Below are 72,089 nucleotides of genomic sequence, written 5' to 3'. Positions count from 1 at the left end.
AGAAAGGAAGGAAATCGCAGGAATGGATTAGAGGGAGAACTTGGGGAGTACGTTTCTATATGTCAGGTTATGACAATGGATTTACCTTCTCTATCAAGCTTAAGGTTGAAACCCCGACCGCCGTCCAGGTAGGGCCTAACCTAGTACTATCTGAACGACGATCACCAACCACCAATATCAGACCGCCCGTTCCCCGAGTCACAACAAATAGGCCCTATAATACAGCTCGGCTCAACCCAGTTACTGGCCTCCCCAGTCCCCGGACTGCAAGCTGCAGCCGCCGCCCACCGGGGCCTCCTGCTGCCTCGGTCCCCGGCCTAGTAAATACACCCGAGATACCAAGCACAGGGCAGAGACTCCTTAATCTGATACAGGGAGCTTTCAGCGCTCTCAATGCTTCCAACCCTAACCTGACTGAGTCTTGCTGGTTATGTCTAGTGTCAAGCCCTCCCTATTACAAGGGGATTGCTTTCTCAGGGACCTTTAACAATACCACCTCCCATGACTCCTGTAGCTGGGGGTCGAACAGTAAACTTACCCTTACAGAAGTCTCTGGGCATGGCGCTTGCTTAGGTACAGTTCCTACAAACCGTAAGCATCTGTGCAATCGGACCATAGGAAGCCCCCAAACAACTACCAACTACTATCTGGTCCCCCCCGTAGGCGGATGGTGGGCCTGCAGTACAGGGCTGACCCCATGTGTTTCCTCATCGGTGTTCAACACCGCCAAAGACTACTGTGTCCTTGTACAGCTGGTGCCCAGAGTTATCTACCATGAGGCAGGCTCTTTCGAGGCTGAGTTCGACCTACGACCCTGTAGACAGAAGAGGGAACCGGTCTCGCTCACTTTAGCCGTCCTGCTAGGTCTGGGGGTAGCGGCCGGAGTAGGAACAGGGACGGCCGCGCTCGTTCAGACTCCTCAGTATATCGAGGGGTTACGGGCAGCTGTAAATGAAGATCTAAGAGCAGTAGAGCAATCAATCACAAAATTGGAAGAGTCGCTGACCTCTTTATCCGAGGTGGTACTACAAAATAGGCGGGGCTTAGATCTCCTATTCCTCAAGGATGGTGGATTATGTGCTGCACTAAAAGAAGAATGTTGTTTTTACATAGATCACTCCGGTGTAATAAAGGATTCCATGTCCAAACTTAGAGAAAGATTAGAAACAAGACAACGAGATCGGGAGGCACATCAAGGGTGGTTTGAAAGTTGGTACAGCCGGTCCCCTTGGTTCACCACCCTCATATCCTCCCTGATGGGTCCCCTTATTATACTACTTTTAATTCTCACTTTTGGACCCTGCATCTTAAATCGCCTAGTCACCTTCCTCAGGGAGAGAATAAGTGCTGTACAGGTACTAATGCTCAGGCAGCACTACCAGTCACTCCGACAGGGAGAGAGCCTCGGGGAAGAGTATGTAAAGACAGAAGTTCCACGATTAGAACTTAACAAAAAGCAAATGGGGGAATGAAAGGTAAAGAATTTTGTTTACTTTATCTTATCTGGGCAAATCCTGAACTTCTTAACTCCAGAGATTAAAAAGCAACAATAGAAAATGGAGCTTCAGGAAAAAAAGCAAACCCTAACTGAAAGAGTAAAGTTTTTTTTTTTTTTACAGCTGTCCGTTTTATCTTAAATCTCCAAGGTCTCCCAGTGATGGGAACGAGACCCTTAAACCTGTCCAGGAAACAGCACCAAGCTAAGAGCCTACAGAGCAAATAGTGCTCTGACAGATAAGAAAAGCAGGACATGAGATTACCGGATGGGACTGTTGACTGAAAACTTAGGCCCTGGCATTAAACATGTTATTAACGAGCCCTGTTGGAATTTCCTGGCGACTTTGTCCTCTCTTCCCCCTCACATGTGTAACCCCCCAATGTATGGTTTTTGCCTATATATACTTGTAAGACTTTCTGCTCGGGGTTCAACCTCTCGCTCCATGTGAGTTACGAGTTGAGCCCCAGCGCGCTGGAATAAAGCCTCTTGCTGTTTGCATCAAGTGACGCCTCCTGCGGATGATTGGTGTTGCCGTCGATCCGTGAGATAGAGTAAGGGTCTCCCTCTGGGGGGTCTTACAAACTGAGAGCAAGCTTTTTGCTTAATTCCTGGGGAACGTCAATCCGACAGGACGGATACCTTCTCGCTGCCTTCCAGAATATGGACCACAGGAAGTTGCGGACTTTCCGACCTCTTCGGATCCTCCAATGCATTCACCTGGCCGTAGCAGCCTTTACACTGGACCACTTCCAGCTGTTGACCTGGCAGCGAGCCCTCTCTACCTGAGGATTTCTGGCTGTTCCCTGGGACGATCCCAACCACTCGGCCTCGTTACCACTTGCGGCTGTGCACGTGGCCCCTCCCCTTGATGACGTCAGCAGCCTCAGTGTTCCCGGGCCTCAAAACCTTAACCACCTGAGCACTTCTGGCTTTCCACATGGTCCCTCCCACTGGATGGCTTCAGCTTGTCCGGCCTCAACCCGGGCCCCGGGCCCCAAACCCAGAATCACCTGAGCACTTCAGCCTGTCCACGTGGCCCCTCCCCCTTAATGACGTAAGCACTTCCGGAAGGTCCCTGGTCCCCAAGCCCTTAACCACCATCCACCTGGGGCTGTCTTCCATGTGGCCTCTCCGCCTTGAAAAGTCGGCACTTCCGGCCGGTCCCTGGTCCCCAAGCCCTTGTCCACCACAGCAATTCCGGCGTTTCAACTGGGCCAGCCCATATCCTTGGTCACCTCAGCACTTCCGGCTCTCCACCTGGCCCCTCCCCATTGATGATAGGAACAACTTTAATCTGGTCACAGGGCCCCAACCCTCATTCTCGTGACTATTTCTGACTGTTCCCCAGGCCCTTGTTCGCTGACCGGCTAAGGAAAGGGCTGACTTTCCAGTCGCTGGAAGTTGGCTTAAGGGCCTAACAGCCAGAGCCCCAGGTCACCTTATGCTCACAGACTGCCTGATCCCTGTGGAAGGGGTGATAAGCAGGGGGCCGCCAGCGCTTCCTTAAGACAATCATGGGAGTACATGAGCACAGGGATGCCCCATGCTCCCCATCATAAAAGCATCTCATTGTGGACTGACCTGCAACACAGAAAGCCCTGCCTGCGGGCTTTGAAATCTGCGAAAAAGCAGGGTTGAGGCCCTGAAAACCCTTTCCATACTGGGAGCAAAGTCCTGAAGCTCCAGGGTTACTTACAGCTCCCCGCACCCTGATGACCCGCTTTTTGCTTCATTCATAAGGAACACCCTTCCCTGAGGATAGGTACCTTCTCCCTGCCTTCCCGGGTATGGATCTCAGAAAATTGGGGCGTTGGCGACCACTTGGGACCCTCCAATGCATTCACCTGGCTCTGCCAGCCTTTACACTTGACGGCTTCCACCTGTTGTCCTGGCAGCTAACCCTTGGCCACCTGAGCAGTTCCAGCAGTTCACCGGGCCAAGCTAAACCACTGGGGTTCGTCACCAATTCTGATTGTCCACGTGACCCCTCCCATTGATGAGGTCAGCATTCTGGCCGGTCCCGGGCCCCAAACCCTTAACCACCTGAGCACTTCAGCCTGCCCACGTGGCCCCTCCCCCTTGATGACGTCAGCACTCCTGGCGGGTCCTGGTCACCAAGCCCTTGTCCACCAGAGAACTTGTGGCTGCTCACTTGGGCCAGCCCATTATCCATGGTCACCTCAGCACGTCTGGCTCTCCAACTGGACCCTCCCCATTGATGATATGAACAGATCAATCTGGTCACACGGCCCCAACCCTTGTTCACGTGACTATTTCTGGCTGTTCCCCAGGCCCTCGTTCACCTGACCAATGAGCCACACTGGCTGGCTAAGAAAGTGGGTGACTTTCCCATCTCTGGAAGTTGGCCTAAGGGCCTAACACCCAGCGGCCCAGGTCACCTTACGCTCACAGACTACCTAATCGCAGGTGGAGAGGGTGGCAACCAGGGGGCCGCCAGCACTCCTTGAAGACAATCATGGGCGTACAAGAGCACAGGGAGGCCCCATGCTCCCCATCATAGGAGCATCTCATTCTGGATTGACCTGCGACACAGACAGCCCTAGCTCTAGACTTTCAAATCCGGGAAAAAGCAGTGTTGCGGCCCTGAAAACCCTTGGCATGCTGGAAACAAAGTCCTGAAGCTCCAGGGTCATTTACAATTCCCCGCGCCCCGAGGGCCTGCTTTGTGCTTAATTCCTGTGGAACGCCCTTCCTTGAGGATAAGTACCTTCTACCTGCCTTCCAGGGTATGGAACTCAGAAAGTTGGGGCTTTTGCAACCTCTTGGGACCCTCCAATGCATTCACCTGGCTCTGCCAGCCTTTACACTTGACCACTTCCACCTGTTGACCTGGTAGCTAACCCTTGGCCACCTGAGCACTTCCAGCAGTTCTCTGGGCCAAGCCAAACCACAGAGGTCATCACCAATTCTGATTGTCCATGTGGCCCCTCCCATTGATGACCTCAGCACTTCTGGCCGGTCCCCGGATTCTGAAACCTTAACCACCTTAGCACCATGGCCTGTCCACGTGGCCCCTCCCCCTTGATGATGTCAGCACTTCCGGCTGATCCCCGGTCTCCAAGCCCTTGTCCACCAGAGCACTCCCGTCGGTTCACCTGGGCCAGACCATATCCTTGGTCACCTCAGAACTTCCGACTCTTCACCCGGCCCCTCCCCACTGATGACGTGAACACTTTAAGCTGGTTACCGGGCCCAACCCCAGTTCAAGTGACTATTCCACGCTGTTCCCCTGGTCCTTGTTCGCCTCTCCAGTGAGCCACACTGGCTTAATACTTAGCTCCTAAGAAGAGGGGTGACTTCCCAATCTCTGCAAGTTGGCTTAAGGGCCTCACACCCACAGCTCAAGGTCACCTTCTGCTCTCAGACTGCCTTTTTCTGGGCGGGAGGTTGGCAAGCAGGGAGTTGCCAGCACTCCTTTAGATAACCCTGGGCGTCGATGAGGCCAGGGATCCCCCACGGTCCCCAACATGGAGACATCTCACCCTGGAGTGATCTGCGACTCTGACAGCCCTGCCTATGGCCTTTTATATACGGGGAAAAAGCAGTGTTGAGTCCCTGAAAACCCTTTCCATACTGGGAGGAAAGACCTGCCCCCTCCACGGTCACTTAAATTTCGTCGCGAACTGAGGACCAGCTTTTTGCTTAATTCCTGGGAATCGTTCTTCCGACAGGAAAGGTACCTACTCGCTGCCTTCCAGAATATGGACCATGGGAAATTTCGGACTTTCCGACCTCTTCGGATCCTCCAATGCATTCGCCTGGCCCTACCAGCCTTTACACTTGACCACTTCCAGCTGTTGACCTGGCAGCCAGCCCCGGTCTACCTGAGGATTTATGGCTGTTCACTGGGACAAGCCCAACCTCTCGGACTCGATACCACTTCCAGCTGTACACGTGGCCCCTCCCCCTGGATGACTTCAGCACATCCGGCCTGTCCCTGGGCCCCAAACCCATAACCACCTTAGCAGTTCAGCTTGTCCACAAGGATCCTCCCCCTTAATGACGTGAGCACTTCTGGCTGGTCCCCGAGCTCCATATCCTTAACCGCCTTACCACGTTGGGCTGTCCACGTGGCCCCTCCCCCTTGATGACGTCAGCACTTCTGGCTGGGCCCGGGGCCCCAAACTCTTAACCACCTGAGTACTTCGGGCTGTCCACGTGGCCCCTCCCCCTTGATGACATCAGCAGTTCCTGACGCTCCCCGGTCCCCAAGACCCTGTCCATGTAGCACTTCTCGCTGTTCACCTGGGCAAGACCATATTCTTGGTCATCTCAGCACTTCCCACTCTCCACCTGGCCCCTCCCCACTGATGATATGAACACTTTAAACTCGTTACCAGGCCCAACCCTTGTTCATGTGACTATTTCCCGCTGTTCCCCAGGCCCTTGTTCGCCTTGCCAATGAGCCACATTGGCCGGCTACTTAGCTCCTAAGAAGAGGGGTGACTTCCCAATCGCTGGTAGTTGGCTTAAGGGCCTCACACCCACAGCCCCAGGTCAACTTCTGCTCTCAGACTGCCTCTTGCCCGGTGGGAGGTTGGCAAGCAGGGAGCTGCCAGCACTCCTTTAAGACAACCCTGGGCGTCCATGAGGCCAGGGATCCCTCATGGTCCCCAACATGGGGGCATCTCATACTGTGGTACCTGCGACGCTGAGAGCCCTGTGTATGGGCTTTGATATCTGGGGAAAAGCAGTCTTGAGGTCCTAAAAATCCTTTCCATACTGGGAGCAAAGACCAGCCCCCTCCATGGTCACTTAAATTTCGTCGCGAACTGAGGGCCAGGTTTAGCTTAATTCCTGGGGAATGTCCTTCCGTGAGGACAGGTACCTTCTCGCTGCCTTCCAGGGTATTGGGTAGTATCCGACCTCTAGGAATCGTCCAATGCATTCACCTGGCTCTACCAGCCTTTACACTTGACCACTTCCAGCTGTTAACCCGGCAGCAAGCTCTGGTATACCTGAGCATTTATGGCTGTTCACTGGGACAAGCCCAACCACTTGGCCTGGTTTCCTTTCTGGTTGTCCACGTGGCCTCTCCCCTCAATGACATCAGCAGTCTCAGCTGGTCCCAGGCCCCAAAACCTTAACCACCTGAATACTTTGGGCTTTCCACATGGCCCCTCCATCTTGATGACGTCAGCACTTCCGGCAGGTCCCTAGTCCCCAAACCCTTATCCACCTTAGCACTTGGCACTCTCCACGTGGAACCTCTCCCTTGATGACGTCAGCACTTTTGCCAGTCCCCTGTCTCCAAACCCTTATCCACCTGAGCACTTCAGCCTGTCCACGTGGCCCCTCCCCTTTGATGACTTTTAAATGCTTATACAAACTTGTTTCAAAAACGCCTTATAAATGTAACCAGTATCTAATTCAGTTCTCTGATCTTTGAACTCGATTTCCCTGTCATTAAACACTGTTTAACAGATATTAAGGTTTTTCATTAATGTATTGCTAGTGTTTCAAACACATTCTTAGATATTATCTCTAGGGTATCATTGTGAATTTTCAGAGTTTGATTTACTTTTTTCCAGTGTCTAAGCTCATTCATTGTGAATTCCAAGTGTATAAACACCATTTTTACCTAAATATACCAGCTCTTTAAACATGAATTATTACTGTTTTAAAGACTATTCTACCTTTCACAGCTCAGGTATCTGAGCCATATGAAAATGAATGTTTAAATGCTTAAACAAACACCTTTCAAAAGCGCCAACTCATTGACACTGAAATATAAATGTAAACAGTATCCAACTCAGTTCTCAGCTCTTACAACACGATTTCCCTGGCATTAAACACTGTCCTACAGATATTAAGGCTCTTTGTTCATGTACTCCTAGTGTTTCAAGCACATTGAAGGATATCACCCTAGTGTATCATTGTGAATTTCCAGTGTTTGCTTCACTTTTTCCCTGTGTTTCAAGCTCATTCAATCCAAATTCCAAGAATTTAAACATCATTTGCACATGGAAAACGGCTTTTAAACGTGAATTATTACTATTTTAAAGACTTTTTTTACATTTCACAGCTCTTTGAATACAAATTCTCAGTATTTCAACATGCATGAGTAATGTTAATGTTCCGCAAATGTATGCCACGTGTTTCAGATGTATTCCGAGCCATTTCCCAGGTCTGCAATTTTGAGCTCTGAGAGTTTGAACATTTTCATACAGGTATCTGAGCCCTATGAAAATGAAGGTTTAAATGATTAACCAAAATTGTTTGAAAATGCCAACTCATTGACACTGAAATATAAATGTAAACAGTATCCAACTCACTTCTCAGCTCTTTGAACACGATTTCCCAGTGACAAAATGGTGTCCTTCAGATATCAAAGCTCTTGGAACATGTTTTCTTAGTGTATGAAGCACATTCCCAAAAATGTCTCTGCACTATAGTTGTGAATTCTCAGTGTTAGATTCACTTTTATCCAGCGATTGAAGGTCATTCATTGTGAATTCCAGAAGTTTATACACCAAAACCCAAACCTTAACCCTAACCTAACCCTAACCCTAGCCCTAACTTAAAACCTAACCTTCGACCTAACCCTCGCCGTAACCTTAAACTAGCTCAAACCCTATCCCTAGCACAAACCGTAACCATAACGCTAACCCTATCCTTAACCCTTACCCTAAGTCTAACCCTAGCCCTAACTCTAACTCTAACCGTAACCCTAGCCCTAACCCTAAGCCTAACCCTAACATAACTCTAACCGTAACCCTAATACTAGCCCTAACACAAGCCCTAACCCTAGCCTTAACCCTAACCATTACCCTCACCCTATCCCAAGCCCTAACCCTAACCCTAAACTCTCATATCTGCTGTATGAAAATAACTTTTTAAAGTATCTGAACCCTAGGCAAAGGAATGTTTCAATGTTTAACCAACCATCTTTCAAGAAAGCCTACTCATTTAGACTGAATTAGAAATGTAAATAATATCCAACTCCCTTCTCAGCTCTTTCAACACGACTTCGCAGTGAATAAACAGTTTCCTTAGATATTAATGCTCTTTAAAATGGATTCTTAGTGTATGAAGCACTTTCCTAAATATTTCCCTAGTCTATCATTTTGAATTCTCAGTGTTAGATTCACGTTTGTCCAGTGATTCAAGCTCACTTATTTGGAATACAGCGTTTTTCCGTATATACCAGCTCTTTAAAAATGAATTTATACTTTTTAAAAGACTATCCTACCTTTCACAGCTCTTTGAATACAAATTCTTGGTATATACGAGAGTTGTTAAGTTACCACAAACGTATACCAAGTGTTTCAGACCCATTCCTAGACATTTCCCTGGTCTATCATTTTGAGGTTTCAGAGTTTAAACCTTTCCATATAGGTATGTGAGCCCTATGAAAATGAGTGTTTTACCATTTAAGATATGCCTAACCCATGGAAACGGACAATAGGTTGTTGAAGGCCTGGTGCGGGGAGAGGTCAATGGGGGAAAAAGGGAACATATGTAATACTTTCAACAATAGTTATTTAAAAAACAAAAAAACAAATAGTGGAGTTCAGCCTCTCTCTTTGAGAATATTAGTGAAGCTCAAAGGATTAGCAGGCAAGTTCCTTGGACTCTCAGAGAGTTCGAGCAAAGCCCAAGACCGAGGCAGCCTTAGCCCTGGGCCTCTATCTTACAGAGTTTGAGTAAAGCAAGAAGTAATTTTAGTAGCTAAGCTCCATATTGACCCTGGTTCCCCAAAGAACTGGGGGAGGTACCATTTCCAGTCTCTTATTGAGGTCCATCTGGGCATCACTCGTGGCTTCCATCCTCTCTTTAGACTAAAGCAGCACTAGCTAAGATGAGCTAATATTTATGGCAGTGGGCTGTAATTGCCCTGAAGATAGGCTCTAATTGGTCACAAAGAATTATCTCAGGTGCTTAACCATGGGCTATCAAGTTACCATGCAACCTGAACTATGCATAATGACCTGGGTGTGATGTCTACCATGGGGGTCACAAAGAGGTCATGTACAAGAAGACAACATCAGCTTAAAGTAGCCCATACAAGATTGAACCTGGGGGGATCAAAGCAGTTATATAGAGGTGGTCCAAATTCCCACCAGCCTTACTGCCACAATGAATCCTTCTCTCAGCCTAGACCTGTGGACTCATGGAAGGCTCCATTGACTTTTTGGCAGAGGAAGGAATGTCGAGGCCTGGGTACCAATGATTTTGCATGAATTTGATGACCCACCAGAAAGTGCGCTGCTGCCACATCGCCGACCCTCTCTGGACATTCGTGAAGGATCGTGGGTAATGAAACCTTTACAATAGGCGGATTTGAGGGCTATTCATCTACACATTCACTTTGCAGGGATGACAAATGACCAGATGTGTTAGGAGATACTGATTCATGGTGCTGGCTATTATTTTGCAAAAATAGGGACATGAAGGAAACATGATTGGAAGACCCTTCACAATGACTTTGGGCATAAGTTTTTTGGACAATTCTCACTTAATGGGCAAAAATATACAAGGATATTTGTGTCTCATATAGTATTCCTCACAGTAAATTCTCACAGTTGAGTATTTCATTAATCAAGAGGATAAAGTGGCACATTCTATATTTTTCCTCATCTATTGACTATAAAACCACACACACAAAAAAGAAACAAATAAAATATCTTCTAAACAGCCCAAATCATGGTGGTTACAAGAAAAGGAAAAGCCTGAGAAAGGATAAGGATGGTCTGGAAGACAGAGGAGACCACACTTTCCTGGTGAGCACATAACACGGTGTGCCATGTTTTATCATAAACTCGAACAACTGAAATTTATATAATGATATTAACCATGTTACCCCCCAAATTGTAATAATGAAGTGGTATTTAAAGCAACTCTCTTAGTCCCACATGTGCTTAAGAAAAGAGGAGATACTTTTTTCAGGTTTTGAATAATATAAATATATTTTTATTTACCTACCCTTTGTTTAACAAGGGTCAAGTAAGTCATCTGTTGAGACTGGGCAGTAGAAGGTGTGCTGTAGGGTGTCAGCCATCAGATAATTATGGTGGAATAGTGTCTAAGAAAAGAAAAAGGAACAAATAGCTAAGGGTTACCAAACCCAGCTCTGAATCCAGACTCCTACCAAGCAAGGCAGTTTTTAAGTCCTGGGCTACAGCATCGGTAGGTGGGGAGTGCGGAGCACTATAGTTGCCCCTGATTCTATGCATGACTGAAATAGCCTGGATGCCAGAAAGATCTCCCATAATCATTACTGCTGAGTGAGGGCTACTATGAGTCTAATCAGAAGCCATTAGAACTGCCTGTAACTAGGTAAGTAGTAAATGAAAAGCTGTACCACATACCTGGATGAATAGAAGAGATTTATGCCACCAGGAAAGTTTTCAAAGATGCAGGAAGTGCCGATTGCAACACACTCTCAGTAAGCTTTTGATTTGGCTTGTGCAAAAGGAGAAAGAAAAATGAGGAGAAGGAAGAAGAGTGGGAAAGGGAGGGGAAGGAGAAAAATAAATAGAGGAAACAACATAGAAAATGGTTGTTTATTCACCCAGACTGTAACTACAGGTGACCTGAGCTGCTGTTGCTGGACCAATGTGGTTACAGTGCAGGCAATGCCTCCTCCTTGTGTTTCATGGTTCAATCTAAGTTGCCTTCCCTCCGCTGGCAAGGCCGGCATATACCTTCATTATCTCACTTCTGGGGTGAGTCAGCTCTACAGCTTTATGCCCTTTGCAGAGGTCTTGAATGTCTTTCCCATCCACAGGATGTACTTCCTGTTGGTCCATTACATAGATGACATTTCGCTCACTAGACCTCGTGAGTGGAACCAACTCTAGACATGCTAGATTTTTAGAGAGAGAAGTTTAAGAAGAAATCTGACTAAAATTCAGAATTCCTCTCACTCAGTGAAATATTTTTGTGTCCAGTGGTATGCAGCAGGAGAACTGTTTTGAGGTAGAAAATAATTTCTGCCGCCTCGCCGGCGTAGCTCCATGGTTGAACACTGACCTGCGAACCAGAGGGTCATTGTTTGATTCCTAATCAGGGCACATGCCTGGGTTGTGTGCTGGATCTTCAGTGTGAGACATGCAGAAGTAGCAAATCAATGATTCTCTCCCATCATTGATGCTTCTCTCTCTCTCTCTCTCTCTCTCTCTCTCTCTCTCTCTCTCTCTCTCTCTCTCTCTCTTTCTCTGAGATCAATGAAAATATATTAAGAAAAAAGAATTGCTGTCATCCAGCCCCCACAGAGACAATGATGGAGGCACAGTGCCCAGTACGCCTCTGGATTTTAGAGGCAGTAGATTCCTCATTGGAACATGTGGCTCCAGCAAATTTATGGACAGATGATAAGGTCTGCTCCATTCCAGTTGGACCTGAAAAAACACAGGGCACTGAAACAGGTCCAGGCTGCTGTGCAAGCTGTTCTATGACCGGGTCCATATACCCAGCAGACATGATGGTCCTCTGAGTATCTCTGGCAGATAGCGATTCTGTCTGGGACCTTAGAAAGACCTGTGGGTGAAGAAAAGTGTAAATGCTCAAACTTTACAACCAAGGTCTTGAAATAATCAACAAATAACTATTGTTCTTTTGAGGAACCACTGTGCTCTCCTTTGTGTCAAATTAGGCAAATAAATTTCTTTCTTTTTTAAAAAAATATATTTTTATTGATTTCAGAGAGGAAGGGAGCAGGAGAGGGAGAAAGAAACATCAATGATGAGAGAGAATCATTGATTGCCTGCCTCCTGCATGCCCCCTGCTGGAGATTTAACATGTGCCCTTGACTGGAATTGAACCTGGGACTCTTTAGTCACAGGCTGATGCTCTATCCACTGAGCAAAACCAGCTAGGGCTAAAGTTTTTTCTTTTTTATTTTTATTATTATTTTTTTATTAAGGTATTATTTGTGTACATATCTTACCATTGCCCCCCCACCCCACTCCCATACATGCCCTCACCTCCCAATGTTTTGCATCCGTTGGTTACTCTTATATGCATGCATATAAGTCCTTCAGTTGATCTCTTATTTCCCCCACCTCTCCCTAACCTTACCGCTGTAATATGACAGTCTGTTTGATGCTTCACTGCCTCTGTATCTATCGTTTTGTTCATCAGTTTATAATGTTTTTCATTATCCCCAAATGAGTGAGATCATGTGGTATTTTTCTTTCATTGACTGGCTTATTTCACTTAGCATAATGTTCTCTAATTCTATCCAGGTGCCTACAAATGGTAGTAATTCCTTCTTTTTTATGGCAGCATAGTATTCCATTGTGTAGATGTACCATAGTTTTCTGATCCAGTCATCTGCTGACGGGCACCTAGGCTGTTTCCAAATCTTAGCTATTGTAAATTGTGCTGCTATGAACATAGGGGTGCATATATCCTTTCTAATTGGTGTTTCTAGTTTCTTAGGATATATTCCTAGGAGTGGGATTACTGGGTCAAATGGGAGTTCCATTTTCAGTTTTTAGAGGAAACTCCATACTGTTCTCCACAGTGGCTGCACCAGTCTGCATTCCCACCAGCAGTGCACGAAGGTTCCTTTTTCTCCGCATCCTTGCCAACACTTGTCGTTTGTTGATTTGTTGATGACAGGTGTGAGATGGTATCACATTGTCGTTTTGATTTGCATCTCTCGGATAATTAGTGACTTTGAGCATGTTTTCATGTGTCTCTTGGCCTTCCTTCTGTCTTCTTTCAAAAAGATTCTATTTAGGTCCATTGCCCATTTTTTTTTATTGGACCATTTATCTTCCTTTTATTAAGTTGTATAGGCTGCCTGTAGATGTTGGAGATTAAACCTTTATCAGTAATAACATTTGCAAATATGTTCTCCCACACAGTGGGGATTCTTGTTGTTTTGTTGATGGTTTCTTTTGCTGTGCAAAAGCTTTTTATTTTGATGTAGTCCCATTTGTTTATTTTCTCTTTGGCTTCCATTGCCCTAGGGGCAGTATCAGTAAAAAAGTTCTTTTGGCATATGTCTGAGATTTTGCTGCCTGTGGATTCCTCTACTATTTTTATGGTTTCCCTTCTTATATTTAAGTCCTGTATCCATTTTGAGTTTATTTTTGTGTATGGTGTAAGTTGGTGATCTAGTTTCATTTTTTTGCATGTATCTGTCCAATTTTCCCAACACCATTTATTGAAGAGACTGTCTTGACTCCATTGTATGCTCATGCCTCCTTTGTCAAATATTAATTGTGCATATTGGTTTGGGTCGATATCTGAATTCTCTATTCTATTCCATTGATCTATATGTCTGTTCTTGTGCCAGTACCAGGCTGTTTTGAGGACAGTGGCTTTGTAATACAGCTTGAAATCTGGTATTGAGATCCCTCCTACTTTATTCTTCTTTCTCAGGATTGCTGTGGCTATTCAGGGTCTTTTTTTATTCCAGATGAATTTTTGGTGAGGTCTTTCTAGGTCAGTGAAATATGCTGTTGGTATTTTAATGGGGGAGTGCATTGAATCTATAGATTGCTTTGGGTAGTATGGACATTTTAATGATGTTGATTCTGCCAATCCATGAACATGGTATGTTCTTCCATCTGTTTACATCTTCCTCTATCTCTTTTTTCAGTGTCCTGTAGTTTTCCGCGTATAGAGCTTTTACCTCCTTGGTTAGGTTTATTCCTAAGTATCTTAATTTTTTTGGTGCGATGGAAAATGGGATTGCTTTTTTAGTCTCTCTTTCTGTAAGTTCACTGTTGGTGTATAGAAATGCCATAGATTTCTTGGCGTTAATTTTGTATCCTGCTACATTGCCAAATTCATTTATTAAGTCTGTTAGTTTTTTGATGGAGTCTTTCGGGTTTTTTATGTACAATATCATGTCATCTGCAAATAAGGACAGCTTTACTTCTTCTTTTCCAATTTGGATGCCTTTTATTTCTTCTTCTTGTCTAATTGCAATGGCTAATACTTCCAGTACTATGTCAAACAGGAGTGGTGAGAGTGGGCATCCCTGTATTGTTCCTGTTCTTAGGGAAAATGGTTTTAGTTTTTGCTCACTGAGTATGATGTTAGTTGTGGGTTTATCATATATAGCTTTTATTATATTGAGGTATGATCCTTCTATTCCAACCTTGTTCAGAATTTTTATCAAGAAAGGGTGTTGGATTTTGTCAAATGCTTTTTCTGCATCAATTGATATGACTATGTAATTTTTATCTCTCAATTTGTTTATGTGATGTATCACATCTATTGATTTGCGGATATTGTACCATCCTTGCATTCCTGGGATAAACCCTACTTGGTCATGGTGTATGATCTTTCTGATGTACTGCTGGATCCGATTTGCTAGAATTTTGTTGAGGATTTTGGCATCTACATTCATGAGGGATATTGGCCTGTAATTCTCCTTCATTCTGTTGTCTTTATCTGGTTTTGGGTTAGGGTGATGCTGGCTTCATAGAACGAGCTTGGAAGTGTTCCTTCCTCTTGAATTTTTTGGAATAGTCTGAGGAGGATAGGTTTTAGTTCTTCCTTGAATGTTTGGTAAAAGTCTCCTGTGAAGCTGTCTGGCCCCGGGCTTTTGTTTGCCAAAAGCTCTTGGATGACTGCTTCAATTTCTTCCATAGTAACTGGCATATGGAGCTGTTTAGATTCTTCCTGATTGAGTTTTGGAAGGTTATATTTTTCTAGGAATATGTCCATTTCCTCCAGGTTGTCCAGTTTTTTGGAATAGAGTTGTTCGTAGTATTTTTTAACAATCCTTTGTATTTCAGCGGGATCTGTTGTTATTTCACCTCTTTCATTTCTGATTTTGTTTATTTGGGTCCTCTCTCTTTGCTTCTTCTTGAGCCTGGCTAGAGGTTCACCAATCTTGTTTATCCTTTCAAAGAACCAGCTCTTGGTTTTGTTGACCTTTTGTATTGTTTCTTTGGTCTCTATGTCGTTTATCTCAGCTCTGATCTTTATTATTTCCTTCCTTCTGCTTACACTGGGCTTTTCTTGTTGCTCTTTTTCTAACTCTTTGAGTTGTTGGGTTAGGTAATTTATTACCATTGTTTCTTGTTTTTTTGCAGTAGGCTTGTAGAGCTATGAACTTCCCTCTCAAGATTGCTTTCGCTGTTTCCCATAGATTTTGGATTGTAGTGTTTTCATTGTCATTTGTTGCCATTATGATTTTTATTTCTTCTTTGATCTCTCTGGTAACCCAGTCATGGTTTAATAGCATGCTGTTTAGTCTCCATGTGTTTGATTTCTTTGGGTTGTTTTTATTGTAGTTGATTTCCAGTTTTATGCCACTGTGGTCTGAGAAGATGCTTGATATGATTTCTATCTTCTTGAATTTGAAGAGACTTTGCTTATGTCCCAACATATGGTATATCTTTGAAAATGACCCATGTGCACTTGAGAAGAATGTATATTCTGTGGCTTTGGGGTGAAATGTTCTGAAGATGTCAATTAATTCCATCTGGTCTAGTGAGTCATTTAGGATTGATGTTTCTTTGCTGATTTTTTTGTTTAGAGGATTTGTCCAATGGTGATAGTGGGGTATTAAAGTCTCTTACTATGATTGTATTGCTGTCCATCTCTCCCTTGATATCCTCCAGGAGTTTTTTTATGTATTTGAGTGCTCCTGTATTGGGTGCATATATGTTTTCCAGAGTTATTTCTTCTTGTTGGATTGCTCCCTTTAGTATTATGAAGTGGCCTTCCTTATCTCTTGTTATGTCCTTCACTTTGAGATCTAATTTGTCAGATATAAGTATTGCTACCCCAGCTTTTTTTTCAGTTCCATTTGCCTGGAAAACCTTTTTCCATCCCTTCACCCTCAGTCTGTGTGCGTCTTTTTTTTCTGAGGTGGGTTTCATGTAGACAGCAGATATATGGGTCGTGTTTTCTTATCTAATCCATTACCCTATGTCTTTTGATTGGAGCATTTAATATTTACATTTAAAGTTATTATTGATAGGTACTTATTTGTCACCATTTTTATCCTTTACCCCGTGTTCCTTTTTCACTTCCTATTTCTTTTCTTTTTTTTTTTTTTTTTTTTTTTTTTACAGCAGACCCTTTAGCATTTCTTGCATTGCTGGTTTGGTGGTAATATATTCCCTTAGTCCTTTCTTGTCTGTGAAGCTCCTGATTTCACCTTCAGTTTTGATTGATAGCCTTGCTGGGTACAGTATTCTTGGATTCATACCCTTCCTTTGCATGAGTTTGTATATTTCATTCCATTCCCTTCTGGCCTGATGCGTTTCTGTTGAGAAATCAGTTGCTATTCTGATGGGGGTTCCTTTGTATGTAACTTTCTGTCTCTCTCTGGCCGCTTTTAAGATTCTTACTTTGTCGTTGGTGTTTGCCAATTTAATTATAATGTGCCTTGGCGTCGGTCTTTTGGGGTTCCTTTTGTTGAGACTCTGTGAGCTGCTTGGATTTGTGTGGGTTTTTTCTTCCCTATATCAGGGAAATTTTCTGTCATTATTTCTTCAAAGAGGTTTTCTATCCCTTGCTCAGCTTCCTTTCCTTCTGGAACCCCTATTATGAGGATCTTGTTTTGTTTCGTGTTGTCCCAAAGTTCCCTTAGGCTCTCCTCCTGCCTTTTAATTTTTTTTTCTAGAAGTTGCTGTACTTGGGTATTATTTCCCATCTTGTCTTCTAGCTCACTGATGCGGTCCTCTGCTTCTTCTAGTCTACTCTTGATGCTTTCTATTGAGTTCTTTACAGCAGCGATGTCATTTTTCATTTCTTCTTGGTTCTTCTTCATTTCCTCTTGGTTCTTGCTCATATTGTCGAATTTGTCTTCCATTCTTTTCAGCCACATTATGACCATTTCTCTGAATTCTTTTTCTGGAAGAATTGACTCCATTTGACTCCATTTCATTTACTTCCTTTTCTGGTGATGCCTGCTTTTCTTTCATATGCGTGCTGTGTCTTTGTCTCCCCATGGTCTCTCTTCTCTGGGTGTCTGGTTATGTAGTTCTCTCTCTCCTGCATTGATTTAAAGGCACAAAATACAGCACTACCAGGTAGAACACACAAGGCACTGAACAGAAATGTATTCACGATATTAATAACCTCCAATAAAGGTGACCACCAGAGAAAGGCAAATTTGGGGATAGGAGAGGAAGAAGAGGAAAAAGAAAGAAAGAAGAAAAAAAAGGAGTGTCAAAATGAAATTGGGAAAAGGGGGGAAAAAAGTAAGAGAGACAAGAAAGAGACTAAGAGAGAAAGGGGAACAGACTATATATATTGGGGATAAAACTCCAATAGAACAATCACTAATCCCAGCAAATGCCAGCAACAAGTACCTGGGGATTAATACAAACTACAACACCAACTAATATTGAGTGAGGCAAGGGAAAACAGAAGCACAAAACAACAACAAAAAATAAACAAAAGAAGAATAAGCAAAACAATCTCACAAAAAAGCATAAAAATTCAATATAATCTACATTCAAGTGAACAACAACAAAAGGACAGAGAGAAAAACAATTTTTTGGATAGTTAAGACAGCGAAGAGAGAGGTGTGTATGGACTTGGAGCAGGGGATTGTAGATTAGATATGTAATTAGGGTGAAATTTTAACAAGGGGTAAACAGAAAGAATAGGGAAAATCTAAAGCAGGAAAGGGGTAAGATAAACAGGACACCGAAAAGGGGAAGGTTAGGAAGAAAGTGATGGCATAAAGGTAGAGTTGAGATAGAGTAAAATGATGCTAAAGGAAAGATAAAAAAGGATGTAGAACACTAATCCCAAAGTAAAATGAAGATAAAATAAAATGACACTTAAAAAAAAGAAAGATAAAATAGCAGTAGTAATAATACGGATTGAAAATAAAAATGTAATAATTAAAAAGGTAAAATCAAGTGAGGAAAAAAGAAAAAAATTAGTTTCTTGAGTAAAAGATGCAAAAAATGAAAATAAAAAATAAAAAAATAAAAAATAAAAAAAAAATGTGGAGTAGTGAAGGTCATTCACTTCCTCTGTTGTTCTCTTTGGCACGCCTGTTTCTCAGTCCGGACAGTATTGCAGTTCCCTGCGTTCCACTGCTCTTCAGTGTTGTAAGCCAGTCCTGATTTTAAGCAGGTGGTATGTCTTAATTTCTCGTATTCCTTTATTTTTGATTACACAAGAGTCAATTTTTGATTCAGCCCCTGGGTGGCAGTGTTTCTGGATTGACTTCCAGGTTTATCTATGGCCTCTCAAGGCAGTGTTAGAGCTTTCTTTCCCTGTGGCACTCACTACCAGTTTGTGGGAGTGGGTTGCCTCAGAGCTGGCTCTCCGATGGTCACTCCCCGCTCTGATCCCCAAGTTCCAGAAAAACAACTTTGCCCTGTAGACTCCCAGGGTGTCCCCAACTGGGTGATCCTATGTATGGGGCTTAGTAATCAGAAGCAAGGATTTGAAGAGGAAAAAGCCCAAGTGTGCGAACTCTGGGGCTGCGCGTAAGTCTAGGCAGCCGGCCCACCCCTGAAATTCTTAAGGTGTCCCCGCACATCAGATCAAAATTGGTTGATTTTTAGAGAGCCCTTCTGTTAGCAGCTCTAACAACAACAACAGAAGGTTGTTAACAGAAGGGCTCTCTAAAAATCAACCCATTTTGATCTGATGTGCGGGGACACCTTAAGAATTTCAGGTGTTCGCACACTTGGGCTTTTTCCTCCTGTTGACAAGGGGGGAAATGATGTGGCCTGGCTTAGCAATAAGCTAGCGTGATCTTGATGACTAAGCAGAGAGCGAGCAGCTGCAGCCCGACAGAACCCTGAGGACTTTCCTGAAGGGCAGGGCCAGGTAACCCATCCCAGGGGCCAGAGTTCCCAGCAGGTCACTATTACTCACTCTTCTTGAACAACAAATGATCTGAGATGCAAGTACATGCTGATTCATGGCTCTGGCCAAAATGTCTACCAAAGAGATGGGCAGAAAAGAAGCATGAATGGGAAATTATTCACATTGGAATATGGCAGAGGTGTGAGGACAGTTTTCACTCAATGGGTACGATATAAGAGATTTTGGTGAACAACTGCAGAGTGCATATCTGCAGCATGACAGAGCCCCTGTAAATGTCCTTGAACAACAGGGGTGAGTAAACTATCACAGTGGGCAGCTTCCTGCAGGTCACCTCCTCACTCACTGTGCTTGAAGGTCAAATGATCTGGCATGACAGCATATGCTGAGTCATGGCTCTGCCACTATTTCCCATCAACAGCGAGGGACAGAGGTGTGAGGACAGCTTTCACTCGATGGGCAAAAATGTAAAAAGCTATTTGTGCCTCCTATGATGCTTATCACAAAATATCCTTAGAGTGGAGGACTTAATTAACCCAGGTGGTATGTTGGCACGTTCTGTATTTTCCCTCATCTATGGAATGTAAAAGCCAGAAGCAAAACAATGCTACAAATAAAATCACTAACATGTAAAAGCAATCATGCTGGTTTCAGAGAGGGAAATCATGAGTGAAGATAAAGGGGCAAAGGGGCTCAAATACAAGGAGACTGGACTTTGGGCTGTGAGCACATGAAGAGTGTACGAGGTTGTACTGTTACGTAGCACAGGTGACATTTATATAATGTTACTAACAAGGCTACCCCTCAATGATAAATAATGAAATAATTCCACAAAGAAATTTTGTCACTCCCTCTCTTGTTTAAGGAAAGAAGAGACTTTTTAGTTTTGGAATAACATGAGTATATTTTTGTTTACTTTCCTTTTGGGAACTAAGGATCAGGTGAAGTCTCTGCTACAACTGGGCAGCAGCTGGTGTACTTTAGGGCACTAACCATCAGATATTAAAAGAGGAACATTGTCTAAGAAAATCATTCATTATGAGTTAATACCAAGTTGAGATTCTAGAGCAGAGGTGGGCAAACTTTTTGACTCGAGGGCCACAATGGGTTCTTAAACTGGACCGGATGGCCGGAACAAAAGCATGGATGGAGTGTTTGTGTGAACTAATATAAATTCAAAGTAACCATCATTACATAAAAGCGTATGGTCTTTTTTTTTATTTCAATAGTTTTATTCATTTCAAACATTTTAACAAGAAGAATGTAAACACTAATTATTTTAATTTGAAACTTCAAAAAATGGAGGAATCATACATAGCACAATAACATACCTTATATTGAAGATGGCAAAGGCAAAATAAAATTGCCTAACAAAGGAAAGGTACAAAAGCCTTTCAAATTAACTTAAATATAATAAAATAATTTAAAACTAAAAAAAATAGAAAAGAACAAAATGTGTAAACAGTAAATTAAATATTTTCTTTAGTGCAACTTCCAAATTATGCCCTGGACGTAGATGTAGATGGCAATGTAGACTGGGTTGAAAGGTTTTTGGTTTTTAAAACAAGAACTTCAGTGGGAACAGTGTTGTTGGTCTCCTTTTTTAGCTAATGCATCAAAGTCTGGAGTTAGTTTTGTTGTGGCTATTCTCAGGATAGATCTGAGGTGTTCGTCAGTTAAGCTGGATCTGTGAGGGACTTTGTTGATGTTCATGACGCTAAATGTCTGCTCACAAACATAGGTTGACCCAAACAGCACCAGTATCTTCTGTGCCATCCTCCGGATGTTTGGAAAAGTGGCTTCATTAAGTGAAGCATAAAAGTCTCTTAGTTCAAGAGACCTGAATTTCACCTTTAGGACAAAGTCAGACTGAAGATCGATGAGTTCCAGTTGCACCTCTTCTGGTGCTGCTTCAGGGTTTTGTGACAAAGGACAGGTCACCAGTTGAAGTGACTAAAAGCTGAAAGTCTTTGTTGTTTTATTAACAAGTCATTGTGATGTACAGAATGTGGGAACAGGAAAAAATTGTGTTTGAGTAGAGCTCTTAATCTTACCTCAGAAAGGCTCTGATACTTGTGCTCTCCAAGGGCGTGTCTCCCTCCATCACCACGATAACGTGTCTACACATTCCCAGGGTGATGTCGGGAGACGCGTCCGTGGGCATTACAAGGAGCCTCTGGAAGATTGAGAGGTTGTTCCTTCTACTGAATGGGCGGATATAAATCCACCCACTCAGAAGAAGGAGCTGCAGCCGTGTTTCCCGATGTTGCCATGTTAACACTGCTGCTGGTGAAGGAGTGGAGGGGAAAGCAAGAGAACCCGCGGGGCCGGATAGAACAGCCGAATGGGCCGAATCTGGCCCGCGGGCCATAGTTTGCCCACAGCTGTTCTAGAGTCAAGCCAAATAAGACAATTTCTAATACGTGGTCATAGCATCACTAGATGGAGGAGTTAGGACCACTGTAGCAATCCAATGTGCTTTTTCATTTCTAGTTTCCATGTCTGTGGTGATGACATTGATGTTCTGAAAATGTTCTGAGTGGTCTGCAACAGCAGACATGGATTGCTTATTTGCTTTACATCCAAGGTCCCAGGTTCAGCTTGAAGATCTTTGGGACATGAGCAGATACTTGTCTAAATGGTTCCAAAACAGATGTGATAGATAAATTGGAAAAATTCATGGTAGAAAGCTGGCAACTGATCTCATGATTCCCTGCGTTGGAGAGAGCTGGGCTAGAAGCAATTCTAGAGGCCAAGCTGCATAGGTGACCTGGCTCCCAGACCTGTAGGGCAAAAATGATTGCAGTCTCAAGCTGATGTCCACCTGGGCATCACTGATGGCTTCTATCCCTTCTTTAGCCCAAAGTAGTCTTAGCCAGGAGGGGCAAATATTCAGGGAAATGAGCTGTCATCACACTGAAAATGGACTGAGATTTGTCCCAAAGTGTTTCCTTGGTTTGAAAGAAGGAGTGTTTAAAGATGGGTACCCAAGTTTCCATGCTACCTGAATTGTCCGTTGTGACCTTGGTGTGGTGTAAAGCATGAACAAACCTGGGAGGACCAAAGCAGTAATATAACCTGTGACCCAATTTATTTCAGTACCAACTTCTATACAATGAATCTATCCTTAGGCCTAGACCTATGGATTCCTGGAAAGTGTCCTATGACCTCAATACAGAGGAAGTAAAGTTGTGGCCTGGATTACTAATGATTAAGCACGGTATTGATGGCCAACCAGAAAGTGGACAGCTGCAGCACCACAGACCATCTCTGGACATCTATGAAGGACAGTGGGTAACAAAACCTTCACAATGGGCAGAGGTTGGGGCAGTACACCTTATCATTCACTCCCTCCAGCTAAGGAAGGAAATACTGATTCATGGCTCTGTTTAGTATTTTGCAACATTAGGCAGAGACATTGAAAAGGGCATTATTAGAAGATCCTTCACAAACTTTTTGAGCAAAAGTTTATTAGATGTTCTCACTCAGTGGTCAAAAATATTCAAAGGTATTTGTGTTTCATATAATGCTCATCAGAATGAAACCTCCAAGTGGAAGATTTCATTACTCAAAAGTATCAAGTGGCAGATTCCATATTGTCCCTCATCAATGGAATGTAGAAATACAAACAAAAGCAACAAAGTCTCCTACATACAAATGGAATCACGGTGGTTAAAAAAAGGAAAACATGAGGGGAGGACCAGGTGAATAAAAGGGGTCAACTGCCTGGGGACAGAGGAGACAGACATTGGGTGGAGAACACATAGCTGAATGTGCTCTGTTGCACTATAAAGTTGTACAAGTGAAGTTTTATAATGTGATTAACCTGGTTACCCCAAAAATGTAATAATGAAATAATTTTTAAAATAAACTTTGTTAGTCCCATGCTTGCTTAAAAAATGAAGAGACATTTTTCTGTGTTTGAAAACTATAAACATATTTTTATTTACCTATCATTCATTCAATAAAATTCAGGTGAATAAGCTGTTGAAGCTGGGCAGTAGCAATTGTGCTGGAGAGTATTAAACTTCAGAGAATTAGTGAGGAACTGTGTGTTTGAAAAGGAAAGAAATCATGATTAATTGTTGCAAAACCCAGTTTAGATTCCAGGCTCATGCCAAGCAAGGCAATTTCTAGACACGGGGTTACAGCATCACTAGATGGAGACATGAGGACTGCTGCGGGAACCAAGCAGGTTTCCTACAGCCAGTTCTTATGTCTCTGGTGATGACATGCAATCTGAAATAGTTCTGAGTGGTCCCCTCAGCACATATGGACACACTCCTTCTCATCACTTGAGATCGCTTGCTGAACTCATGTCCAGGGCTCCAGATGCTGCTTGAGGAGCTTCAGGGCATGAATAGCTTATTTCTATGCTTTCAGCCAGCTGTGGATAAAGATTGGAAAGTTTCCTGGTAGACACACAAGGGGCATCACCGTGGTGACCTCTCTTGTGGCAACTGCCAGCTTGACTAGATGCCTATCAGAGCAGGACACTCAATGTGAGATATAAAGCGTGGCCCTTGAAAAAGTGTGCCGCTCTTTGGAAGAACTATGTGAGTTCTCTAATACACAAAAGCAGACAAATATGAAATAAGTGTGGAATTAATTAATGGTGGAGGGCAATGTTCATAGAAACATAAATTTGGATGAGGAATAGAATTTATAACATAAAAAGAAAATCAATCATTTAGTGTTAAACAAGTCTAATTCCAGAGTCCACTCAAGACAATGTCTAAATACTGGGCTACAGCATCACTAGATGGAGGAGTAAGGGCCGCAGTGAGAATCCAATGGGTTTTTTGGTGGTTGTTTCCTTATCTGTGGTGATGACATAGACATTCTGAAAATTCCTGAGTAATCCGTAACAGCAGACAGGGATGGTTTCCTTGGTTTATAGCCAGCACACCTCATTCAGCTTGAAGAGATTCAGGACATGAATAAATCTATTTTCACAATGGCTTCAAGCCAGATGTGAAAAAAAAAATGGGATGGATCATGGGAGTGTTGTAACCGATATGGGATAAAACTGGAATCATTCAGGATTTGTCAGAGGCTGGAGAAATGTGCAAGAGGGAACACATAAGAGTAATAAAGGCAGTGACCTCTCCTGTGGCAGCTGCCACCTTGACTAGACTCAAATACCCACAGGAAACTAAAGGTGAGGGGAAAGCATGACCTCTGAAGTAGTGTGCTACTCTGTGGAAGAACTATGTGAGTACTGTAACTTACCCAGGAAGAAAAACATACAATAAGTGTGGAAATAATTAATGGTTGAGGACATGTTGAAAGAAACACAAATTTGGATTAGAGGGAACCTATTCATTCAGGTCCACAAGAAAGAATCTGCATTTATATCAGCAGCATGGGTCATTACAAAGGCTCTACAAGTTGAGCCACATGGAGAAGCTAGGCCACAAAGGGATGAGTGTAGCTAGTGTGGAGGCCCAGGGAGGAGAGGTTCAAAAAGGAAGGTCACCGGGGTGGATGCCCAGAGGTGCCCTAGGGCTGAGAGGCAGGCAGATCAGTTGACAAGCCCGTTCGAAGACCCAGGGACAGGGGTGTGTGTGGACTTGGCATGAGAACAGTCAGCTAAGATGGGGCAGGCAGATTACAGACCCATTCTCAGGTTCAATGGACCTAACAAATGTGTGAAGTGGAGAGAGGAGGGATCAAGCCTGCACCACACACTTTTGGCTTCTGTGATTGACAGCTGGTGTCCTTGGATAAGTAGGGAGCTCAGAGGAGCCAGGGAGAGTGGAGGAAGCCTGCAGCCCAGGCGGTGGGACTAAGGCAGCTGACTTCAGGCCTGAAGCTCAGGAGTGTCAGTGCTAGGGGAGCAGGTGGGTCAGCCCTGCAGAGGGGGCAGGGAGGGAGCTGCCTCCATGGTGGAACCAAGAGTGACAGGAAGCTTTCAATGAGTGTTTGTGGAAGGAATGAGGGAGTGACTAAGGGACTGGCAAGTGTGAGTCATGAAGAACCGTCCCAGAGGGGAGAGAATCATGGGACAGAGGCTGAGAGCTCCAAGGGGTGACTGGCTAGTGTCAGACCCTCCAAACCAAAGGCGCAGGGGAGGAGGCCTGCAGGGGCTGCTGCTCAGTTTGGCTCTAAGCATTGGGGAGGGCAGTTCGCTGAGTGGGCGACTTACACAGATGCAGGGCCTCGGGAAAGAATGGGAAAGAAGGCAAGAGGAGGAACCTTACAGAAGAGTTTTGGTGAGGAAGGAAGGGACATGCAGGTGGCAGCTGGACAGGCCACCAGGAGATTAAGTCAGATGGGGATCTTCACATGCAATCCTCCTCCCTCATCTGGCTCTTCCTAGTGGAGTAGCCTTGGCAAATCCAAAGGATCATTTTAAGCTGAACTCATGCTGTGATATAAATCCCATATCAAAATGGGATTCAACTTATGGGAATATAAAATACACACAAGTCTGGAAAAAGCTACTGCCTGGTAAACAGGAAACCTCGCTTCCCCATTCTCTGACCTCGTGGCCAAGGAAGGTCAGGATTCCAGGGGCCCAGGAGTCTGGTGGGCTGACGTGAGGAGCCTGGGGGCTGACGCCGGGAGCCCAGAGCCTGACAACGCTGCCAGTGAGAAGTGGCTAGGAAAACTAGGACTCACTCCTACTCCATCTCATTTTATTACAAACCCATCCTTGTGTTCCAGGATCAATGGCTATTTAATACACACCTCAAAGTACTCGGAAAACAAACTATGTTAGCATACCCAATTCTTTCTCAGTACATTAACTCAAAAGGAAAACATATTTATAAAACCCAAATCACCAAGTTTAGTACATCCCAGGAAGAGCCCCTTAGTAAACAAAAGGAAACAAAATGCTGTGTCAGGAACCCAGCCACATACACACAGCAGGTGAGACTCCCCAAGAGTAAGATTGCCAATTGATGTAAATACAGGGTGTCCCCAAAAAAAGGTACACACTTTAACAGTTGATAACTCACTTAATTTTCACTCTTTTTCAGGTTTAACTGATTTGAAGATATGGGTGAAGACAGACTAAGGTTTGAATGAAGAAAATTTCTCCACGAGGCTTTTTATGGTGATACACAAAAGTTAAAGTTTAGCGTACACAATGCACAACAGTTGAGGAATTGAAGGAAGCTATTGAAAGAGATGCACACAAATACCAACCGAAGGAAGGATTCTTGGTGATTGTGACTCCATGGCTCGCGTGAGTTCTGGTCCAGGCGCTGCTGCTGCTGAAGCAATGGAATCACAAACATCGAGAATCGCTGCGGTCTGTGTTTCTGTGCACCCTCTGTCCACAGCAGCCCTGGATGCCTGGACTGTGGCCCGCTCTGCACCATGCACTTCATCCTGTATGTGTTCCCATAAGAAAGTCCAGAGAATACATCTTTGTTCAGAGCTTAGCCTGGCTTCACCCATTACAACAATTCCATTAGCCCTGAGAAGGAGTGGAAATTGAGTTATCAGCTGTTAAAGTGTGTGTACATTTTAGAAGGGCACCCTGTAATACATATATTCTGGGGACACCTTGCAGCATATACACACACACACACACACACACACACACACACACACACACACACATATATATATATATATATACACACACACACATATACATACATATATATATATATATATATATAATCTCACGAGTGTGTATACGTGTATTTAATATATTAAATTTAGTTTCTAACCCAGGAAGTCACTCAGAAATACTACTACTCGCCTCTTCTATAGCAGAAGCTGGAGCAGGAACTAGCTGAGCAGTTTATCCCCCTTTAGCCTGCAGCCTTGCCGACAGGCAAACCTCCGTCGACTTAACTATTTTCTCCCTGCACTTAGCAGGCGTTTCATCAATTTTGGGTGCTATTAATTTTATTACCATTATTATTAATATAAAACTACCAGCCCTTTCTCAATATCAAACACAATTATTTGTCTGATGAGTTTTAGTTGCAATTGTTTTACTCCTGCTCTCTCTCCCAGTCGTAGCTGCTGGAATTACTATACTAGTAACAGACTGGAACTTAAACACTACTGTGTTTTATCCTGCTGGACAAGGAGACCCCATCTTATATCAACATTTATTCTGATTTTTTGGTCATCTAGAAGTTTATATCCTTATCCTCCCTGGATGTGGAATTATTTCACACATTGTCACATATTATTTAGGGGGAAAAAAGATCCTTTCAGGTATATGGGAATGGTATGAGCTATAATGTCCATTGGATTTTATTGTCTGAGCCTATCACATATTTACGGTACGTATGGATGTTGACACGTAAGCATAGTTTACATCAGCCACTATAATCATTGCTGTCCCAAATGGAGTGAAAGTATTTAGCTGCTTAGCAACCCTTCTTGCCTTCTTGGAGGTAACATTAAATGATCTCCAGCTATACTCTGACCACTGGGCTTTATCTTTCGAGTCACAGTAGGGGGTCTAATGAGCATCATACTCAACATACGTAAAAGTTAAAGTTTAGGGTACACAACACACAACAGTTGAGGAATTGAAGGAAGCTATTAAAAGAGATGCACACAAATACCAACCGAAGGGAGGATTCTTGGTGTTTGTGATTCCATGGCTCACGTGAGTGCTGGTCCAGGTGCTGCTGCTGAAGCATTGGAATCACAAACATCGAGAATAGCTGCGTACTGTGTTCCTGTGCACCCTCTGTCCACAGCAGCCCTGGATGCCTGGACTGTGGCCCGCTCTGCACCATACACTTACTTCATGTAGTAGCACATTTGCACTATGGCTTTCCTATGGAAGCTGTACTTGCTATTAAAGGTGGATTCATGCACTGATTTCCCTCATCTTCAGGTTATACATTAAACACAACTTGAGAGCAAAAATTCCATTTCTTGATTACATTTGTAGTCCTTAATATAACCTTTTTCCCTCAACATTTCTTAGGCTTATCAAAAATACCATGATGCTACTCTGATTACTCAGACACTTATAGAACTTGAAATACTGTATCATCTATAGGTTCATTCATTTCACTAATTACTGTTATATTTACAGTCTTCATGATATGAGAAGCATTTGCGTCTAAATCAGAAGTCTAAATAGTAAAATTACCAACAACTAATCTTGCATGGCTACACAGATGTCCTCCACCTTAGCACACATTTGAAGAACCTACAGACATAAATCCCAAGAAAGAAAGGAAGGAATCAAGCCCTCTTAAATTAATTTCAAGCCAATGTCATAGGCATACTGTCTATCTCTAAAATTGAGATATTAGTAAAATTTATATAACTTTGTCAAAATTAAATTATAAGTGGAACCCCTATATCCATTTCAACTAGGCTTTCAAGACACAGCATCATCAATTATGGAAGAATTATCACACTTCCAGGATCAGACCTTAATAATTGTTTTCCTAATTAGCTCTCTTGTACTATACATTATTTCACTTATATTGCCATCCTGACTCATACAAGTACTGTAGATGCACAAGAAGAAGAAACTATTGGAACAATTCTACCAGCTACTATTCTAATTACAATTGCCCTAGCTATGAATTCTTTATATAATAGGCAAAATTAACAACCCTTCTATAACTATTAAAACAATAGGCCCTCGATGGTACTGAAGCAATGAATATACAGATTATGAAGACCTTAATTTTGACTCAAACATAATCCCCACATCTGACCTAAACCCAGAGAGCTCGGCCTTCTAGAGGTTGATAACCAAGTAGTATTGCCTATAGAGATTACAATTCGAATATTAATCTCATCCAAAGATGTACTACACTCATGAGCTATCTCTCCACTAGGATTAAAAGCAGATGCTATTCTGGGCCCTGCCCAAACCAAACAACACTTGTATCCACCCAACACGGCTTATGTTACTGGGAGTGCTCTGAAGTCTGTGGCTCTATCATAGTTTTATGCCAATCATTCTTCAAATAATCCCACTAAAATATCTCAAAAATGATCATCCTCCTTACTATAATTTCATTATGAAGTTAATTAGCAGTAACCTTTTAAGTTGGAGATTGGAAGTTTAAACCTTCTTTCTCTCTTTTTTAAATCTTTATTGTTGAAAATATTACATATGTCCCTTTTCATTTTTAACCTCTTAATGATATGCCTCAATTAGATACATCATCTTATTTATCACAATTTTATCAATAATTCTTAGATTATTTATAACTAGAGACTCAGTGCATGAAATTTGTGCACTGGAGGGGGGTGTCCCTCATCCCAGCCTGCACCCTCTCCAATCTGGGACCCCTTGGGGGATGTCTGACTGCCGGTTAGGGCCCTATCCCTTGCGCCTAAACCGACAGTTGGACATCCCTCTCGCAATCTGGGACTGCTGGCTCCTAACCGCTCGCCTGCCTGCCTGCCTGATTGCCCCTAACTGCTTCTGCCTGCCAGCCTGATCAACCCATAACCGCTCCCCTGCCAGACTGATTAACACCTAACTGCTCCCCTGCTGGCCCAATTGTCCCCGACTGCCCTCCCTTGCAGGCCTGGTCTCCCCCAACTGCCCTCCCCTGCAGGCCTGGTCCCCACCAACTGCCCTCCCCTGCTGGCATGGTTGCACCCAACTGCCCTCCCCTGCCGGCATGATCTTGCCCTCAATGTCCCTTCCCTTCCAGCCTGATCTCACCCTCAACTGCTCTCCCTTGCTGGCCTGATCGCCCTCAACTGCCCTCCTATGCCAGCCTGATCTCATCCCCAACTGCCCTCCTTTGCTGGCCAATTTGGTTCTGATTGGTCGGTTTCTATGCCACTCAGCATCTCTGGGCCTATCTCCAGGCCTGATCATAGAGGCTCGGCTGATTAGCAGCCACCCCAGGCTGCTGGTGAGCAGCTGAACTGCTGACCTCTGAGAGAGAGAGAGAGAGGCTTGGCTGCTGGCGAGGGAGAGAGAAGCAGGGTCAGGTCACCCTGCTTCTCTATCCGGGCTTCACCAGCAGCCACTGCCACTGCTGATCAGCCCTGCATCTCTCTCTCTGAGAGGTAAGCAGTTAAGCCCGCTCACCTGCTGCGCACGCAGTCTGGTGAACGGTCAAGCCTCCCAGTTGTTGCGGATGTGACAGACCCAGGGTTTTTATATATTAGGATAATACAACTTAAAATTTCAAAACACTCTTACTATTCAAACCAAGAACCTCTAACAACTAAATCGCTAAAACATTCAACCCTTTGAGAAACTAAATGAACTCAAATCTATTTGCCTCTTTCATTACCCCTATGATAATAGGCTTACCCTTTGTCATCTTAATTATATTTCTAAATATGCTCTTTCCATCAACTACATAGCTTATATTAATAACCTCCTAGTATCAATTCAACAATGACTTATTCACTTAACAACAGCACAAATATTAATTCATCATAGAAAGGGCCACACTAGAAAGCTTATATTAATCTTACTAATTATATGTTTTGGTTTAAAAAACGTTAGATCTTTACTCCATTCATTTACTCCTACTGCTCAACTCTCAGTGAATCTTGGATTAGCTTTCCCTCTACTAGTATGAGCACACAGTAATTTTTGGCTTTTGACATGAAACCAAAGCACACTTGCACACTTTTTACTACAAGGAACCCCAATTCCCTTTATTTCATATTTGTAATCCTCAAAACAATCAGCCTATTCATGCAACCAATAGTACTAGCAGTACAACTGACAGCCAACATAACTGCAGACCACCTACTTATCCACTTAATGGGAGAGCAACCCCAGCTCTAATACGCATTAGTATAACCAGCGCCCTCATGACATTGATTGTTCTTATCCTATTAACTATTCTAGAATTTGTGAGTAGCTCTAACTAAAGCTTATGTATTCACCTTATTGGTTAGTCTTCATCTTCATGACAATGGTTAGTGATCCACCAAATGCACGCATACCACATTGTCAACTCTCGCCCCTTATGACTTACAGGAGCCCTATCAGCCCTCGTCATAACAACATGCTTAGTTATATGATTTCATTTTAACTCACCATTATTATTAACTGTAGGCCTGGTTACTACTATATTAACCATTTACCAGTGATGATGAGATATTGTTTGAGAAAGCACATCGTAAGGCCATCATACACCAATTGTACAAGAAGGACTCCATTACAATATAATTTTTTTATTTATCGTCTCTGAAGTATTTTTCTTTTCAGGACTTTTCTGAGCTTTCTATCATTCAAAGCTAGTCCATACTCCAGAACTAGGTGATTATTGATCCCCATCAGGCATCAATCCTCTTAATCCCTTACAAGTACCTCATGTAAATACACCTGCTCTGGCATCTCTATCACTTCAGCTCATTATAGTTTAATATTAGGGAGTTGCAAGCACATGGTTCAAGCACTATTCATTATGATTTGTGTAGGCTTGTACTTCTCATTACTTCAAACCTCAGAATATTACAAAACATCATTTTCTATCTCAGACAGTGTCTACAGGTCAACGTCCTTTATAGCCACAGGCTTTACTGGCTCTACCTTCCTTATTGTATGCCTCCTACACCAACTAAAATTCCACGTCACATCTCATCATTATGGATTTGAAGCTGCTGCCTGGTAATGACACTTTGTAGATGTCATATGACTACTCTTATATGTCCCTATTTATTGATGAGGATCCTATTCTTTTAGTATTAATTAGTACAACTGACTTCCAATTAGTTAGTTTTGGTAAAATCCAAAAAAGAATAATTAACCTTGTACTTACTTTATTTATCAATACTAGCATCTTTACTTGTAATAATCACATTTTATCTTCCCCAAACAATGTGTATGCCAAAAAAATCAAGCCCTTATGAATGTGGTTTTGACCCAAGAAATACTAAAGGGGCTGTTGTAAAAAGAAGAAATAGAAAGAGAAGGAGGAACACAGGCTTAAAGAATAAAAGTGGCACAAACAAGTACCTATCACGTACCTGAAATGTAAATGGATTAAAAGCTCCAATCAAAAGACACAGGATAGATAAATGAATGCAAAAACATGACCTATATATATGCTGTCTACAAGAGACCCACCTTAGAAAAAAGGACTCACAAACTGAAAGTGAAGTGATGGGGAAATAATTACAAAAAAATAGAAATGAAAAGAAAGCTGGGGTAGCAATACTCATATCTGACAAAATAGACTTCAAAGTGAAGGCCATAATAAGAGATAATGAAGGCCCCTTCATAACACTAAAGGGATTGATACAACAAGAAAATATAACTCTGGTAAACATGTATGCACCCAATACAGGAGCACCTGAACACATAAAAAACTCCTGGATGAGATCAACAGTAATACAATCATAGTAGGGGACTTTAACACCCCACTGACATCACAAGATAGATATTCTAGACCAAAAAACATCAATAAGAAAATAGCGACCTTAAATGACACACTAGATCAAATGGAATTAACTGACATTTTCAGGACATTCCATTCTAATGCTAAAGAATATACATTCTTAAGGGCACATGGGACATTTTCAAAGATAGGCCACATGTTAGGACACAAGCTAAGTCTTTACAAATTCAAGAATATTGAAATCATATCAAGCATCTTCTCAGACCAAAATGGCATGAAATTAAATATCAGCTACAATAAAAACACTCAAAAACAATCAAACAAATGTAGACTAACTAGCATGCTGTTAAATAATAAGTGGGCTACCAAAGAGATCAAAGAAGAAATAAAACACATACTGGAAACAAATGAAAGTGAACACACAACAAACCCAGATCTATGGGACACAGCAAAAGCAGCCTTGAGAGGGAGGTTCATAGCACTACAAACTAACCTCAAAATAAATAAATAAATAAATAAACAAAAGGAAAGAAAGACTTATAATCAGTTATATAACCCTAAAACTTAAAGAATTAGAAAGAGAACAACAAAAAAAAAACAGAGTAAGTAGAAGGAAGGAAATACTAAAAATCAGAGCAGAAATAAATGACATAGAGACTAAAACAAAACAAAACAAAACAAAACAAAATGAACAAACAAAAGATCAATAAAACCAAAAGCTGGTTCTTTGAAAGGATAAACAAGATTGATGAACCTTTAGGCAAAATCATCAAGAAACAAAGAGAGAGAGCCCAAATAAATAAAATCAGAAATGAAAGAGGTGAATTAAGCACGACCCCACATAAATACAAAGAATCATAAAAAATACTATGCATGCCTTTATTCCAAAGTAATGGACAACCTGGACAAAATGGACACATTTTTCCTAGAAAAATTCCAATCTTCCAAAACTAAATCAGGAAGAATCAGAAAATTCTGATAGACCAATAATGACTGATGAAATTGAAGCAATAATAATAATAATAATAATAATAATAATAATACCTCCAGAAAACAGAAGCCTTGGCCCAGATGGCTTCACGGGGGAGTTTTAGCAAACATTCAAAGAAGAACTAACACCTATACTCCTCAAACTATTGCAAAAAATTCAAGAAGGAACACTTCCAAGCTCTTTCTATGAGACCAGCATTACCTTAATTCCCAAACCAGATAAAGACACTACAGAGAAAGAGAACTACAGACCAATATCCCTGATGAACATAGATGTTAAAATCCTCAACAAAATATTAGCAAATTGGATCCAGCAATGCATTGCAAAGATCATACACCATGACCAAGTGGGATTTTTCCACTTGGGTATGCAAGGTGGTACAATATTCACAAATCAATAAACATGTTGCATCACATAAACACATTGCAAGACAAAAATCACATGCTCATATCAACTGATGCAGAAATAGCATTTAACAAAATCCAACACCCTTTCTTGATGAAAACTCTCGGCAAAGTGAGAATAGAGGGATCATATCTCAACATAATAAAAGCAATATATGACAAGCCTACATCATACTCAATGAAAAAAAACTAAAACCATTTCCCCTAAGAACAGGAACAAGACATGGATGCCCTCTTTCACCACTCTTGTTCAACATAGTATTAGAAGCCCTATCCTTAGCGATTAGACAAGAAGAAGAAATAAAAGGCATCTAAATTGGAAAGGAGAAAATAAACTGTCATTATTCGCAGATGACATGATATTGTACCTATAAAACCCTAAGGACTCCATCAAAAATTGACTAGATTCAATACACAAATTCAGAAATGTAGCAGGATACAAAATTAACACCCAGAAAGCAACGGCATTTTTTATACACCAACAATGAATTCTCAGAAAGAGAAAGGAAGAAAACAATCCCATTTACCAAAATATTTTTTAACAAAAAGTTAAGATAATTAGGAATAAACTTAACCAAGGAGGTAAAAGACCTGTACTAAGAAAACAATAGGACATTGAAAAAAGGGATAAGGAAGATATAAACAAGTGTAAGAATATACCATGTTCATGGGTTGGTAGAATCAACATATTAAAATGTTCATACTACCCAAAGCAATCTATAGATTCAACGCAATTCCTATAAATATACCAAATACCTATTAAAATCCAAGGAAAGTGAAAGAGAAACAGCACCAGCCCTGGCCTGGCGGTTCCACCGCCCCCTCTGCCCTCCCACTGCAGGCAGGAGCAGCATCTCTCCAGTACTAATTACTTTTAAAACTCTTTGCAAAGAGAGAGAGATTAAATTTTGGAGGTATTTCAGGATCCATTGGAATAACTTAGTCATTTTTTGGTCAATTAAAAAGTCTCTTAAATTTTAAATTTGAAAAGGTTGTAAAACAAGCTTCTATAATAATAAAAGCTTAATATGCTAATTAGACCAGAAGTCCTTCCAGACAACCTTTCAGATGAACACAGGGCTGCAAGGGAAACCTGGGTTCCAGGTGCCAGAAGGAAGCCAGTGCCAGCAGCTGGGGGAAGAAAGGCCTACTCTTGCATGAATTTCGTGCATGGGGCCTCTAGTAATCAATTATTATGATATACATTTTGTAAAAACTGGGTACGACATCAATTAAACTTTAAAATAGTGTTAGTATTAAATATTATATCCAGACTACAAGATTTTGATTAATTTACATAAATATTTAATTTTTTTAGGCCAGTAAATGATTATATCCTGTAATGCCATTTGGAGAGAGAATAAATGCACAGCACATAATACAAAGATGAATACATATCATACAAATGCTACAGACCATATACATAATTCAAAAGTAATTCACCTTTTTTCCTTTAATATATATTTCCATATTTTTTTAATCCTCACCTGAGGAGTGAGGATATTTTTTCCATTGATTTTTAGAGAATGGGAAAAGTGAGGGGGGGGGAGAGAGAGAAACATCAATGTAACAGAGACACATCTATTGGTTGCATCCCACACAAAGGACAATGCTGTAACCACTGAGCAAGCACACCAAACATGGCTGTATTTTCATTTTTTAAATTAAAAGTAATTTAAGGTATGAGAATTTTTAATGTTTGGAAACCCCAATTTTCAATGATAGTGAAAAATTAGGCAACCAATATTTCCTACAACTTTTATTAACATATTTTATTATTTTAAATTTAGGCACCCAGAGACCAACGCAATATGGCCATTTTAAAATGAGATTTCTAGTGAGATCTTGCTATTTCTGTAAAGCAAGTACCAATAACAGGATTTCTATCAGGAGTATTAATAAGAGCTGGGCCCCGGAAGTTTCTGGCCTTGGAGGCATAATTTTCCATATTAATTGTAGTGGGTTTTTTGTTTTGAACATTGGCAGTCTGAATAAATTCTCTAGGGAGGTAATGTAGTGAGTCAAAGTCTGCTGCTTATGAGTACCATGAGGCTCTTAGTCCTCAAGTGGCATTCAACCTTCTTACATGCCTTGGTTTCTCTCCCTGGTTATCTCATACAGCTGTGAGTGAGGATTCAGACCACTAGTTGACCAACATTTATATGGACATCCCTGGATGAGTCAATTTCTTAATTACAGTTGAGTTGAAGGTTATCAAAGGGGACCCCACACGTCGTGAAGAAAGACCTCTGACACCTCCATAAAGATTCTTAGTCATCTAAGAGCATCTGAGATTCGGGCTGGAGGGAGGACATGCCCCTTATCTTCAGAGCTGAATGAGTTCAGCTCTCATTTATACTGCAAGGGCATTTGCTCAGATTCTCAGAAAGCAATTCCAATGGAAAAGGCCAATTTAAATACCAGCTAACCATTTTTCTTCCTGTCTCACGTTGTAGCCTGAATTCTGTTAACCCTTAACCTTGCCAGGTTAGCATGTGGCCCATTTTCATCCACATAGTGAAACAAAGGGAGGGATTAAATAGAAGAAACAAGATCAAGGGGGTCCTGGAGACAGGTTCAAGGGGTTAGCCTGGGACAAACTGCCGCTGCCCACTGATGCCCTGGTTGCAAGTCTCATGGGACCTTTAGAGCTTAGGAGAAACAAAGTAAAAGTAGGAAATAAGAGAAGGGAACACGCACGTGTAAGGAAAAACACACACCTTTGTCTTAAGGGTTTTACCTGTTTCATTTGTTTGATTTTTTAAATATGATTTTATTGATTTCAGAGAGAGATGAAAATAGAGAGAAACATCATTGATGTGAGAGATACATCAATCAGTTGCCTCTTGTTTGACCCACAAACTGGACATGTGTACAAACCTGGAATTGAACAGGTGATCTTTTGATGTATGGGACATTCAGTAAAGGTAGTCACAATGGCCAGGACAAAGATTTTACCTGGTGTTTAACAGTGGCAATTTTAGAGGAGGCCTCAATGGAATATCTCAATAGAATATTCATCAACTCCCCAGGTGTGTCATTTGATATGCTGATGTAATACAATGAATGTATACAACGATGTGGGTCACTCTCTGATCAGTTTCACCTTAAAAAATGTCCCTGGAAAGGGATTTGAAGCAACATGGGTCTGCTGGGCATGGTCTGGAACATGTAACCCATTTGCTCCTAAGCATCCCAGGTTAGGGAAGATAAGTTCTTGTGATTTAGTTGTTGTGCCTATAAATTACTAGTCCCTGTTAGAGTCTCAGATTTCCCATTCCACCTGTCAAGGAATTTTCCTAGCTTTTTAATAACATGCCTCAACTCTATAAACTTGGGGACTCTTGTTAGTATTGAATTCATCACAATGACTATCAGTTGACAGACACTAGACACCAGAGCCAAAATCAGGACCCCAAACACACACCCTGGACTCCAGAAGCTGTACCCTACAGCGACCACAAACCAAAAGCTGGATCCTGGCCCTGGGACTCAAACTTGAAGTGATTCCCCTGACTCAAGCATACTATGCAGCACAGAAGCCAGAAACCAGATGCCAGAGACTGACAGCTAATTCTTAAGACCAGATTCCATACACCAGAATCTGAATCTATAGCTGCACTTGGAACCCCACACAAGAACCCCGGACACAAAGTCATACCCAAAGAGACCCAAAACACCAGATACACAGCCGAATACATATTTGACCCCAAACCACCGACCCTGGACATATAACAGGGATCTATAACTAAGATGCCATAGCCACATGAGGAGTTGGAGACAGACAACAGACCTCAGTTGCCAGATGCCAGATGCATGAACTGAACCAGATCCTCACGTTGTACACAAATCCATGATTCAATAAAGAGAACCCATGTCACTCTAAGCACAAGCAGCTAGTTTCACAAATACTTTTTGTATGCCAATGTGAATGTATAAGAGGAAAAAGTAACTTGCAGAACTTCGAAATTCTACCAAACTCTGCAGTACTACACACAAAAGGCTAACAGAATGAAAAAATAATAATAATGCTTACCTTTGCTGGCAGGTATCCATGATCTCTTGGCTCTAGTGGTGTCAGAAGTTAACCATGTCACAGCCGATAATTTCACAAGGCCGGCTCTTATTTACCTCATACATTATAAATTCTAACAACTGGGCTAATAACCAAATTGACACGATCAAATTAACAAGAGATGTACAACGCTTAATCCATGCACAAGGAAAACTCACATGTAAATGAATACCAAAGACAATGAGGTAATATTAGGAACAGAAAATGTTGGAAAATGGGGAAACAGGGTCTTAGATTGTAGAGGTGAAATGGGTAATATTTAGGAAAAGTACAGGATATGTGGCATGTTAATTTTAGTTAGGTAATGCCAAAAAGTATATGATGAGGGGTGTAAGATAGGCATAGAAAGAAACTCCTGGTAGCCTGGCTGGTGTGGCTCAGTGGTTGAGCATCAACCCATGAACCAGGAGGTCATGGTTCGATTCCCTGTTAGTGCACATGCCCAGGTTGTGGGCTTGATCCCCAGTTTGAGGCATGCAGGAGGCAGCCGATTTCTCATCATTGTTTCTATCTCTCCCTCTCTTTTCTTCTCTGAAATCAATAAAAAAATATAGTTTAAAGAAACTCCTGACCTCCCCCACACACAGACAGCACCTTCAGTCAGTGTGTGCTCCACCTTCAGGCTCCCCACAGAGCTGTCACACAGCACATGCCCTACCCAGAGACCAGGTCAGAGCTGCTGGTGTGACCTGGTATCCCTAGCCACAGGTCACAGGACCATGCTGCATGTGCAAGAGGGTCCTAGGGCGCCATTCTGCCTTGAGTGCTGGGGCTGCAGAGGGAATTGCATGCCACAGGGCTCTGGGTCCTCATGGGGAGCTGCACGCCAGAGGAACTGTGCATGCACACCCACCACCCCGAGAATCTGAAGTGGACAACAGAAGGACCAGAATCATAGGAGAAGGGAGTACAACTCAGAGCAGACGATAAAGGTGTGAAACTCAAGGCACACCCAGCCTCTGTTCTAGTGAGTCCCAGATCATTGGACCACTAGGGGATTCAACTCCTTGGATCCCAAGCAGGGATTCCAGGGCCAGGAAGATGAGACAGCAAAAAGGAGGAGACAAAGAAAAAACCCCAAAAGAAAGAAAAGGAGAAATCACCAGAAAATGAACTGAATGAAATGGAGGCAAGCAATATGTCAGAGAAATAATTCAGAGTAAGGGTCATGCAGTTCTTAAACCGACTGGATGAGAAAATTAACAACATATGTAAGAATCAAGAGAAAACGAAGAATGATATAGCTAAAATAAAAACCACAATGGAAGGTTTCACTAGTATACTAGAAAAAACAAAGGACCAAATCAGTGAATTAGAAGACAGAATTTAAAACATACCCAATCAGAACAGCAATTGGAGAAAAACTTTTAGAAATCAGGAGACGAGCCTAAGGGAGATTTGGGACAACATGAAATGAAGCAACATCTATATAATAGGGGTGCCAGTAGAAGAGGTAAAGGAGTAAGTATTAGAAAACCTATTTGAAGAAAGAATGACAGAAAACTTCAATAACTTGGGGAAGAAAAAAGTCACATAAACAAAGAGAGTTTGAAATAAGATGAACCCAAAAAGTCCCACGTCTAGACACATCATAATTACAATGGCAATTGTTAGTGACAAAGAGAGAATCTTAAAGGCTGCAAGAGAGAAAGAGAGTTACCAACAAGGGATCTCCCATTAGACTATCAACTTACTTCCCAACAGAAACACATCGGGCCAGAAGGGAATGGAATGAAGTATACAAAGTGATACAAAGCAAGGGAATGACATCAAGAATACTCTTTCCAGTGAGGCTATCATTTAAATTGAAAGGGAAATCAGGAGCTTCACAGACAAGAAAAGGCTAGGGAAATTTATTACTATCAAGCCAGCAATGCAAGAAATGCTAAAGGGACTGTCATAAAAAGAAGAAATAGAAAGAGAAGAAGGAACACATGCATACAAATTAAAATTGCTACAAACAAGTACTTATCAATAATAACCTTAAACATTAATGGATTAAATCCTCCAATCAAAAGACATCAAGTGGCTGAATGGAAAGAAAACATGACCCATACATATGCTGTCTACAAGAGACCCCTCTCAGAATAAGGGACTCACAATACTGAAAGTGAAGGAATGGAAGAAAATTTTCAGGCACATGAAAACAAATAAAAAAAAGCTGGGGTAGCAATACTTATATATCACAAAATAGACCTCAAAGTGAAGGCCATAACAAAAGATAAGGAAGGCTACTTTATAATATTAAAGTGATTGGTACAAGAGGAGGATATAACTCTGGTAAACATATATGCACCAAATAGAGGAGCATCCAAATACATAAAACACTTCTGGAAGATATTAAGGGAGAAATCCACAGCAATACATTCATAGTAGTGAACTTTAATATCCCATTGACAACACTGGATAAATCTAGACAAAGAAAATCAACAAAGAAACAGCAATCTAAAGGACTCACTAGATCAGTTGGAATTAATTGACATCGTCAGAACATTTCACCCCAAAGCCACAGATTATACATTCTTTTCAAGTGCACATGGGACATTTTCATAGGTAGACCACATATTAGGACATAGGCTAATTCTGTACAAATTGAAGAAGATTGAAATCATATCAAGAATCTTCTCAGATCACAATGGCATAAAATTAGAAATCAACTACAATAAAAACAATTTTATAAACATCAAACACGTGGAGGCTAAATAGCATGTTATTAAACAATGATTGGGTTACCAAAGAGATCAAATAAGAAATAAAAAACATCCTGGAAACAAATGACAATGAAAACAGAACAATTAAAAAATATTGGGACACATTGAAAGCCGTCGGGAGAGGGAAGTTTATAGCACTACAGGTCTACCTCAGAAAACAAGAAAAACAGGTAATAAATTATCTAACCCTACAACTTAAAGAATTAAAAAGAGAGCAACAAGAACAACCCAGAGTAATCAGAAGGAAGGAGATAATAAACATCAGAGGAGAAATAAATGGCATAGAGAAAAAAAAGATCAATAAAACCAAGAGCAATTTCTTTGAAAATAAACACAAGAATGTTGAATTTCTAACTAGGACCACCTAGAAGTAAAGAGAGATGGCCCAAATAAACAAAATCAGAAATGAAAGAAGTGAAGTAATAACCAACCCCACAGAAATATAAAGGATTGTAAAAAAAATACTATGAACAACTCCATTACAACAAACTGGACAACCTAGAGGAAATGGACATGTTCCTAGAAAAGTATAATCTTCCAAATCTCAATCAGGAAGAATAAAAAAATCTGAAAAGGCCAATAACTATGGAGGAAATTGAAAGAGTCATCAAAAAACTTCCAGCAAACAAAAGCGCTCTACTGGACAGTTTCACAGGGGAGTTTTACCAAACATTCAAAGAACTAAAATTACCCTCTTCAGACTATTCCAAAAAATCAAAGAGGAAGGAACACTTCCAAGCTTTTTCTATGTAGTCAGCATTACCCTAATCCCAAAAGCAGATAAAGACACCCAAAACTAAGAGAATTACTGGCTAATATCCCTGATGAACATAGATGCTAATATACTCAACAAAATTCTAGCAAATCGGATCCAGCTTTACATTCAAAAGATCATACACCATGAGCAAGTGGGATTTATTTCAGGTATGCAAGGCTAGTATAATATCCACAAATCAATCAACCTGATACATCACATATGCAAATTGAGAGTCAAAAATCACTGAGTCATATCAATTGATGCAGAAAAAGCACTTGAGAAAATCCAGCACCCTTTCTTGATAAAAACTCTAAGCAAAATGGGAATAGAGGGATCATAACTAAACATAATAAGGGCCATGTAGCAGGATACAAAATTAACACTCAGAAATGTATGGCTTTTTATACACCAATAATGAACTCACAGAAAGAGAAAGTAAAAAAAAATTCAATTTATCATTGCAAAAACAAACCAATGACAACAAAAAAGGAAGATACCTAGGAATAAACTTAACTAACGGGGTAAAAGGCCTGTACTCAGAAAACTACAGGACATTGAAAAAACAGACAGAGGAAGATGTAAACAAATGGAAGAATATACTGTGTTCATGGATTGGTAGACTCAACATCATTAAAATGTCTATACTACCCAAAGCAATCTATAGATTCAATGCAATCCCCATTAAAATACCAATGGCATATTTCATAGACCTAGAACAAACTCTCCAAAAATTCATATGGAACTGAAAAAGACCCCAAATAGCCGCAGCAATCCTGAGAAAGAGGAACAAAGTTAGAGGAATCATAATACCAGATATCAAGACATATTACAAAGCCATTGTTCTCAAAACGGCCTGGTACTGGCACAAGAACAGACATATTGACCAATGGAACATAACAGAGAACCCATAAATCAACCCAAGAAATTATGCTCAATTTATATTTGACTTGGAGGCAATAGCATACAATTTAGTGCACGGGTAGACCCAGGGCCTGCAGCTTTCAAAGGCCCTGGATTGGGTTTCTCTCCAAGGCCAGGGCGGTCTCCATGGGGCTCTGAGTTTTGCCCACTCATCTTGGGGGAGCCTTCAGCACGTCCTTGAAGAGATGTGGCCACCGGGCTGGTTTTGTAACTTTAAGAGCCACTCAGCACCCTCACGCTTCTTCTCTGCCAACTTGAGGAAGAAGTGAGAGACACTTCATCACGGTGGAAATACTAGTAGAAACACAGAGAAAAGAAAAGCCATGTGAGGACATAGTGAAAAAGCAGACATCTATATACCAGGAAAAGATTCCTTATGGAATTCAACTCTGACATTGACACTTTGATATTGGCCTTCTAGTCTTCAGTACTGAGGAGCAGCAGTACCACGAGCAGTGTGCCTCCATCCGAGGAACAGCAGCCTTGCACAGCCCACCCTCATCTGAGGAGCAGCAGCCTCACAAGCAGCCTGGCCCCATACAAGGATCTGCAGCTGCATGCCACCTGCCCCTGTCCGAGGAGCAGCAGCTGTGCGAACTGCCCATTCCCATTCAGTGAGCAGCATCCTTGCACAGCCCGTTCCCATCCTAAGAGCAGCAGCTGCATGAGCTACCCGCTACCATCCAAGGAGCAAGAGCTTTGTAAGCAGCCCCACCCTGTCCAAGGAGCAGCAGATGGAAGATCAGCCCACCCCCACCAGCCAGAGGAGCCACCACTGCTGCTAGCAGCGCCACAAGCAGCACCCACTAGAGGAGCTTCTGCCAACTGAGGAGCAGCCACTTCCATGACTGCCTGAGGAGCAGCCACCACCCAAGGAGCCACTGCTGCCTGAGGTGCAGCCCCCGCATGACTCGACACCTAGGTCCTTCAGTGAGAGCAAAAATGGGGAGACAAAGAAATACCCAAAGGAAAGAAAAGAAGGAATTGCCAGAAACTGAGCTAAGGGAAACAGTGGTATGCAATATGTCAGAAAAAGAATTCAAAATAAGTGTTATACAGTTCATAAACTAGATAGATGAAATAATCAACAACTTATGTAAAAACCAAGAAGAAATAAAGAGTGTGTAGCTTCAATAAAAAACACTATGGAAAGTTGCAACAGTAGACTAGGAGAAGCGGAAGTCTGAATTAATGAATTAGAAGACAGGGAATCAAAATGCACCCAAACTGAACTGCAATTGGTGAAAAAAAAATTAAAAGACAGTAGGAGAGCCTAAGGGAACTTTTGAACAACATGAAATGAAGCAACATACAAATACTAGGGGTGCCACAAAGACAGGAAGAGGAACAAGGTTTAGAAAACATATTTGAAGTAATAACGTCAGAAAACTTCCCTGATGTGGGGAAGAAAAAGTCACACAAGCTCAGAGAGTCCCAAACAAGATGAACCCAAAAAGACCCACACCAAGACACATCGTAATTACAATGGCAATTGTTAACAGCAAAGAGAGAATATTTTTTAAAATTTCTTTATTGATTAAGGTATTACATATGTGTCCTTATTTTCCCATTACCCTCCAACCCCCCTATTCATGCCCTTACCCCCTCTTGTCTGTGTCCATTGATTAGGCTTATATGCATGCATATAAGTCCTTTGGTTAATCTCTCCCCCTTACCCCCACCGTCCCCTACCTTCCCTGAGGTTTGACATTCTGATGGATGTTTCTCTGTCTCTGGATCTGTTTTTGTTCAATAGTTTATGTTTTTCATTATATTCCATAAATGAGTGAGATCCTGTGATATTTATCTTTCTCTCCCTGGCTTATTTCACTTAGTATAATGCTCTACAGCTCCATCCATGTTGTTTCAAATGGTAAGAACTACTTTTTTACCGCAGCATAGTATTCCATTCTGTAAATGTACCACCGTTTTTTAACCCAATCTTCTGCTGATGAGCACTTAGGCTGTTTCCAAATATTAGCTATGGTGAATTGTTCTGCTATGAACATAGGGGTGCATATATCCTTTCTGATTCTTGTTTCTAGTTTACAAAGAGAGGATCTTAAAGGAGGCAAGAGAGAGACAGAAAGTTATGTACAAGGGATCTCCCATTAGATTATCAAATGATTTCTCAACAGAAATACATCAGGACAGAAAGGAATGGAAGGAAGTTTACAAAGTGATGCAAAGCAAGGGACTGAATACAAGAATATTACATTCAGCAAGGCTATCATTCAAAATTGAAGGGGAAATAAGGATCTTCACAGACAAAAAAAAGGCTAAGAGAGTTTATCACCACCAAGCCAGCAATGCAAGAAATGCTAAAGGGAATGGTATAAAAATAAGAAGTAAAAGAGAAGGAGGAACACAGGCACAAAAAATAAAAATGGCTACAAACAACTACCTATCAATAATAACCTTAAATATAAATGGACTAAATGATCCAATCAAAAGACATTGAGTGGCTGAATGGATAAGAAAACATGACCCATACATTTTCTGTCTACAAGAGACCCATCTTAGAACAAGGGACTCACACAGACTGAAAGTGTAGGGATGGGAAAATATCTTCCGGACAAATGGAAATAAAAAAATAAATAAAAGCTGTCATAGCAATACTTATATATCACAAAATATACCTTAAAGTAAATGTCATAACAAGTGATAAAGAAGGCCACTACATAATACTAAAGGGATCGGTACTACAAGAGGATATAACCCTGATAAACATATATGCACCCACTATAGGAGCACCCAAATACATTAAAAAAAAAAAACACCTCCTTGAAGATATAAAGGAAGAGGTTGACAACAATACAATCATCATAGGGGACTCTAATACCTCATGGACATCACTGGATAAATCATCTAGACAAAAATTCAGTAAAGAAACAGCAATCCAAAATGACTCACTAGATCAGATGGGCTTAATTGACATCTGCAGAACATTTCATCCCAAAGCCAGTAAATATACATTCTTCTCAAGTGCACATGGGACATATTCAAAGATAGACCACATATTGGGTCACAGGAAAAATCTTTTCAAATTCAAGAAGATTGAAGTGGGAAAAATGGTGGCAGAATAGACAGACGTGTTCCGAGCATTGTCCCAAAACAGAAAGAAAGAACAGCTGAGGGTCGCAGGAGGAGTGTTTGTTGGCAAGTTAAGGGACAGCTAAACTACAGGAGAAGGTGGGGGACTGCTAGACGGGGTTCCCCTGACTGGGCAGCCGCCACTGCGGCTGGGTCCCCTCCCGGAGCTATGGGCTCGGACGCGGAGACTGCGCTATCTTGAAAGGGAAAGTGGAGCTTAACGGAAGCCTGAAAATCCACAACTGCGGCACCCACCGAACAACTGCAAGCCCCAGAGCACCGGTCCCCAATTGGTGCAAATACGTGGATTCAGAGGAGCTCTACACTCCACCACAGAAAGGAGAGAGAGAACTACATAACCAGACATCCGGGGAAGAGAGACCATGGGGAGACAAAGAAACAGCCTGCATATGAAGGAAAAGCAGGCCTCAACAGAAAAGGAAGTAAATGAAATGGAGGCAAGTAACCTTCCAGAGAAAGAATTCAGAGAAATAGTCATAAGGTGACTGAAAAAAATGGAAGACAAATTCGACAATATGAGTAAGAACAAAGAGGAAATGAAGAAGAACAAAGAAAAAATGAAAAATGAAATCACTGCAGTAAAGAACTCAATAGAAAGCATCAAGAGTAGACTTAGAAGAAGCAGAGGAGCGCATCAGTGAGCTGGAAGACAAGATGGGAAAAAATGTCCAAGTAGAGCAGCTTCTAGAAAAAAAAATAAAAAAGCAGAAGGAGAGGCTAAGGGAAGTTTGGGACAACACAAAACGAAACAACATCCACATAATAGGGATTCCAGAAGGAAAGGAAACTGAGCAAGGAATAGAAAACCTCTTTGAAGAAATAATGACAGAAAACTTCCCTGATATAGGGAAGAAAACCCTCATACAAATCCAAGAGGCTCACAGAGTCCCCAGCAACATGAACCCCAAAAGACCGACGCCAAGGCACATTATAATTAAATTGGCAAACACCAACGACAAAGTAAGAATCTTAAAAGCGGCAAGAGAGAGACAGAAAGTTACATACAAAGGAACCCCCATCAGAATAGCAACTGATTTCTCAACAGAAACTCATCAAGCCAGAAGGGAATGGAATGAAATATACAAAGTCATGCAAAGGAAGGCTCTGAATCCAAAAATACTGTATCCAGCAAGTCTATCAATCAAAATTGAAGGTGAAATCAGGAGCTTCACAGACAAGAAAGGACTAAGGGAATATATTACCACCAAACCAGCAATGCAAGAAATGCTAAAGGGTCTGCTGTAAAAAAAAGAAATAGGAAGTGAAAAAGGAACCCAGGGGTAAAGGATAAAAATGGTGACAAATAAGTACCTATCAATAATAACTTTAAATGTAAATGGATTAAATGCCCCAATCAAAAGACATAGGGTAACGGATTGGATAAGAAAACAAGCCCCATATATCAGCTGTCTATAAGAAACCCACCTCAGAAAAAAAGATGCACACGGACTGAGAGTGAAGGGATGGAAAAAGGTTTTCCAGGCGAATGGAAATGAAAAAAAGCTGGGGTAGCAATACATATATCTGACAAATTAGATCTCAAAGTGAAGGACATAACAAGAGATAAAGAAGGCCACTTCATAATACTAAAGGGAGCAATTCAACAAGAAGAAATAACTCTGGTAAACATATACGCACCCAATACAGGAGCACCCAAATACATAAAAAAACTCCTGGAGGATATCAAGGGAGAGATTGACAGCAATACAATCATAGTGGGGGACTTTAATACCCCACTATCACCATTGGACAAATCCTCTAAACAAAAAATCAGCAAAGAAACATCAGTCCTAAATGACTCACTAGACCAGATGGAATTAATTGACATCTTCAGAACATTTCACCCCAAAGCCACAGAATATATATTCTTCTCAAGTGCACATGGGTCATTTTCAAAGATAGAACATATGTTGGGACATAGGCAAAGTCTCTTCAAATTCAAGAAGATAGAAATCATATCAAGCATCTTCTCAGACCACAGTGGCATAAAACTGGAAATCAACTACAATAAAAACAACCCAAAGAAATCAAACACATGGAGACTAAACAGCATGCTATTAAACCATGACTGGGTTACCAGAGAGATCAAAGAAGAAATAAAAAACATCATGGCAACAAATGACAATGAAAACACAACAATCCAAAATCTATGGGACACAGAGAAAGCATTCTTGAGCGGGAAGTTCATAGCTCTACAAGCATATTGCAAGAAACAAGAAACAATGGTAATAAATTACCTAACCCAACAACTCAAAGAGTTAGAAAAAGAGCAACAAGAAAAGCCCAGTGTAAGCAGAAGGAAGGAAATAATAAAGATCAGAGTGGATATAAATGACATAGAGTCCAAAGAAACAATACAAAAGATCAATAAAACGAAGAGTTGGTTCTATGAAAGAATAAAAAAGACTGATGAACCTCTAGCCATGCTCACCAAGAAGGAAAGAGAGAGGACCCAAATAAACAAAATCAGAAATGAAAGAAGTGAAATAACAACAGATCCTGCCGAAACACAAAGGATTGTTAAAAATACTACCAACAACTCTATTCCCACAAACTGGACAAGTTGGAGGAAATGGACATATTCCTAGAAAAATATAACCTTCCAAAACGCAATCAGGAAGAATCTAAACAGCTCAATATGCCAGTAACTATGGAAGAAATTGAAGCAGTCATTAAAGAGCTTCCAGCAAACAAAAGCCCGGAGCCAGATGGCTTCACAGGGGAGTTTTACCAAACATTCAAGGAAGAACTAACACCTATCCTCCTCAGACTATTCCAGAAAATTCAAGAGGAAGGAACACTTCCAAGCTCCTTCTATGAAGCCAGCATCACCCTAATACCAAAATCAAATAAAGACAACACAATGAAAGAGAATTACAGGCCAATATCCTCAACAAAATTCTATCAAATCGGATCCAGCAGTACATCAGAAAGATCATATACCATGACCAAGTAGGGTTTATCCTGGGGATGCAAGGATGGTACAATATCCGCAAATCAATTAGCGTGATATATCACATAAACTAATTGAGAGATAAAAATCACATAGTCATATCAATTGATGCAGAAAAAGCATTTGACAAAATCCAACACACTTTCTTGATAAAAACTCTGAACAAGGTGGGAATAGAAGGATAATACCTCAACACAATAAAAGCTATATATGATAAACCCAAAGCTAACATCATACTCAATGGGCAAAAACTAAAACCATTTCCCCTAAAACAGGAACAAGACAGGGATGCCCACTCTCACCACTCCTGTTTGACATAGTACTGGAAGTATTAGTCATTGAAATTAGACAAGAAGAAGAAATAAAAGGCATCCAAATTGGAAAATAAGAAGTAAAACAGTCCTTATTTGCAGATGACATGATATTGTACATAAAAAACCTGAAAGACTCCATCAAAAAACTAACAGACTTAATAAATGAATTCGGCAATATAGCAGGATACAAACTTAACGCCAAGAAATCTATGGCATTTCTATACACCAATAGTGAACTTACAGAAGGAGAGACTGAAAAAGCAATCCCATTTACCATCGCATCAAAAAAAATTAAGATTCCTAGGAATAAACTTAACCAAGGAGGTAAAAGACCTATATGCGGAAAACTACAGGACACTGAAAAAAGAGATAGAGGAAGACGTAAACAGATGGAAGAACATACCATGTTCATGGATTGGTAAAATCAACATCATTAAAATGTACATACTACCCAAAGCAATCTATAGATTCAATGCACTCCCCATTAAAATACCAACGGCATATTTCACAGATCTAGAAAGAACTCTCCAAAAATTCATCTGGAATAAAAAAAGGCCCCGAATAGCCACAGCAATACTGAGAAAGAAGAATAAAGTAGGAGGGATCTCTATACCAGATGTCAAGCTGTATTACAAAGCCACTGTCCTCAAAACAGCCTGGTACTGGCACAAGAACAGACATATAGATCAATAGAATAGAATAGAGAACCCAGATATTGACCCAAACCACTATGCACAATTAATATTTGACAGAGGAGGCATGAACATACAATGGAGTCAAGACAGTCTCTTCAATAAATGGTGTTGGGAAAATTGAACAGATACATACAAAAAAATGAAACTAGATCACCAACTTACACCATACACAAAAATAAACTCAAAATGGATACAGGACTTAAACATAAGAAGGGAAACTATAAAAATACTAGAGGAATCCACAGGCAGCAAAATCTCAGACATATGCCGAAAGAACTTCTTCACTGATACTGCCCGTAGGGCAATGGAAGCCAAAGAGAAAATAAACAAATGGGACTACATCAAAATAAAGAGCTTTTGCACAACAAAAGAAACCATCAACAAAACAACAAGAAACCCCACTGTATGGGAGAACATATTTGCAAATGTTATCACTGATAAAAGTTTAATCTCCAACATCTATAGGAAGCTTATACAAATTAAAAAAAGGAAAATAAATGATCCAATAAAAAAATGGGCAACGGACTTAAATAAAATATTTTTGAAAGAAGACAGAAGGAAGGCCAAGAGACACATGAAAACATGCTCAAAGTCACTAATTATCCGAGAGATGCAAATCAAAATGACAATGCGATACCATCTCACACCTATCAGAATGGTTATCATCAACAAATCAACAAACGACAAGTGTTGGCGAGGATGCGGACAAAAGGAACTCTGGTGCACTGCTGGTGGGAATGCAGACTGGTGCAGCCACTGTGGAGAACAGTATGGAGTTTCTTCAAAAAACTGAAAATGGAACTCCCATTTGACCCAGTAATCCCACTCCTAGGAATATATCCTAAGAAAGTAGAAACACCAATCAGAAAGTATATATGCACCCCTATGTTCATAGCAGCACAATTTACAATAGCTAAGATTTGGAAACAGCCTAGGTGCCCGTCAGCAGATGACTGGATCAGAAAACTATGGTACATCTACACAATGGAATACTATGTTTCTTTAAAAAAAGAAGGAATTCTTACCATTTGTAGCAACCTGGATGGAACTGGAGAACATTATGCTAAGTGAAATAAGCCAGTCAATGAAAGAAAAATACCACATGATCTCACTCATTTGGGGATAATGAAAAACATTATAAACTGATGAACAAAAAGATAGATACAGAGGCAGTAAAGCATCAAACAGACTGTCAAATTATAGTGAAAAGGTTAGGGAGAGTTGGGGGAAATAAGAGATTAACCGAAGGACTTATATGCATGCATATAATAATAACCAATGGATGCAAAACATTGGTGGGTGAGGGCATGTATGGGAGTGGGGTGGGGGGCAATGGTACGATATGTACACATATAATACCTTAATAAAAAAATTCAAGATGCTTGAAATTATATTAAGCATCTTCTCAGACCACAATGGCATAATATTAGAAATAAACTACAATAAAAACAATTAAAAAATCAAAGACTTGGAAGTTGAATAGAATGCTATTAAATAGTGATTGGGTTACCAAAGAGATCAAGGAAGAAATTAAAAACATCCTGGAAACAAATGATAATGAAATCACAACAATCAAAAATCTATGGGACACAGTGAAAGCAGTCCTGAGAGGGAAGTTTATAGCTCTACAGGCCTACCTTAAAAAACAAGAAAAGAATGATAATAAATCATCTAACTCTACAACTTAAAGAATTATAACAAGAAAATCCCAGAGTGAGCAGAAGGAAGGAGATAATAAAGAGTAGAGCAGAAATAAATGACATAGAGACCAAAAAAAAAATAATAACACAAAAGATCAATGAAACCAATAGCTCTTTCTTTGAAAGTATATACAAAATGGATGAAACTCCAGCCAGGATCATCAAGAAGCAAAGAGAGAGGACCCAAATAAACAAAATCAGAAATGAAAGAGGTGAAATAACAACAGACCTCATGGAAATACAAATTATCCTATATAATAAAAAGCTAATATGCAAATGGTCATCACGCGGTCATGCTATCACATCGTCACACTGGGGCCGGAGGACCTGAGGCCAGGCCAGGGGGACCTGAGGCCATGCCCCCTGCCCCAGCGCCAAGGTTAGGGGACTGGAGGCAGGTCGGGGGACCAGAGGCTGAGCCAGGGGACCTGAGGCCATGCCCCCCACTCAGTGGGGCTTGATGGGGGACCTTAGGCTGTGCCGCCTGCCTGGTGCCAGGCTGGGGGACCTGAGGCTGCAACCCCAGCCAATGTGGGGCTTGATGGGGGTGGGGCCAGCCGGGTCTGGGTCTCGAGTGATTTCAAGGCACACATGGGTGGGTGGGGACTTGACTCTGGGTCTCGTGGCGCGCCCCAGATACTGACAGGAGGAAGATTTGAGATTTCCATATACATTTTACTAATTTTCTTTCATCTCTGACACTTCTATTATAGAGGAAGGTCAAATAGCAATATTAAAATATTTCCTCTACATAATTCCCTTTTAATGTGCATGAATTTCATGCACCAGGCCACAAGTTGTAAAAAAGAAAATACTATGAACAACTCTATTCCAACAAACTAGACAACTTAGAGGAAATGGACATATTCCTAGAAAAATACAACATTCCAAAACTCAATCAGAAAGAATCTAAAAATCTCAATAGGCTGATAACTAAGGAGGAAATTGAAGCAGTCAGCAAAAAGCTTCCAGCAAACAAAAGCCCCGGTCCAGGTGGCTTCACAGGGAAGTTTTACCAAACATTCAAAGAAGAACTAAAACCTATCCTGCTCAGACTATTCCAAAAAATTAATGAGGAAGCAACACTTCCAAGCTCATTCTATGAAGCCAACATTACCATAATACCAAAACCAGATAAAGACACCACAAAGAAAGAGAATTATAGGCCAATATTGCTCATGAATATAGATGCCAAAATCCTCTACAAAACTGTAACAAATCAGATCCAGTATTACATCAGAAAAATTCATATATCATGACCAAGTAGGATTTATCCCAGGGATGCAAGGATGGTATAATATCCACAAATCAATAAACATAATATATTACACAAATAAATTGAGAGATAAAAAATCAATAGTCATATCAATTGATGCAGAAAAAGCTTTTGACAAAGTCTAACACTCTTTCTTGATAAAAACTCTCAGCAAAGTAGGAATAGAGGGATCATACATCAACATAATAAAAGCCTTTCTTATACGACAAACCTCAGCCTACAGCATACTCAATGGGCAAAAACTAAAACCATTTCCCCTAAGGACAGGAGCAAGACAGGGATGCACACTGTCACCACTCCTGTTCCACATAGTACCAGAAGTGCTAGTCATAGCAATTAGACAAGAAGAAGAAATAAAAGATATCCAAATTGGAAAAGAATACATAAAACTGTCCTTATTCACAGGTAACATGATGCTGTACGTAAAAAAATCCAAACACTCCATAAAAAATTATTAGACTTAATAAATGAATTTGGCAATGTAGCAGGATACAAAATTAATGCCAAGAAATCTATGGAATTTTTATACACCAATAGTGAACTTACAGAAACAGAGGTTTAAAAAATCCCATTTACCATTGCACCAAAAACATTAAGGTACCTAAGAATAAACTTAACTGAGGAGGAAAAAGACCTGTACTCAGAAAACTACAGGGCACTGAAAAAAGAGATAGAGGAAGACATAAACCGATGTAAGAACATACCATAGAATCAACATCATTGAAATGTCCATACTACCCAAAGCAATCTATAGATTCAATGCACTCCCCATTAAAATGCCAATGGCATATTTCACAGTCCTAAAATGAACTCTCCAAAAATTCATCTGGGATAAAAAAAAAAAGACTCCAAATAGCTGCAGCAATCCTGAGAAAGAAGAACAAAGTAGGAGGGATCTCAATACCAGATATCAAGCTGTATTACAAACTCACTGCTCTCAAAACTGCCTGGTACTGGCACAAGAACAAACATATAGATCAATGGAACAGAACAGAGAACCCAGAAATCGACCCAAGCCATTAAGTTCAATTAAGATTTGACAAAGGAGGAAAGAGCATACAATGGAGTCAAAATAGTCTCTTCAATAAACAGTGTTGGGGAAATTGGACAGATAAATGCAATAAAATGAAACTAGACCACCAACTTACATCATGCACAAAAATAAACTCAAAATGGATAAAGAACTTAGATGTAAGATAGGAAACCATAAAAATCTTAGAGGAATTCACAGGCAGCAAAATCTCAGACATATGCCAAAGCAATATCTTCACCAATATAGCTCCTAGGGCAATGGAAACTAAAGAAAAATAAACAAATGGAACTATATAAAAATAAAAAGCTTCTGCACAGAAAGAGAAATCATCAAGTAAACAATGAGAAAGCCCACTGCATGGAAGAACATGTTTGCCCATGTTATCACTGATAATAGTTTAATCTTCAACATTTACAGGGAACTCAGACAAATTAACAAAAGGAAGACAAAAAACCCAATAAAAAAATGGGCAACAGATCTAAATAGTTATTTTTCATAAGAGGACAGAAGGAAGGCCAACAGACATATGAAAACATGCTCAAAGTCACTAATCATCTGAGAGATGCAAATCAAAATGACAATGAGGTACCATCTCACACCTGTCAGAATGGTTATCATCAACAAATCAACAAATGACAAGTGTTGGTGAGGATGCGGAGAAAAAGGAACCCTCATGCACTGCTGGTGATAATGCAGACTGGTGAAGCCACTATGGAGAACAGTATGGAGTTTCCTCAAAAAACTAAAAATGGAACTACTATTTGACCCAGTGACCCCACTTCTAGGACTATATTCCAAGAAACTAGAAACACCAATCAGAAAGAATATATGCACCCCTATGTTCATAGCAGAACAATTTACAACAGCTAAGATTTGGAAACAGCCTAAGTGTCCATCAGCAAATAAGTGGATTAAAAAACTGTGGTGCAGCTACATAATGGAATACTACACTGCTGTAAAAAGGGAGGAACTCCTATCATTTGCAACAGCATGGATGGTCCTGGAGAGAAAGATAAATATCACATTATCTCACTCATTTGTGAAATATAATGAACAACATAAAGTGATGAACAAAAATAGGTCCAGAGACTTAGAAGCATCGAGTAGACCATCCAACCTCAGAGGGAAGGCTGCGGAGGGTGGGAGGGTGAGGTAAGAGATCAACCAAAGGACTTGTATGTATGCATAAGCATAACCAATGGTCACAGACAATAGGGAGTGAGGGCATGTGCTTGGGGGGTGGGAGCAGCCAGGGAGAGGCTAATTGGGGAAATGGAGACATATGTAATACTTTAAGCAATAAAGAATTTTAAAAAATTAAAAGAAACTCCTGGTAAAGTTCTCTTCTTACATCACTTTTTTTCCAACTAAATCTTTTAGAAAGGAATGGGAGACAATTTTTATTTCTTAACAATGAGCTTAAAATCAGTACATCCAATGCAAAATTTTGGTACTCTTTGAAACGTTATTTATTTATTTATTTATTTATTTATTTATTTATTTTCTCTTGATACACATAAATTTAGCTTTTGGTTTTTTGCCATTAATTGCTAAGGAATTTTAAGATAAAAATACAAAGTCATTAACATCAAGAGACACAAGGGCACTTTGTATTCCAAAATATCTTTATAATGCAGGATTAAGGGGATCCTCACGTGTTACTTGCATATTTTTTAAACTATTACTCTTTCAATTCTAATCTTTGAATAAAATATTTTTTCTACAATATAAAATGACTTTTTAGATAAAAATCAGCACAGTAACATTGTCTATTTTACAATAAATCTGAAAGGAAAATTTGGAAAAGAATATTCTTACACCATATAGCATAACTTGTTTTTTAACTTGAATTTTTTTTGTTAATTGCCTCATCAATTAAATCAGTGAGTAAGAATGCTCAGCTTCCAATCCATGAATAGAATATACGATATAATTTATTCTACTTTTTACTTCAAAATCACAGAGATGACATCCATCCTACCTAATAAAAGAGTAATATGCAAATTGACTGTACCTCTGCTACACCCACAAGCCATGCCCACCAGCCAATCAGGAGTGAGTATGCAAATTAACCCAACCAAGATGGCTGCAGCCACAGAGAGAGCAGGAGGCTTGGGTTTCCCCGGCAATGGAGGAAGCCAAGCTTTCCTGCACACCCTGGCCAGCCCAGGCCTCAGCTCAAGGCTACAAAGTTTCAATTATAGAAGATAAATAAATCCCAACAAAAATGGCGTCAGCCATAGAGTGAGCAGGAGGCTTGGCTCCACTCAAGGCTACAAAGTTTCAATTATAGAAGATAAATATATCCCAGATACCAGGGCCTCCACTTGGGTCACCACAGGCCCCTCACTCAGGCCATCCCAAGCCCCAAGAGAACCCCTACCCTGATCCAGGACACCCTTAAGGGCAAACCAGCCGGCCCCCACCCGTGCACCTGGCCTCTTATCCTATCTTATAAAAGAGTAATATGCAAGTTGACCATCACTCTAACACACAAGATGGCTGCCCCCATGTGGTCAAAGATGGCTGCCCCCATGTGGACACAAGATGGCTACTACAAGATGGCAGCAGGGGAGGGCAGTTGGGAGGGACCAGGCCTGCAAGGGAGGGCAGTTGGGGGTGATCAAGCCTGCAGGGAATGGCAGTTAGGGTTGACCAGGCTGGCAGAGGAAGGAAGTTGGGGGTGATGGGGTCGGCAGGGAAGGGCAGTTGGGGGAGACCCAGGCCTGCAGGAGAGAGCAGTTGGGGGGGACCAGGCCTGCAGGGGAGGGCAGTTAGGGGCAAACAGGCTGTCAGGGGAGCAGTTAGGCACCAATCAGGCTGGCAGGGGAGTGGTTAGGAGGTGATCAGGCTGGCAGACAGAAGCGGTTAGGGGCAATCAGGAAGGCAGGCAGTCAAGCAGTTGAAAGTCAGCAGTCCTGGATTGTGAGAGGGATGTCCAACTGCCTGTTTAGGCCTGATCTTACCGGGATCATGCCTAAATGGGCAGTCAGACATCCCTCGAGGGGTCCCAGATTGGAGAGGGTGTAGGCTGGGCTGCGGGACACACACCTACGTGCACGAATTTCGTGCACCAGGCCTCTAGTATAATTATAAAGCCTAATCTACATTTTCAGGTTCTCAATCCAAATATTTAGATTAGAAAAGGTCACTTCATTGCTGACAACATTTGTGGAAGGTCCAGATTCCTCATAAAAAGACAAAATAAGTTTGATTGGGAGCCGGCCCTTGCCCTACTCACCCATCAACAGAATTATGTAAGTCAAGAGGCAATATTTTTTCCTTTTTAAAATAGCAAAGGAACAAAAGAAGATTGGCTGGCAGTTGAGTGGGCCCCACATTAGAGTGCATAGCTCATCAGGATCGAGGCTGGCACCTGTGAGCAGTTAACTTCCTAAGAGCACTCACTGGCATTATGTCATCTGTACTACAGCTTTCACCCTGGAAAGTATCTGAAAATACTTTATGCTCAAAATATACACTGAGTGGCCAGATTATTATGATCTCTGAACGCATAATAATCTGGCCTCTCAGTGTATATCCTATATTATAAAAAGCTAATATGCAAATTGTCCCCTTGACCAGCAGTCAGGCCAGCCAATCACCCATGTCCCCTCCCCCTGGGCAGGCTGGCTGGAGCCCACCCATGCACAAATTTATGCACTCACTGGGCCTTTAATATAGATATACTAGAGGCCCGGTGCATGAAATTCTTGCATGGGGGTTGTGTCCCTCAGCCCAGTCTGCACCCTCTCCAATCTGGGACCCCTCGAGGGATGTCCAACTGCCCGTTTAGGCCCGATCCTACCTGGTAGAATCGGGCCTAAACGGGCAGTTAGACATCCCTCTCACAATCCAGGACTGCTGGCTCCCAACTGCTCTCCTGCCTGCCTTCCTGATTGCCCCTAACCGCTTCTGCCTGACAGCTTGATCACCTCCTAACCACTCTCCTGCCAGCCTGATTGATGCCTAACTGCTCCCCTGCCAGCCTGTTTGCCCCCAACTTCCCTCCTTTGCCGGCCTGGTCACCCCTCCCCTCCCCTGCTGGCCATCTTGTGGCAGCCATCTTATGTCCACATGGGGGCAGTCATCTTTGACCACATGTGGGCAGCCATATTGTGTGTTAGAGTGATGGTCAATTTGCATATTATTCTTTCATTAGATAGGATTAGATAGGCCTGGTGCATGGGTGGGGGCCCGCTGGTTTGCCCTCAAGTGTGTCCTGGATCAGGGTGGGGGTTTTCTTGGGGTGTGGGGAGGCCTGGGTGAGGGGCCTGTGGTGCCTGCAGGCTGGCCACGGCCCCCGGAGAGCCAAGCAGAGGCCCTGGTATCTGAAATTTATTTGTCTTCTATAATTGAAACTTTGTAGCCTTGAGCAGAGCCAAACCTTCTGCTCACTCCGTGGCAGCCGCCATTTTTGTTGGGATTTATTTATCTTCTATAATTGAAACTTTGTAGCCTTGAGTGGAGGCCAAGGCAGGCCAGGGCTGCAGAAACTTGGCTTCCTCCATCACTGGGGGCAACTCAAGCCTCCTGCTCTCTCCAGCTCCATGGTTGCCGCCATTTTTTTTGGATTTATTCATCTTTTATAATTGAAATTTTATAGCCTTGAGCAGAGGCCTAGGCCAGCCAGGGCAGGCGGAAAGCTTGGCTTCCTCTATTGCTGGGGAGACCCAAGCCTCCTGCTCTCTCCATGGCCATAGCCATCTTGGTTGGTTTAATTTGCATACTCGCCCCTGATTGGCTGGTGGGTGTGGCTTGTGGGTATAGCGGAGGTATGGTCAATTTGCATATTACTCTTTTATTAGATAGGATATATATACACTGAGTGGCGAGATAATTATGCTTTCAGAGATCATAATAATCTGGCCACTCAATGTATAGTATCCATTTCTTGTCCTTGAGGATCCAAGTATCTATACCAGGGGTGGGCAAACTTTTTGACTTGAGGGCCACAATGGGTTCTTAAACTGGACTGGAGGGCCGGAACAAAGCATGGATGGAGTGTTTGTGTGAACTAATATAAATTCGAAGTAAAGGAGCGGAGGGGAGGGCAAGAGAAGCCTCCGCTCTTTCGGCTCCACGGGCCGGATAGAACAGCCGAATGGGCCGGATCTGGCCTGCAGGCCGTAGTTTGCCCATGGCTGATCTATACTAATAAAAGCCTAGGTGGCCCTTGCACATGACGTTGCCACAAGATGGCTGCCGCAAGATGGTCAAGTGCACAGAGGAGGCAGGGCCCAGCAGCGACTTCGTATGGTGAGGCCTGGTGGTCCCAGCATCTTCTCCGCCTCATGCAGAGGAGGCGGGTCCTGGCAGAGAAGGCAGGTTGTGGCAGGGGAGGGCAGTTGGGGGCAATCAGGCCAGCAGGGGAGCAGTTAGGTGTCAATCAGGCCAGCAGGAGAGTGGTTAGGGGGTGATCAGGTTAGCAGGCAGGAGCAGTTAGGGGCAATCAGGCAGGTAGGCAGGCAGGCAGGCAAGCGGTTACGAGCCAGCAGTCCTGGATTGTGAGAGGGATGTCCAACTGCCAGCGTAGGCCTGATCCTGCACATTCCCCAAGGGGTCCCAGATTGGAGAGAGTGCAGGCCGGGCTTAGGGACACCTTCCCCCCACACCTGTGCACGAATTTCGTGTACTGGGCCACTAGTAAATCTAAAATGATAATGGGCTTCTTCAGTCCAAAGGCAGGACTTCTTTGCAGTAGAGTGTCTCCAGTGTTTCACAAAAATAAATAAAAGCATCAGCTAATGTCTTTTCAGCTTCTTGACCTCTCTGCATTTCATTGCTTCTTCCTCCCATCTCATTTCCTCTAAGTCCTCTTGCATACCATGTCTTATACTCTTTGCTTCCTCATCTTTGTATTTTTTTTGGTCATAGCCAATGAATGTGCTTAGATATTTCTTCCTGAGATTCTCCTTCATCTTTGATAAAATCTTCCATTTTGGAGTCATAGTTCTCACCTTCCTCCTCTTCATATTCTCACTGTCTTTTGTAACCACCAGGGAAGGGAAACCCTTGAGAACGTTGGGCAGATCTGTAGCCACCTAAAGAAGCCTTCATTCCATTCATCTATCCATTGGTGGGCCGGGTAATGATATTCTTAGAAGTTATTGTTTCTGAGACAAAAGTGCATTTGGGCTTATGGGGGGATCTAATCTACTAACTATTCACCCAGGTCCCAAGCTGCTCACTGGTCTTCTAGGGCCTGAACTGCTGACATTCTGTCCAGCTGAAACTGTGCCACTTACTGATCGCCTAGAGCCACTGACTGACCGCCTGGGGGACACTGAACCACTCATTGGTTGTTGGTTATGTGGATTGTGCACAGGCCACCGAGAGTCACCAGAACTGACCACTGACTTCCTAGAACCACCTGGGGCACTGATGGGTCATCCAGATCCACCTGTACTGCTGACTGCCTTCCAGGAGGATTTAAGTCACTGGCTGGCCTCTTGGTCCCACTGATTGATCGCTCAGGTCCTGAGCTGGAGCTTCCATTCTGGTGCCTGGGCATGGAGACAGAACTAACCATAGGCCGAAGACTCCCTGTGATGGGCTGCCCAGGAGTTAGGCTGGAGCTGCTGTCTGACTGCCTGACACCTGGACTCTTAGCCTTATGTGGGGTGACCACAGGTCCAGGTCTGGAATGGCTAGGATGAAGAGGAGATTTTTTGGCTGTGTGCTCAATAAAAGATTTCTGAGTCCCTTTAGCAGAAGTCTTTGGAACACTTGGTGAAAAGGTGCTCAAGTGGGTCTTTCTAGCCCCATTGAAAATAGGCCTGTCATGGTCCTTCTGAAGTGAGGCTTGGGAACAGTTGCTAGATCCTACTTTGGTCCTCTCTCCTGGCATGGATTTGGATGAAAACAAACCTAAATGTTTCTTATTATCTGTGCTGGGTCTGGATTTCTTCTCAGCATGAGGAAGGGGAGTACCTTTGGGAGAAGGATGCTTGTCCCTGGAAACTCTGCTAGGTTTTGTGCCCACACTTTCTGTATGAGAGGGCAGCATTTTGGTCAGAGGTAGTCCTGCATCTGCTTCAGGCTTCTTTTTCATATGTCTTCATTCAAGAAGTTTTCACTCCCTAAGTTCTTGTGCAATCATAGGCCACTTTTCTGTGTGTTTTTTTTCTCTCACTACCTTGATTTCCACTGGTTCATACTGTTGGAAGCTACCCATTGCCTTCCCTATCAGAAAAGTGTAAGCAAGGAATATAGAAGGCCTTGAGCTCTGGCAAGGCCCAACTATGCACTGATTGTTTAGTTGAGACAATGGTGGATCAAGCAATTTCCTGACCAAATAGACTCAAAGTAAATCTTTACTAATATTTACTGACCTTTAAGATAGTCTTTCTGTTACCAGAATTGCCTGCCTGACTAAGGGCAATATGTGTATCTAAAATTGAATAAAAGGCTGGCAGGGCCTGGGCTTCAGTGAAGTCCTTGCTCTTGCATTGGACTCTCTGCCTGGCCCCCCATTATTTCCAATTTATTATTTCTTGACTTGTCTCATCATTTGACCATGGCCCTTCTCCAGATCCTGAACCCTGAGCCATGCGAGACATGGACTTTCACATCTGGCACCTCAAATGATGTATGTCTGGAGAAGAAGATTTGCCTGGAGCAGAAAAACTAATTTTAACCACCAAGGTGGGGAAAAAGAATTCACTGGATAGGTGGGGAAATTCGCCGCGTGCAAAGCCCACAGCCAGCTGCAGAAGTTGAGATCTGTAAGTGGGGTGGGAACATCTTTTTTTAGGCAGACTAATGGGGCAGAATTTGACAAAAGGGGAGAAGCTTTATTGTGGACTTTTGGTTTGCATGCTTAAGGATAAAGGAATTAAAGTGTCAGAAGGTATTCTCTTACAGTTTTTCCATGTTATTATAGAACATAATCCCTGGTTTCCTGAAGAAGGTACATTAGATGTTGAATGTTGGGAAAGAGTTAGTCAGAACTTGAAAAAACCTCAGCAGCAGGGGGAAAATTTGCCTCCAAATTGTTTCTCCTTATGGAACATGGTATTGCATTTGCTAGAGCCTTTCAGAGGAACAAAAGAGGATTATCCCCCTCCCCTTGCACCTTCCTGTCCTAAAGAGGAGCAAAAAGAAAAATTGGAGGAATGGCTTTCATGGTCCCCTCCACCTCCATGTCCTAATCTTGAAACATTTAATTCACCATTAATAGAATCACCTATGCAAAGAGCTTTCTGAGAAGGATTAAAGGACATGACGGTGGAGGACCAACTTGCTTTTCCTATTATACAAGTAGCTGACCCACAGCTTGTGAATCATATAAGACAGCATGAAAAATTTGACTTTAAAATGATAAAGGTCTTGCGTGAAAGCGTAGTCCAGAATGGTCCTATAGCTCTTTTACCAGAGAAATTATGACTAATATTTCTGAAGCATTCTTAGCTTCTTATGATTGGTATTCTCTAGCTCACGGAGGAGATTATTTACTATAAAAGGGGGAATGTTTGGAGAAATGTAAGGAGCCAGCCCATGCAAACTGCGGGTTGAATGCTCAAATAACTTAGGAAATGCTGACAGGACTGGGACAATATAATGACATGCTAAATTATGTGCAACAGGCATGTGAGCAAATTACACTTTGTGGAAGAAGAAATTGGTGGGCTTTACCATCAAAAGGGGACCCTGAGGGAGCTTTTAGTAAATGTATGCAGGGGCCTACAGAGTCATTTTCTGACTTTGTGGCTTGCCTCACTAGAGCAGTGAGATGACAGATTCAACACGAAACAGCAGGACACATTTTAAGTCAGCAATTAGCTTATGAAAATGCCATTGCTGATTGTAAGAAATGCCTGACGCCTCTGAGAAAAAATAGTACCATTACAGAAATGATTTGAGCATGTCAGAATGTGGGGTCAGGCACTTTTCAAGCAAACTTACTGCTGTAACAGTGGGGAATAAAAGGTGTTATAATTGTGGAAGAACAGGACATTTTAAAAAAGAATGTAAGCAACCAAGAAGGACACAAGGTGACGATCTAGGGAAAGGCGTGAGCATTCTGCCTCCCAATTCAATCAAGACAGATTAAACCTCTCTGTGTCCTAGAAGTCAGAAGGGAAGCCATTGGGTTGGTTAATGTAGATCGATATTTCATAAAAATGGGCAGCCATTAGATCAAGACATAGGGAATGGCCAACCACAGGGAAACAGCCCCCTAGCCCTATCATCAATAGGGAAAATTTGCCCTGCAAGGCCCACAGTGGACTCCCTCAACTGAGTCACTCCAGGGAGTGCAGGCCTAGTTCTTCACAGTACTATAGCGGTCACTTTGACCCCCGAAATGGTTTGGCAAGCTGTTCCTACAGGAATCTGGGGACCTGTGCCACCAAGAACTTTAGGATTAATCTTAGGGAAAAGTGGATAAACTCTGAAAGGACTAACTGTTCTGCCTGGAGTCATAGATTCAGACTATGAGGGAGAAATTAAGGTAATATTAGAATGTAATCATATTATGCAAATTACTTCAGGAAAAAGAATTGCTCCGATACTACTTCTCCCTATTATTCATCAAGGTGAAGCTATAAATAGGAAAAGAGGAACACAAGGATTTGGAAGCTCAGATATCTATTGGATACATGAAATTAGCAAAACCCATCCTATGATTAATTTAAGAAGAGAGAGAAAATGGTTTAAAGGTTCAATAGACACTGGAGTGAATGTCAGCATTATCAGCAAAGAATTCTGGCCTCCAAGTTGGTCCATGGTAGAAGCTATAAGCTCTATCATGGGGGTCAGAGTTCCTGATAATACACAACGCAGTGCTGCAGTGTTAAGGTGGCAAGATGAAGAAGGACAGACAGGATGGTTTCAGCTTTACATAGACTCTGGGATTGCAGTCAAGCTTATGGGGCCGGGATGTTTTAGAAGGTTCACAAGCTTTAATTATTACTGGCAAAGGACAGCAGTTAATAACTCAGATGGGATATCAGACTGGTCAAAGCTTAGGAAAAAATAATCAGGGAATTAAAGAGCCCATCCTAGCCAAAGGAAACTCAGGAAGACGAGGATTAGGATATCAACCTTTTGAGGAGTGGTTACCACTCAATCTCCTCACCCTCATGCAGATCCTATACAATGGAAAGATGATAGACCTATATGGGTGGATCAGTGGCCATTAACCAAGGAGAAATTAGGTCATATTTATGAATTAATACAGGAACAAATAGAGCATAGAGCCTTCCAATAGTCCTTGGAATACACCTATATTTACTATACCTAAGGAGGCAGCAGGAAAATGGCAATTGTTACATGATCTTAGAGCGGTTAACACTACTATGCATACCATGGAAGCTTTACAGCCTGGGCTCCCAGGGCCTTTGCAAATACCTCTAGATTGGTCTCTTATAGTAGTAGATCTTAAGGATTGTTTCTTCACCATTCCCTTGGCTCCTCAAGATAAACAGAGATTTGCAATTTTAGTGCCAGCTATTAACAGTATAGAACCCATGAAAAGATATCAATGGAAAGTTTTGTCTCCAGGAATGGCCAATGGCCCCACCTAGTGTCAAAAATATGTAGCTCAAGCTGTTCAGCCTTTAAGGGACAAATATTCCCAATGTTACATTATTCATTACATGGATGACTTGCTCTTAGCAAGTCCATGGGAAGAGCAGACTTTGGCAATGTAAAAATTGCTCCAGAAATGGTACAGAAAGAAACGCCTTTCCAATATCTGGGAACCATAATTGAAAACCAATGTATTAGGCCTTAAAAGGTGGAAATAAGATTGCCTTAAAACTTTAACTGACTTTCAAAATGTATTAGGGGACATTAACTGGTTTAGACCTTATCTGAAAATCTCTACAGGAGAAGTGACAAATTTATTTAATATACTTAGGGGTGACTCTAATCTTTCCTCATCCTGAACTTTAACAGATGAAGCTAGGAAGGAGTTGCTAAGAATTGAGCAGGCAATTTCCTCAGCCCAAGTAGAATGGGTAGAGCCTGAATTGCCTTTATTGGGACAGATTAACCCTACTGCAAATAGTCCCACTGGAATCATCTTCCAAAAAACTCTCCTGCAATTTTGAATGGGTCCACCTAGGGCATCAATCCTCTAAAACTGCAGTTACATATATAAAACTTATGGCTCAGTTGATACCTCAACTTAGAAAGTGCTGCAGGCAGCTTAGAGGAGAAGAACCCCAATGCACTTACCTTCCCCTCACTGGGAAGGAATTAGAAATATTATTTCAAACTGATTTGAATTGGCAAATTGGACTAAGTGGATATTCAGGGGAACTTAGTTGTCACCTATTAAAAGACAAATTACAACCATTTTTATATTATACCCCCTTACTATACCAAAAAATACTGGGCAGGAACCTATTCCTGGAGCATTAACTGTTTTTACTGATGGATCATCGAATGGTAAAGCTGCCTATCATACAATGAATCCAGACCGAGTCATACTGACCAGTCATACTTCTGTACAAAGAATTGAATTAGAGGCTATTAAGACTGCATTGCAGGATTTCCAAGAGCTTCTTAATATTATCTCTGGCTCTTCTTATGCTGTGGGCCTAGTGAATAGAATTGAAACTGCTTGGTTAAAATGGCTCAGTGACCAAAGTTTATTTTTTACTATTTAAACAAGTTCAGCAGATTGTACACTCACATCGGGGCTCACAGTGTATTACCTGGCCAGCTAACAAAAGAAAATGCACATGCTGATCAATTGGTTGCTTTATTAAAACAGGCCTCAGAATCTCATCAGCTTTTACAACAGCCTGCCAAAATGTTGTCCAAACAATTCTTGATCACTTGACAGCAGGCAAAACAGATTATCAGAGAATGTCCCACTTGCATGTTACATCTGCCTCAAGGGTCTAATACAGTAATTAACCCTCGAGGATTGATAAGGGAACATATCTAGCAAATGGATGTAACACATTATACTCCTTTTGGACACCTTGGGGCATTGCATGTCTCTGTATATACCTTTTCAAAGGGCCTATGGGCTACTGCATCTACAAGAGAAATGGCAAAACAGGTTATTAATCACTGCCTAGCTGCTTTTTCTGTCATGGCTATTCCAAAAATCATTAAAACTGACAATGGACCAGCTTACACAACCTGTCATTTCCAGCAATTTTGTAAAAAGTGGAAAATTCAGCGCATTACATGAATATCATATAATTCACAGGGACAGGCAATTATAGAACACCAGCATCATAGGCTAAAATCACAACTTGAAAAACAGAAAAGAGGGAATATGGAGAAATTGCCTGTAGGTAGACTACACTAAGCCTTAATTACTTTAAGTTTTTTCACTTGTGATGCCGATGGCAAGACACCCATGGAAATAAACTGGTGTCAGAATAAGCCAAAGGAAAATGGTCTGGTTAAATGGAAAGATCCCGAGTCTGGTTTATGGAAGGGCCCCAATCCCCTGTTAACATTTGGTCAAGGCTACACTTGAATATTTCCAGGAAATTTCTCGAAGCCCATGTGGATTCCCACAAGAAATATTAAACTTCAACATGGATCCGAGGGAGGAACTGGCCAGGTTAATGAGGACCTTGCACCTGGTGCCATGCCTTACAGCTGCAGACAATCGACTACCCCAGCCACAGATAGCAGCAACCCCAAGCAACCCACTGAAAATAAGGAGTGGGAGGAGGATGAGACAAATAAGGGGGTATAATATAAAAATTGTCGTAATTTATCTTTCCTTTGTGGATTGGAGCCCAGAGGTCACCTGGGGGATGGTGAAGAAGATGGTCCAGAAAGCTGATCGAATTTGTGAGACCAGAACCCCAAGAACACCTGAGAACGTCTTTCTTGCCCTGCTAGCAGTCATCAGTTGTGCAGTAATGCTACCGGGGCAAATGGGGAAGTATTTCGGACTTATGCTCCTGACCCTCCATGGGTAAGACCCCTTACGTAGGCTGATCCCCCGCCTAATGTAGTTACCAATAACACCAAACACCTTGGTCACCCAGAAGGACCACAGGTCGGGCAAGGAAGTATATGGGCAAAGTATATAATTACATGGGTATCACCACCTAGCTTCCCTTTTGTATGACACAGAACCAAACCACAGCTCCTTTGTGTGTAAAATTAAAAAGAGGCTTCTGGCTAACATGGACACCGAAGGAGGGGGAAGCAAAAGACCAAATACATCTACTATCACTACTTTCTCTGGGGAGAGGTGCACAAAATGTAACTTTTCTAAGACACCCCCTCACACACTAAGCCATTATGTAAAAAGTCTTATGAATGGCACCCCACCGAGCAAGAAATTAATTGGCAAGACTGTAATAGTGAACAACCCACCAGCAGCAAACTTAATAACAGTTTTTCCTTTGTGGATTGGAGCCCCTATGTGTTTGCGTATAGTAACAATCGCACCCTAAAATGGAAGGGGAACGCATCCTATCTATATGTTGAAGCTAATCACTCCATTTCATGGCATGGAGGAGGATTTGTTGGATCTCAATTTCAACATGACAATTGGCCCCTACAAAATACATAATGGAAATGAGCTGCTGCACTTGCACCTATTAAATAGTATAGTTTTAACTATAGCTCTGATAATTCCATTCATATCTTATGAGGAACTCCCAATAAGACAGTATTTGCCACCGCCTGTGTATTTGATCCGTTTGTACTCCTCTCAGGCCCCCTCCAGATGCACCTTAATATTACAAGCCATCTGTATGAGGTGTCACGCACAGGCTGCACACTATCGCATTGTATTAATTTTACATTCCAAAAAGATTCCCTCATGATTTTAAAACAACCAGCTTTAGCTTAGTTTCCTACTAACCTTACCGAGCCTTGGGAATCTCATCAAACCTACTAAATGTTACATGATCTGGTAAAAATCTTAAAAAGACAAAAAAAGATTTTCTGGAATGTTAATTGCAGGACTCTTTGCCCTTGTAACGTTACTGACTTCTGTGGGCCTTACTGCTTCATCCATGGTACAAACTGTTCAAACTTTTCAGTTTGTACAACTGGTCTATACAAAAAAGAATTGATAGCCAGTTTGAGATAGAATTATCAGCATTAATGTCTACAGTCTTGTGGATGGGTGATAAAATTTACAGCTTAGAGCAAAGAATATCTTTGTAGTGTCATTATAATTTTTCCCAGATTTGTGTTATTACCCCCCCCCCCCATTCCCTGTTGGGAATCAATAAAAATTCACCTTGGTGCTTGGGGTAAAAATAACACAACCCTTGATAATTTAGAATTACAACAGCACATTGTACAATTATCACAGGCAAACTTACAAACTGATTCCTTAGATGTCTGGTAGAAATTTGAAAAAGACATGAAAGAATTTAATCTCTTCCACTGGATCTCCTTACATTTGCCTCTCAGCATAACCACTATTGCTTATCTCATTTTTATTCTTATGTTTATTTCTAGTCTGCAGATGTGGAATGAAGAGTCTTAAAAGGGCTTGAACCCTTCAGGTGGCATTCACTTTTCAGCATTTATTAAGAAAAAGAGAAGGGGGACTATTGGAAGTGACCCATTGCCTTCCCTATCAGAAAAGTGTAAACAAGGAACACAGAAGGCTCGTGAACCTTGATCTCTGGCAAGGGCCAAAGCTATGCACTGATTGTATAGCTGAGGCAATGGTGGCTCAAGCAATTTCCTGACCAAAGAGTCTCAAAGTAAATCTTTTCTAATATTTACTGACCTTTAAGGTAGTCTGTCTGTTACCAGAATTGCCTGACTAAGGGCAATATGTATATCTAAAATTGAATAAAAGGCTGGCAGGGCCTGGGCACCAGTGAATTCTTTGCCCTTGTGTTGGACTCTCCACCTGGCCCCCATAAATTCCAAATTATTATTTCTAGTCTTATCTCATCATTTGACCATGGCCCTTCTCCAGATCCCAAACCCAGAACCATGAGGGACATGGACTCTCACATCATCCTGCTTTTCCTCAGCCAGCCTGAGTAGGTCAGTGAAGTTCATGATGGTGGGGCACTTTTAAGGGGGATTTTTGGTTTACTTTCAACTTTGGGAGGAGGTTCTTGCTCTGATGCTGCTTGATTGTATTCTAAGAATTCTTCCATTTCATACTCTTGGTCTGTTCCCTGACTAGTGGCTTTCCATTGCCTGTCTTTTCTATGACTTTTCCTCAATAGGAATCACATTTAACCATTGAAATTGTCCTTTGTCCTCTTGGCCATAGCTCTTGCTTTCTTCTCATGTTTTAGCTCAATTCACTTTTTCACTAGTTCTTCTTTTCTCCTTTTTTTCTGTAAAACTTTTTGTCCGAGCTCCTCCACTTTTCTTCTGAGAAAAGCTTATATGCTGTTGATTGGACACCCTTAACTTTGGGATCTTTTTTGGGAGGACTCACTGCCAAACTATACCTTTTCGGTATGCTGTTGGTTCCTTGTCCTTTAGAAGCTATCATGAGAATTTCCCTGAAATCCATGTTGACTGAACTGGATAAAATGGGCCAGCTCTCAGAGAGGAATGAAAGTGCATCTAACCCAGTGGCCACCTGCAGCCCAATGAACTGGCTGGCCGCCTCTTTCCTATCTCTACTCAGCATGACCAATTCCGGCGCTGTCCAAGGTGGTCTGCCTGCCCCCTTCTTCAAGCAGCCTATATCCTTATAAGTCTAATGCTGCACTCCCACCTTTGAAACTTTAAATAAAAGTTTTATATCCACAAGATAAATTAGTAGATTGTTCCGCATTCATTGACATAATCATTCAGTTGAGAATAAGCTACTTTAGTTTAATTGTTAAATCTCAATTCAGCCTGGCTGGTGTTGCTCAGTGGATTGAGTATTTTCTGAGGCACAAAGAGGTTGCTGGTTCGATTCCTGGTCAGGGCACATGCCAGGATTGTGGGTTCAGTTCCCAGAAGGGGGCATGAAGGAGGGTGCCGATTGAAGTGTTATCTCTATCTCATCAATGTTTCAGTCTCTCTCTCCCTTTCCCTTCCTCTCTCTCTGAAAATCAGTATTACCATATATTTAAAAAAAATCTTTGTTCAGGAAATGGTGATAGACATGTACTCCCAAAATGTCTGAATACTTGCTTATGTGGTGAAGAAACAAAAGTTCATATTGATTTTTTTACTAACAATCAATAATCTTACTCATTTCATATTTTTTAATTTATTTCAGAGAGGAAGAGAGAGATAACATGCATATAAATACATATCCTTTAAAACAGTACATGAAATATATAATCAAAGAAAATGTACAATGGCAACAAAACATAAGATGCCTAGGAATGATCTTAACAAAAATGTGCACAATCTGTATAAATAAAATTTTTAAATACTACCCAATAACTGACAATTGAACAACTGGACAGTAACATCTATTCTTGGGTTAAAAAAAAAAAACAACAACAAACCATAATGATATCAATCTTCCAATGTTGATTATAAATTAAGTATGGTTTGATTAAAGTATCAGCAAGATTTTTAATACCAAAACAAGCTCATTTAAATTCACATGTTAAAATGAAAAATGTAAAAGAAAATTCTGGCCTGGCCAGCATGGCTCAGTGGTTGACCCATGAATAAGGAGGTTACAGTTTGATTCCTGGTCAGGTCACATGTCCTGATTGCAGGCTTGATCTCTCTAGTGGGGAGCATGCAGGAGACAGCTGATGGATGATTCTCTCTCATCATTGATGTTTCTCTGTCTCCCTCTCCTTTCCTCTCTGAAATTAATAAAAATATTTTTAAATAAAATTCTGAGAAAAAATGAATGAATAAAAGCTACCCAAACAGATAGAATAATGTATCTACACTAATAAAAGAATAAGATGCAAATTGACCATACCTTTGTCTTGCCCACCAGCCAATCAGGAGTGAGTATGCAAATTAACCCAACAAAGACAGCGGGTTAATTTGCAGGCGCCGAGCAGACGGGGGTGGGGCAGGACACTTGCATCATTGCCATGGAGATGATGCAGGTGTTCTGCACTGCCCAGCCACTCCGTGTCTCTGGGCAGCGTGGCAAGGTGGAAGGGCAGCTTCAGGCCAGAGCGAAAAGGGGGCTCCAGAGCGAAGGCAGTGCTGGCAGCCAGGATAAGGAAGGCCCATTCTTGCACGAATCTTCATGCATCAGGCCTCTGGTTGTGTTATAAAGCTACAGTAATTAAAAAACTTGGGTAATGTCCTATGAATAGATAAACTGATGGAACAGAAAACAAAGTCCAGTATTAGACTCAACTACATATGGAAATTTGGTAAAAATAAAAATATCTCCTTAGGTCAGTGGGAAAATATGCATTATATAATAAAGAGTGTTGGAACAACTGAATGGGGAAAAATATTGAACCAAAAATTAACTCATTTTACTCATAACTAATATAAAAATGAAAGCTACCGAAAACCTAAGGGTACAAAGTAAAAGAATGGAAAAAAATATATTAAGCAAACATAAACCAAATAAAAAGTATATGATAACACAGGAGACTTGAAGGCAAAAAGCATTACTATAAATAAAGAGCACTTCATATCAATAATTTCATTTTACCAGGAATATCCAAATTCACAAGCACTTCATAACATGAAATCGAAGTACATAGAAGAGAGCTACAAGGGAAACTAGATACATTTATAATCGTAATAAGTTTAACACACCTCTCTCATTCAGAGACAGAGCATACCTCTTTCAGAACCAATAGCCTCACACAAAGACTTCAGTAAGGATGTAAAACACTTCAACAACCTGAGCAGCAAACTGCATTCAACAATCAGATAACCTACTGTACCCAACAACCTTTCCTGCTAAAAGGCACTAAGGTATTATTCCCAAGTTGCACATGCATACAAGTCCTTTGGTTGATCTCTCCCCTTCCCCCACCCTCCCCTGCCTTCCCTCTGAGGTTGGATGGTCTGTTTGATGCTGCTAAGTCTCTGGATTTATTTTATTCATCAGTTTATTTTGTTCATTATATTCCACAAAAAAGTGAGATCATGTGATATTTATCTTTCTCTGACTGGGTTATTTCTCTCAGCATAATGCTCTCCAGGTCCATCCATGCTATTGTGAATGGTAAGAGTTCTTTCTTTTTTACAGCTATACAGTATTCCATTTTGTAACTGTACCATAGTTTTCTAATCCACTCATCTGGTGATGGGCTCTTAGGCTGTTTCCAAATCTTAGCTATTGTAAATTGTGCTGTTGTGAACATAGGGGTGCATATAATTTTTCTGATCGGTGTTTCTGATTTCTTGGGATATAGTCCTAGAAGTGGGATTACTGGGTCAAATGGAAGTTTCATATTTAAGTTTTTTAGGAAATTCCATACTGTTTTCCACAGTGGCTGCACCAGTCTGCATTCCCACCAGCAGTGCACGAGGGTTCCTTTTTCTCTGAATCTTCTCCAGCACTTGTCGTTTGTTGATTGGTTGATGATAGGAAAGTTCTGAGGTGCTACTCCCAAGATGCACACGAGATGGCAGTTGCGGAGCATATCAATTATTTTTCAAGTGAACCTGCTGGACTATGAAGCAGGTTTCAACTAACTTCAAAGAATTGAAATTATATACAATATGTTTCTTGTTGTCATTGTAGTTAATCCAGAAATCAGGAACTGAAGTACCTAGAAACTCCTTATATTTAAAAGTTGTCTAATACACTTCTAACCCCAAAAATACATCACAA

At 41.5% G+C, this 72,089-nt stretch overlaps 2 pseudogenes across 2 annotated transcripts; both read right to left on the bottom strand.

Moving 5' to 3' along the window:
* Positions 1-59,196: 59,196 nt before the first annotated feature.
* LOC308244133 (protein SPT2 homolog) lies at positions 59,197-59,751 on the bottom strand (annotated as a pseudogene). Its single transcript has one exon. The product of its transcript is annotated as a protein SPT2 homolog (transcript).
* LOC308244132 (protein SPT2 homolog) lies at positions 59,748-68,885 on the bottom strand (annotated as a pseudogene). The gene is made up of 2 exons: positions 68,375-68,885; positions 59,748-60,611 (listed from the first exon to the last, which is right to left on the bottom strand). The product of its transcript is annotated as a protein SPT2 homolog (transcript).
* Between the last annotated feature and the right edge of the window lie 3,204 nt (positions 68,886-72,089).

Source organism: Plecotus auritus, assembly GCF_963455305.1.
Source record: "Plecotus auritus genome assembly, chromosome: 3".
In the NCBI taxonomy this organism is placed as follows: Eukaryota; Metazoa; Chordata; class Mammalia; order Chiroptera; family Vespertilionidae; genus Plecotus; species Plecotus auritus.
The sequence above is the reverse complement of the archived record's forward strand: the minus strand, read 5'-3'. Positions and strand labels throughout refer to the sequence as shown.